The sequence below is a fragment of the Orcinus orca genome, chromosome X, assembly GCF_937001465.1.
Source record: "Orcinus orca chromosome X, mOrcOrc1.1, whole genome shotgun sequence".
Classification (NCBI taxonomy): domain Eukaryota; kingdom Metazoa; phylum Chordata; class Mammalia; order Artiodactyla; family Delphinidae; genus Orcinus; species Orcinus orca.
The window spans coordinates 131,021,748-131,082,543 of record NC_064580.1 but is presented as its reverse complement, the minus strand read 5'-3'; the positions used below and the strand labels follow the sequence as shown (position 1 = coordinate 131,082,543).

The window sequence follows — 60,796 nt, the reverse complement described above, 5'->3', positions numbered from 1 at the left end:
TTTTTCATAAACTTTTCTATGTTGGTTTATCACAGGATATTGAATATAGTTCCCTGTGCTCTACAGTAGGACCTTGTTGTTTATCCATCCTATACATATATACTAGTTTGCATCTGCTAACCCCAAACTCCCAATTGTTCCCTCTCCCATATTTTCTTCTTTTCTAATAAATGTAGTTATGGTTATTAATTTTTCTATATGACCACTTGGGCCACACAGCATAGGTTTTAATATGTACGGCTCTCATTGTCGGTCATATCTGAAGAGTTTATAATTTCAGTTTATGTTTCCCCTTTAACCAAAGAATTATTTTGAAGCCTGTTTTAAAACTTTTTGCTTTGTTTTACTTTTGCCCATTCTTTTGTTCTTAAGTTTTAATTTTATTGTATTGTTGCCAGAGACTGAAATGCATGATTTCTACGTTTTGGAATTTACTGAGATTTTTTTTTGAGAGGTCTAATTCATAAGCAACTTGAGGAAATGTTCCATAGAGTTTGAAACATATTTGTGTGTTTTATGTTTTGTGGTATCATCTGGGATGTTAGTTCTAAAATTTTGAACTGCTTTACCCTTCTCATTTTCTGTTGTCATTTTGGATTTGCTCTAAATATATATATATATATTTTCTGTCAGTTCAAGGGATTTAGACGGAGCAGAAGTTTGGGCTCTGTCTGCCATATAGATAAAATCCCTCAGGTTGGGGCTTTTCTGTCCATTGCTATCTATACTATATTTTTCTTCTTTTTATCTTCTATAGACCCATTTTCAAGGGGATGCATTTTAAAATTGTTATAGTAGTCCCATTTTAAAAAATGCCCCATTTTAAATTCTACTAGTAAATACTTTAAACTCTACTATATTTTTCTACTTTTCAATGGCAGAGTGAAATTGTATCACTTAAGTTCCGTTTATTCAAACTAAAGAATTTGGCAAGACCCTCGTCATTGGTTTTCTCTTCCAAAAATGTCTTGACATCTAGTCTTGTACACCTACTCTTCTCGCCTAGATTTTGACTCAGGCAAAGAATTTCCAGATTAATTTATGAAGAATTGACATCTTTATTATGTCAACTCTTCCTTTCCAGGATTGTGGTAGTTTCTCTTTTTTTTCAGGTCTTCTTTTATGTTTTTCAGTAAAGTTTTACAGTTTTTTAATATTTAGTATTTTGGCGTTTTTTATTAAGTTTATTCCCAGCTGTTTTATAATTTTTGTGGAGTGAGTTGAATCTTTTTTTTCCCGTTACTTTTCCAGCTTGTTGTTACTGGCTGGATCTGTATGCCTGCGTCCTAACAGCAAGGGAATCCATTTGGGATTAATGGGTCTTTCTCTTCACGATGAAACTCCAAGGATAAGGTTTAAAAGAGAATGGGAGGTGAAGGATGTGTGTTTTATTTTACATGAATGATGTTGCACCATAGATCTTGTTCTATTTCTTGCTTTGTTCCCCCTTAACACCGTTAAATGTGACCTTTCCCTTAAGTTTTTTAAGAGGTACCTTTGATCAGATTAAGGAAATTCCCTTCTATTCATAGTTCTCTGAGTTGCTGCTGGTTTTTATTTTTATCATAAGCAGGTGTTGAATTTTATCAAAGGCTTTTCCTGCATCTATTGACATGATCACATAATTTGTTCCCCTTAAATCTGTTAAGTTTGATTTTCGAATTTTAAACCATCTTTGCATTCTTAGAATAAAACTCAGCTTGGTTAGGATATATCAATATATACTGCTGGGTTCAGTACATTTGTCTAGAATTTTTACATCTATTTCCATATCCTGTGTCTTCCTTTCATTGGTTTGTTATAGTAATTATATTAGTCTCACAAAACAAGTTTGGGGAGATTTCTTTCTTTTTTATGATTGGAATTACCCAATCATTAAAAGTTTGGTAGATGTCATCTGTAAAGTTCTCTGAGCTTTTTTGGCGGGAGGGGTAGATTTTTTAAAAAACATAGTCAATTGCTTTGTGGTCATAGAGGGTCTATCTAGACTTTCTGTTTCTAGAATCAGTTCTGGTAAGCTGTGCTTTTCTAGTAACTTATTCATTTTGCTTATGTTTTCCAATTATGATATACAGTAGTTTATAATACCTTTTAGAAAATTTACCTGTTTTATCTATTATCTATTGTATAATCTATTGTATCTATGGTTATGTTTCCTTTTCATTTCTAATATAATTTACTTGTGTCTTCTCTTTCTCTATCTAAGAGGGCTGGCTTTTGTTTCCAGCTTTTCAAACCATCAGCTTTTGATGTTCTCAGTCTTCTCAATCGGTTGTTTCTGTTTAATCAAATTCTGCTTATCCTTATTTTTCTTCCTTCTGTTTCCTCCAGGTTTACTTTGCTGTTCCTTTTATAGTTTCTTGAGTTAGATGTTGAGCTTGTTGACTTGTTGACTCAACCACCTACTCAACATCTTGTCTCAACATTGCAGGTCTAATAGGCACCCCAAGCTTAACATGGCCAAAACAAAATTCTTGATCTGTACCTCCCAAAATGTGCTTTTCCTACAGTTTTCCCCATCATGGTGAAATCACCCATTCACTCAGTTGCTCAGGCCAAAAACTCAGGACCCCTCTTTGTTTTTTCTCTTTCTCTGTACACTACATCCAATCCTTTCTGCTCAATTTTGAAAATATAGCTTGAATTTCACAACTTCTCAGAACCTCCACTGCTACCACCCTAGTTAAAAACCACTCTCACCTCTGCTAGACTGTTGTCAGGGCCTCCTGACTGGGCTCTTGCTCCTTTTGTCTCACCACAGATCTGCACACTGCACCTGCAACATACATCTGATGATGTCAGCTCCCGTTCAAAATCTTCCAAAGGCTTCTCATCTCAGAATAAGCTCCCAGTTCTCCAACCGCATACCTTACCACCCTGTAGCCACATAAACTTCCTTGTTACTCCCCAATGTACCAGGCATAGTCTCTCCTCAGAGCCTTTGAACTTGTGTGGAATCTTCTTCTCTCCTCAGATAACCATATGGGGGAATAAAATGAGAGCAAAAGCCTGTGGATATCTAAATAGCACCCCCTTCACCCTTGCTTTATCTATCTCAAAGTTCTTATCATTATGTGACATTATATTATATACTTATTTGTATGTTTACTATGAGTCTTCCCCCACGAGAACGTTAGATTGCTGTCTTGTTCAGTACTGTGCATCCAGAGACTGGAACAGTGCCTGGCACATAAGAGGGATCTAATAAATGAATGGGGGCTGGGGAGTGACATCAGAGTCAGAGGGTTCCTTGTCAAGCATGGAACTAGCACAAAGAGCATTGGATGAATTGGATGACAGCTGGAATCAGAGTAAGGTCGCCTTGACAAACAGTCCTATCCTGAACACTCCATTAGCTAAAACTTTTCTCATACTCTTAAATATTTTTCCATACCAGCGTTGCTGGATCTTAGGTCCCAAATCATGTCTTCCAGGCAAACCTAAGTGCTGCTTCCTTTGTGCTCCCACTACCCCTTCTGCCCACCCACACCAAACCGTCTCATCCAACAATGACAGGTCTCATGCAGCCTTGGCATGCACCCTCTCCCCCCCACCAGAGTTTCAAGAAAGCCAAGGCTGTGATTTGTTGTTCAGTTTATTCCCTGCCCCTCTGAGAGTGTGGCACAAGGCAGGCTCAGATGAAAGAATGCATTGGGTAGGCCTCTTAAAGCAAGGTCCCTCGGCTGGAACAATGTCAGGCAACTTTGCTGCTTGTACTGAAGGTGGTGATGTTGAGAAAACGTGGGTGCTGTGAAAGGCTTATGGTAACATATTTCGTGTGTTTGTGGACAGCGGGTCAAGGGCCCGGGATGGCCGCACAAACAGACGTCCCGAGCCTAGGCCTTCACTTGCCCCAGCATCCCATTAATCCTTAATATTCAAATTCCGCCCACTAAACCAGCCCCTCGGCACCCAAGCCACCTCTTTTCCCCAAATGACGGCCGTCGGCAGCCAATCGGCAGCTAGAAGGGGCGTCCGCCCCTTTTTCCTTTGCCGGAACGGACACGAACTCCCGCCAATTGGAGGCGTCGCCGCCGAGGCTCCGCCCCGCCCCTGCCGTCGCACCCAATGGCGGGCCGGCTGGCAGCGGCGCCGGGGGCGGGGCGCGGGCGCGCAGGTGCAGCAGCGCACAGGCCGACCGGGAGGGCGGGGCGCGACGTCGGCCGTGCGGGGTCTCGGCGTCGGCGGCGCGCGCGCTCCCTCCTCTCGGAGAGAGGGCTGTGGTAAAAGCCGTCCGGAAAATGGCCGCCGCCGCCGCTGCCGCGCCGAGCGGAGGAGGAGGAGGAGGCGAGGAGGAGAGACTGTGAGTGGGACCGCCGCGGCCGCGGGTGGGGACCCTTGCTGGGGGGCGGGGGGTAGGGGCGGGACGTGGCGCGGGAGGGGCCCGCGGGGTCGGGCGACACGGCTGGCGGATGGCGTCCCTCCTCTCTACCCTCCCCCTCCCGCTGGTGACGGCGCCCCCCCCCCCCCCCGGCCCGTTACCCGCACTTGCGGGTGACCGTCCTCGGCGCGGCCTCCCAGGGCTGCCTTCGCCTGGTTCCCCCCGCCCTCCCGCCTTCGGCGCGCATCCCGGCCCCCGGCCCCGCGGGCACCCCTGTCGCCGGGGTTTCGCCTGTCGGGGCTGCGCGCGCGCGTCGTGCCCTTCGCGGGGCTTCGGGCCCGAGGCGCCGTCGCGCGCCCGCGGCCCCGGCCTCTCCCTGGATCGCGCTTTCCCGTCTCCCTCCCTCGCGCGCCCCCTCTCCCGTTACTCGGCCCCCCCACGGGCGCGCGTGCGCAGTCCGCCTCCCGTCGGGAGAGTGCGCCACAAGGGCTCCTGCGCTTTCACCCCCATCTCCAGGCTTTGCCTCCCCCTCCTTCTCGCCCATTCCATGACTTTCTGCCCCCACTGCGAGCGAGTTTCTTTCGCATCTACCAGGAACAAGTAGGTGGGAATTATTGTCCACCCACAAAAGGCACTAGACATTGTGTTCCTGACCCCACAGCTCATCAGAAAGAGGCGGTTATAGTTGCCATCAGGAGCCGTGGGTAGGGGACTGTGTCCGGCAGCACCTGAGGCTCTTCGGTGGGAGCGCGCCCCCAGGGCCTTTGGGGGTGCCGTGGCCTCAGAATACGAGCGCCCTCCCATCCTCCCCCCCTTCGCCGGCGATCTTCAGTTACATAAGTGGAGTGGGACATAGTATGTGACGGGCTTCCATAGTCCTGGAGCGTGCCCTGCTCAAGATCACCAGTACCAGATGGGGCAAGTTCACCGCATCGCTGTGGCTCCTATCAGTTGGTCCCTGAAAGTTTATTTTCTTTTTAGTTTGGTTCTGAGTCACGCAAACTGAAACTCAGGTGACTTATTCGTGGCGTGGCAATGTTTTTGTGGTTTTGCACTGAAGACTTAAGGTCATTGTGAAGAGTCTAAAGATTGCTCTTACAGAGGAGACCGTTCATGGCATTGCTGAGTGTGGATCCAAGGGGGAAAAGCTGTCTCTGGAATACACCTCTGTGGCCGTCGCTTCTGTTGTGAGTGTGTTCGGTGTGGATTGGTCACAGCAGAAATGGGCTCCACCACAAAATTCATATTCCTGACTCATGGTCAGGCAGATGTGTGCTTCTGGTTTTTCCAGGAACAGGAACAGGCTCTGCAGAGCCATTCACACGTTGTGTCTCTGCTGTGCGGGATCAGTGCCCCAAATTGGAAGATGGTAGGATCAAATTCAGGGGGTGGTTGGTGATTGTGGAACCGAACCTACTGGCCTGGAGGCTGAGTGGCTTACACTTTGTAGGACTCTGGCAAGTTTTAGGCATTTTGTTATATTACAGAAATGAAGCATATTTGGGCCTTGGTAGTAAAATTTATTGTTAATAGGCAGTTACTATACAGGAGAAGTTTGGGTTTCATGGCCGGAATTTTCATCTGCATCTGAGTGATTTCAGCTAACAATGAGATTAACCTCTCCTCTTGGGTCCTTTGAAATATGCTGGATCTTTATTTTTTTTTAAAAAATCTGGATTTTTTTTGGTCTTTTGGGAATTTCCACGAGGGATTTACGGAAATAGGCTTATTTATGGGTTTTTTAGGACTTCTACTTAAAATCCTAGTCACGGAGCCTAGGAAACATTTGCTTTTATTTTGTTACCCAGACATATCAGAACCTTAAAGGGCACAATCAATCTAGTAGAAGTCCAGTTGACTGAATAAGTTGCCACAGAATACCCATTCATGACATGTCAGCCAGGTGGCTGGCCGATCACTGAGGTGCGTTCCCGTCTGCACACACAGATAACACGAGCTCACTTGACGAAGATTCCAAGGTTTGTACGTCTAAGCCTGAGACGTGACAGGACAAGGGCTCTGCTTTGTTTTGCGTCATGGGCAGTGCATTAGCCTCCTTGGGTGCCCCTCCAGTTAGTTGTTCCATCATATCCCTATCCCTTTAAACTGCACAGACAGCTTCCAGAATATAGTTTCTCTGCAAAGTGATTGGTGGCATCTGAAGTCATCATGTCCTAACAGCTTGAAGAAACCTTCTGTGGCTTTCTTGCCAGTACTGGCCTATCACACCATGCTCTTTTTTTTGTTGTTACAGATTTGCCTGGAATGCTTTAAACCTAGAGTCCCGGGTCTTTGTTTCACTTGATAGAGCATGATGCAGTCCAACCGTACTCCAACTTTTGCGCTGCGCTGCTTATGTTTCAGGAGGGTTAGAATACAATTTTGCATTCTATTTGCAATTTCCAGCCACAGCCATTGTTTCCCTGCCTGCCCTGCCTCTGTGTGGCTGAATTTAGTGGGGTGGGGAGGCAAGCTGTGGAATTTGACAGAAGAAGTGGCTAGATGAGTCCAATATGATTTTACCCCACCCGAATACCCCTTCCCCCATGTGGAGATGGCATGAGAAGCTCGCTTCTTGAACCTAGAATAAAGAAGAGCAGACGGAAAAGTGTCAGTTCCTTACTCGAGGGCGGTTTCCACCACTAATACACCTGCCCAGACTATTTACATTATAAATGATGTCTCCTGGAACCTGTAATGTTTTCTTTATTTTTTAAAAACATCTATTTTATTTATTTATTTATTTTTGACTGTGTTGGGTGTTCGTTGCTGCGCGCGGGCTTTCTCTAGGTGCGGCGAGCGGGGGCTACTCTTGGTTGCAGTGCGAGGGCTTCTCATTGCAGTGGCTTCTCTTGTTGCGGAGCACAGGCTCTAGGCGCGCGGGCTCAGTACTTGTGGCTCGTGGGCTCTAGAGCACAGGCTCAGTAGCTGTGGCGCACGGGCCCAGTTGCACCGCGGCATGTGGGATCTTCCCGGACCAGGGCTCAAACCCGTGTCCCCTGCATTGGCAGGCGGATTCTTAACCACTGTGCCACCAGGGAAGCCCTGTAATCTTTTATAAAGGTGAATATCAGTGAAAAGCTTTTAATTGGCTAAGAGCAGTCTGTGGCCAGCCTGCCCAAGTTATGTATGAGAAGAAGAGGAGCACAGAAAATGTTTGGCATTTGTAGTAACTAGTGTTTTAAGTGCAGAAGTAGTAAAGCATTGGTCCTAGACTGGTGGTTCCAGGGAGTGTGGCAGGACACCTGCTTGTTCTCACCACCCTCTGCTCTGGTGACATGCATGCAGACCAGCCTCGTGTGGCCGGCAGACGCAACCTTTTTTCTTGGGTAGAGCATTACTGCCACTCCAATGGAAGGACCTTGTCCTCAATGCTTCTGTACCAGACCTCTCCAGTCAAACTGCCATTGTCACCGCTGTGCCTTTACCTCATTTCGGGTAGGACGGATGTAAATGAGTTCCTCTTCCTGGGACTCACTGACACAAAAGTTGTGCTCTTCTGCCTTTACCTGGTCTCTTCTGCCTGCTTCTGGCAAAGAAGCTCTTCTTACTGAAAGCTTGATTTGCATGCCATTGCTTAAATACCTGGTTCCACCCCTTTGATGGTAGGTATGGTGTGTGGGGGAACTGAGTGGGAATGGGAATTGGGGGGCTGGCAGGGCATGCCCACTCCCATGTTTAAGGGGAGTTGTGACCATTCCATTACAGAATAAAGCCTTGGCCTTTTTCACTTCTTCAAGGCACACTTGCGTTGGTTCTGCTGGTGTATGAATGTGTCTTTAGCGTAGCTGTTTTACAGTACTGCAGAGGTCTGGACTCTTGGGAGCAATCCTTAGGAAGGGTTCAGTTGGCTTCTGTGCCTAAGAGCTGGGGGCACTATGTATATGGACCTGCAAATCATTGCTTTATTGGATCTTCACCTAAGTGCTCTCATTTGCTGGCTCTTTTTTTTTCTCCACGGAATCTTGAGTTATCAGAGATCTTAAAGTTTCAGAGCTAGAAGAAACCTTAGTCTAGCTCCCTCAGTTTACAAATAAAAATGCAATTTACCAAAAAAAAATGCAGCTGTGAGAAGTTGTGGCTTTTCCAGGGCCTCCCAGCCAGGGTGCCAGTTTGATTTTTATTATATGGCTAACTGAGTAATACTGTAACCTTGACTTCTGGGATTTCAAAGTGTTCTATGGCTCGAATGTTTAAGGGAATTATAAGGCCTCACTGCACCTCAACAGATAATTCCAGGTACCATCCTGGTAGTTACAGACCAGCAGTAAAAGACTTGGTTGGTGTTGCCCTTCCTCTGGGTTTGATTACATGAGTAATTGTTTGTGTGAAGAGTCTCTAAGTTATACACTCCAGGCTTTTTTTAGTCTAAAGATAAAAGTGCCACTCTTGGGCCAGCAAGGTATCAGAGATTAGCTAATATGGGGCAGTTTAGGTTTAACAAGGAAATGACGGTTATCTTGATAAAAAATAGAGTGACAAAAGACCTTTTTTGAACATGTGTTCAAAAGCAAAATAGAAACTATCAAGCTATTAACCCAGTTTGTTGAACATTTCGATTTCCTGATCTGAGAGGCTTAAAAGTGATTGCTCTAAAACAGACTTGTGTATTTTTGAGGATAGCTTTGGATCTCCCAGGGCACTTGGTTTCTGTTGGTGCTGCCTTTTTTCTCTCACGGTTAAAGCCCCTTTATGTAATGTTACAGCAGCGTGTTGCAACTTCAGCTGCTTTAAAATGAAGGGAGACTTTGCCTCTGGATTTCATGTGTTCTTCTTGGGATGACATTTTGATGTTGCATGTTCTCTTGAACGTGTCTTCTCTCCCTGAGTATTTCTGTATGACATGTTGCAAGAAGTACTAACCAGAGATCGCTACTAACGGTATGTTTTATAGTGTCAAAATTTCCCTCAGAGGTGACAAGACCTGTGATAGTGTCGGTTCTAACATGCATGAGTCTTTCCTTTATTTTAGTACCGTGTGTTATATGTCAGTAAATTGCAGTTTATTCTTTGTTTCTAGCTAGGTAAGCCGGGAGATAGCATAGTACTTTGTCTGTATGTTTATCTTCAAAATGTCCCAAATAGCCCTGGGAAAAAGGTCGTGGAGCACAATGGGGGCTTTCAACTTACGATTTTCTTTGTTTTAGGCTCCATAAAAATACAGACTCACCAGTTCCTGCTTTGATGTGACATGTGACTCCCCAGAATACATCTTGCTTCTGTAGACCAGCTCCAACAAGATTCCATGGTAGCTGGAATGTTAGGGCTCAGGTAAGTAACCTTCCTTTTTTTTTTTTTAGTATATGTCCTGGTTTGGCCATCTGTTTTTAAAAAAAAAAAAAGGAATAAAACAAGTTATACTACTCTTGGACAGTATAAAAGTACCCCAAAGACTAAAGACATAACTGTGCCAAACTGTGCCATATAATAAAAAAAAGTCACTTCCCTGAGCCCTGAAAGGTCAGTTTGGGTAGGGCTACTTGGTAGCCACAGTGTGATCTGGGGGCGGGTGTCAGATTAGAGCCGGAACTGGTGACCTGCACCTTCAGTTCACCTTCAAGCAGGTCAGCTGAGCTGAGAGCGCTTTGACTGAGCTCTTCACTTGCCGCTACTGCTGTCGCCTAGCGGCCTTCAGCACTGTGCTTTGTTTGCTTTGGTATTGGGTAAATGACTTCCTGGTCAACATTAGTGAGTGGCGGTAATGCATTTTCAGACGTGGGAACTGGTGTGTGGTCCCCTAGAAGGATGACATCCTGAAAGCTGTTGCCAGACAGCGGAGCCCATGGCTAATGGTGTGTGCTTGCCGCACTCCTCCCACGGGGACTGCAGAGAACACCCAGATACACTTCTGGCTCTTGAGACTCTAGAGCAGAATGAATGCCTTTTGAAAAGCTGGGAAGCTAAGTCATTTGAGTCTGACACTCAGAGGCTCTATCAGCTGCGCTTTGGGCTACTTTGGCGCCACTGCGTGGACTTAATTTCGTAAAAATGAGTGGTTCCCTAATTTCTCAACTGTCTGGCTCAATATCTTAAGCTTTTTTAGAGTAGGGGTCACTCCACACTTGATGTTTTGACATCCGGATTTCAAACATTCCATGTGGTAAGACAGAACGTTCTAATTTGATTTTTCCATTTCTTTTCCTAAGAAAAAATGTGAGTTTACACATATGCTGCCATTGTGATTCCAGCTGAGACCCTCAAGTAGCACTGTGCTGTATCTCTCTAGTGGTTTCTGACGCCTCAGTGTAAAGCCGTGTGGACATCCGTAACAGATCGCCCATTTCGGGGCTGTGCGAGGGGCGGAGTTTGGGTGGCAGAGAATAAAAGGTGTAGAAGGAAGTGAAGAGCATCACACTGCCTCCAAGTCCCAAGTTGGGTTTCACTCCTGATCCTGTGACTCAAATTGTCATTCCCGTTTACCGCTGCGGGCTGTGCTCTGGGCCCTGCCGACAGGGCGTTCTTTGTACGCCACGTATTTATGCTGGTGGGAGTTCTGTGGCTGGCGCTTTGTGCATTGTCTCAGAAATTGTGTGGACTAAATGTAACATAGGCAGTGAATGGGTTTCTTCTGATAGATATTAGGCCTAAGGGGGTGATTTATGTTTTAATAGTCTTTTTCTCAGATTACGAATGGATTTTAGAAGACAGTGGTGACTCTGTACAGTTTCTTCTAAGAAATGTAGAAAGGAAGAGATGTTTTTAAAAATATCTCTTATTACTTATGAATGGGAAAGACACGGCCATTTGAGCTTCAAGGAACTTAGAAGGTAATTCTCAAAGGACAGAACCTGTTTTTAATAGATAAGTGCTTGATATCTTGCTATTTTTCTCTTCCTTTTTAAGAAATTATAAAAATAATACATGCTTTTTATAGAAAGTTCAAACCATTTTAAAGTATATCAAGTAAAAAAGCGAAAGCTCCCCATTACTCTCCGTACCCACTACCCAGAGTAACTGCTGTTAATAGCTTAACGTAGATCCTTCTGAATCATCTTCTCAGGCTACACCAGCATGCACCTTTTGTATTTTTGACAAAACAAGAATGGTATTGTACGTATTCTGCATCTATCCATGTGATGCGTTTCTCTGCCTCATTTCTGTTTAATAGCAGCGTGGTTTGGTGCCAATTTACTGTCATGTGTTGTCCCCCTATTGGTTTTCCCAATGGTTCACTTTTTAAGATGCTGTTGGATTGAACTTCCTCATGTGCCAGTCTTTTTGAAGAATGGCTACCTAGACTTGGAGTTACTGGTGGGTACTACCACATCACCTTCCAAAATGTCTATCCCATTTCCCACGACAGTCTTAGAAAGTGCCAGTTCCCATACCCTCCCAGAATTGGATATCCATCTTTTAAATTTGTGCTCCTTGGGTTATTACTGGGGTTGAATGTCAGTAGTCATTGGCCATTTGTATTTGGTCGTTGTGAATTGCCTGTTCATATTCTGCATTTATCCTTCCCTCGGGATATTTCTTTTTAAGTCAATTTATAAGGACTCTTAATGTATTAAGGAAATTAATTCTTTGTCATCATGCAGATATTTTTCCTACTTTGTTGCTGTGCGTGGGCTTCCTCTAGTTGCGGCGAGCAGGGGCTACTCTTCGTTGTGGTGCGCGGGCTTCTCATTGCGGTGGCTTCTCTTGTTGCGGAGCACGGGCTCTAGGCTCGCGGGCTTCAGTAGTTGTGACTCGCGGGCTCTAGAGCGCAGGCTCAGTAGTTGTGGGGCACGGGCTTAGTTGCTCTGCAGCATGTGGGATCTTCCCGGACCAGGGCTCGAACCCGTGTCCCCTGCATTAGCAGGCGGATTCTTAACCACTGCGCCACCAGGGAAGCCCATGTCATGTGTCTTTTGATCCTGCTTGTCTTTTTGATATATAAAATTTCTGTTATGGTTTTTTCTTTTGCTTTTATACTTAGAAAGTCCTTTCCTACTCTAAAAACATGACAATGTGCATCTGTATTTCCTTTCTTCCTAAAAAACTTGATGATGTGCTATATCCATATATACATATTTGATACATGCAAAAGAATCTTATAGGTAAGTTGTCCTGTGTTTTTTGTATGGTATTTAAAATACTTGTTTTTGTATTTAACTTTGCGGTGGGATGAGGTCTAGAGCCCACCTAGCCAGTTGTATCATAGCCATTTGGTGAACCAGTCATCCGGTCTTCATATGCTTCATCTGGTGTATCATATGCTGAGTTCAGGTGAACAAAGCATCTCTTACTTTTTTCTTTCTGAATTTTTTCTTTGTGAGGTTTGGTGGCAAGCCTGTCAGCAGATAATCATTTATTCATTCACCCAACAAATATTTTAGCCCCTGCTTTGAGCCAGGGACAGTGCTGGGCCCTGCAAGTACTACCTTCTTGACCAGGCAAGGGGTGGCGGGGTAGGCTACAGAAGTCATGATGCCAACTGCATGGCTACAGTGCTCATTCCGGAAGACTCAAGAAAATAGTGGATCTTCACAAAAGTAGGTTTTAGATAAACTAGGAGGAATCCAGAGGGTGTGTGTGTGCATGTGTGTGTTTTAAATTCTGACATAGAAGTTAAAGCTTTAGGGTAGACTGCAACATAAGCATAGTTTGTTTTCTAACTCATGTAATTGAAGGCTGATTTGTGTCTTGATTTATGATGAGGGCTTTTTGCTGTTAAAATAGTTCTATATTCAGCTGGCTTGGTTGTGATGGAATAAAAGTTGCGTACTGATAAAAATGGTAATTTTCTTCTATGATGATTTTGAAGCTTTCTGTAATAGCTGATTAAAAATAAAGACAGGATTTTGGTGACTATAATCTTAGGGGAACAAGTGTAATTTTTTGCAACTTGTATCATTTAAATCTAATAAATACCCTCAAAACTGAAGTGGAATCCTGATTTTTTTTTTTTTTACTTAAAGAAATGATATAAATGATTTGTGATTAAGGAAAAGGCTTCTTGTATAAGGCTGAGGGGTTTTTTTAATGATGTTTTAGAATAGTTAGGTATATGGTACGGAATGAAAAAGGTGGTACAAAAGGTTACACGGTGTAAGATCTCCTTGCCACTCTGTCCCCAGACATCCATTTCTCTCCCTGAAGGCAGTCATCATTACCAGTTTCTTATTAATCTGTGTGTGTGTGTAATTTTTAAATTGTGGTAAAATAGTCATAATGTAAAATTTACTGTTTTAGCCATTATTAAGTGTACAGTTGAGTGACATTAAGTACATTCTCATTGTTGTGCAACCATCACCACTGTGTATCTCCAGAACCCTTTTTATCTTGCAAAACTGAAATGGTCCCCTTTAAACCATAACTCCCCATTCTTCCTTCCTCCCCCAGCCCCTGGCAATCACTCTTCTACTTCCTGTCTCCTGTGAAATTGACTCTTCTAGATACCTAATATTATTATATGTTTTTATATATGTGTTTATGTATATATTTTATGTATGTGTCTACACACACAAAGGTGTGTGTTTTTTTTACCAAACAGTAACATACTGTGCGTATTTGCAGAGTTTGCTCTCTTTAGTTAATATATCTTGGTGATAGTTCGGTATCAGTTTCTGTAGAGCCACGTCACTCTTTTTAGGGTTGGGGTAGTAGTCCATTATGGATGCACCGTAATTTCTTTAAGTGGTTTTCTCTTGCTGGATATTTATGTTTCCAGTGTTTTTTATTTCATTAACGCAGTAGTGAATAGTTTTTTACATAATACCATTTTGCTCACAGCCAAGTTTATCTGTAGGAAGAAATTCCTAAAGATGGAACTTGCTGGGTCAAAGGATATATGCATTTTAAACTTTGATAGATATTGCTAAATCAAGGATGGCCTTTTAATTGCACAGTTTTAGAGAAAAAACTACATATGAGTAGATAAGCACAAAAATGTATGACTGCACTGCAATTTGTAGAGATTAGAGAGCTGTTTATTAGGCTAGGAAGAAATTGCTTTCAGCAGTTAGCACGAGAAAGCAAAATTTCAGAAGCTTCCATTTCATGACCTCATGTGAGCGGAGGCTGAGACAGGACCCTTTACTTGGCAAGGGGAACTTCAGCCTGTTCTTGTTTGTGAAATCTTGAAGAAAATGGGGCATTTTTATTTTGGTACTGTTCTAAGTTGCAGTGGCTCCTTGGGACTCAGGGTTGAAGAGTGCCGCAGCTGCTGGACGTTCTGTCTTTTTCGTATTGTAATATGCGTAAGAAATATCCAGGACCATATTGCAGTTGCTTCACTTGTCTTTGACCATGGTACTCTTATATTGCAATCCTTTATTCATTTACCCTGTACTAATTGAGCATCTATTATTTGTCAGTTCCTGTCCTAGATGCTAGGGACTGTTCCTAGCCTCAGTGGTCTTGTGGTCTAAAGGAAGACAGACAGGCAAATAGGCCATTACTTTACAAGGGGCTAAATGCTACAGTGGCCACTGAGGGTGCACATAAATATTAGAGGGATCCCACCTAGACTGTAGGGTAGGGTCAGGGAAGAGACTTCTTTGAAAAGTGACCCCCCCCCCCCAAGACCTGAACGATAAGGCAACATTAGCTAGTCCAGGAGAAAGTATGTGTGGAGGAGAGAGCAGCCCGTCTGCAGGCTCGGATAAGAGAGAACTGTCAGGCTGGCCGCGAGGGCTCAGGGTGCGGGGATGAGACAGGCAGGGGTCTCGGAGCAGCTGCGCTGGCAGAGTGTGCTGGTGGGAGATCAGACACAGCTGCGCCGGCTGTGCCAAATAGGCTCAGCTTCCCTTTCGAGCCGCCGCACTCTGAGAGCCACCGGAGCCCCCGGAGGCCGTGCCAGGCGCTCTGGCCACCCGGCCTGTTCCCCCCACCCCGCCCCTGCTCTCCAGGCCATCTGCCCTGAGTCGGCTGGTCGCCTACCCATCAGGCCCCTGGGGCTCCTGCTCCAGACCTCTTCCTGGAACCTTCCTTCCCTCCACTTCTGCCCCAGGGCTTCACTCTGACACTCGATACTGCGAGGAGGGAGACAGCTTGCCTGGCGTGTGAGTCAACTATGGGACCAAACGCACTGCTTAGTTCTGATTTTTATTTATTATTTTTTTTGCCAAGACTTTCGTGGTGAAGGAAGCAGTGCATGAACAAGCTCACTCCTGTCTTGTCAAGGACCAGGTCCACCCTGATGAGCCCCTGTGGACGGCGCCGCCGTCATCCCCGCGAGCCCGGGCTCGGGCGGTGGGCTCCTTGGCGCCTGCTGCTCCGCGCTCGTGCTCCTGCAGGCCATCCCAACCCTGCTGCTTCTCAGGTCCTGCCTTCCCACAGGCCTCCTGGCCCTCTTACTCCCTGTCCTCTGCACTCTACTCGGGGGTAGACTCGGGTACTTTCTCTTCATACTCCGGAAATGTTAGCAGTTTGCCCAGTTCACGTCAGCCTCCTCTTACGGAACTCGAATGGGACAGCTCCAGTGACACCCTAGCCTATGGTTGCACTTGCCGCTCTGTCCCCCGAAGGTGATGGGCATACTCCCCGTGCGTGCTCTATGCTGTGTTCCACGTGCCAGTATATAACATTCAAAAGTGTTTTGCAAATTTACAGGATGGTATCCTACTGTATGTGACATTCTGCAGCTCGCTCTTTTCACGCTATACTTGGCCTTTTGAGCCTGGTCCATGTTGCTCTGTGCAGACCTTCATTCATTTAACATGTCTCCTTGTGCTGTGGAAACATCTTTACAACCAAAGTCCCACCAGAGCCCTGAGGGAGAATGGAATTGTGGAGAAACAAGGATTGACATCTGGTTTATGTTTACATCCTTTGGGTCTATTAGCCGAGAAGAAGATATTTTTATTTCTGTGTTTGTGAAAGCTTTCCACAAAAAAAGGCATCCATTTTCCAGACTTATTAATAGAGCAGTCCGAAGGTTTTATTTTTAGATTTGAAAGAAATCAAAGAAGGCTTCTGAGATATGCACATTTCCCTTCATTCCCATCTCCTTTGCAACATTTCACGTTGCTGCTAAGACACCAACTTGAGCACTTTTCAGCATGAGCTGACTTTCTACATGTAAATTATTTTTGAAAAATTAAAGCATTTTCATTTTTCTGGGGTTTCTAGTGGTACTTTAGTTTTGACATTTCCTTGAAAAGTTGTATTTTAAATTTGTATATACATTTTTAGTAACTTATTTTTAAAATATAAATTTCTGTGTGTTTGTGGGGTTTGTGTTTTTGTAAACAGCAGAAGCTATTAGTCCATATTAAGTACTAATTCGCTCTAATATTTTCAGCTGTTTTTGGAATTACACTTGGCAAAAAAATAGACAGATGTCTGCAGTTGTGACAGTTTGTCTTTTTGTTCCTTTTAACTCCAGAATAAATAATTCTAGTGAATTTTTTTCTAGGTTTGTAAGAACACGGGAATGATTCAATTCATCATAATAAGTAGTTAGGGAAGGTTGAAAGTCTTTTTTAAGTGGTATCACTGTAAGAAACTGTTAATACAGCTTGTAAGCAACTGTATAAAATTTCTTAACCACTCTTCCAGGTTGTTTAAGACAAAACAAAATGAACAACCAAACAAAAACTATTCATTACGCTCTCTATTTTTTAATTACATAAGTAAAGCATCATTGTAGAAAATTTAGAAAATGCGTATGGAAATCACTCTGGAAATTCCACCATGCAGAGGAAACTGCTGTTACTGTTCGGTGTATATCTTTCTAGACTGAGAGTTCTGACTCAGGGTTGAGAAGTCAGGGGTTCTGTAACCTTGGATGGAAAAAACACTCCATCTTTATTTTCACTAACCTCTCACTGAAAATTTTATGACAAATATAGGCAGCAGACCATGGTAGTATTAGGAGTACCTGTGATTTTGTCACCAATAGAGATCAAAGATGCTTTCATATCATATTACAATTACAGAGATTTTGAAATATCACTTGTGTTCATCACAATTCAGACTTAGTTATCAGACCCACCTGTAGATTTGGCTGTTTAGTGGCTTACTAAAGAAGCACATTACTCTAGCACCAATTCTCGAAGTAAGTTGTTAATCAATTTCTATGCATTTTTGATTTTATGCACTTCAAAACATTCTTCTGAAGAGTGGGGCCCATGGCATAAAAAGATTAAGAATGCCGGTTGTGTCCATTATACTGTGCAACTACAAATACAAGAACAGCCAGCACTTGAGTGGTCACTGTGTTGGGGAAAGAGATCAAGGAAAGCCCTAAAGCACAGGTGCAATAAAGAGAGACAGAATGACATTAAAACTTAGTTCAAATTATTATATCAAATATTTTTTATGAACACATTTAGTGTTTTCCAGATACTGTGCAAAGTGTAATGCAACTACAACTGGCAAATAATAGCCTAAAAGTTACCTTTGCTATTGGTATTTTAAACATTCTTCTAGAGTCTTCCTTATGCACCTGTGTGCATGCATATATGTTGTTTTAGATAAATGGGATCATATAGTATGTGCTGTTGTAACTTGCCTTCTTCCCTCAATGATAATGTTGTAGATATCTTTCCATGTCACTAAAAACATAATATCATCACTTTTCCCTAAAATGAAAATAACTTAATTGTATTTTCTAATTATAAAAGTAATATCTGTTTCATGAAAAAAAATGTTTTTTAGAAAATATAGAGAGAGGAAAAGTAAGAATTGCCCATAAATCTGCCGTCTACAGATAGATAACGTCTGGATAATATTTGTTTTTTACAGAAGGACTCTTTTTTAAAAAATAATATTTATTTATTTGGCTGCACCGGGTCTTAGTTGCGACATGTGGGATCTTTAGTTGTGGCACATGGGATCTTTAGTTGAGGCATGCAGGATCTAGTTCCCTGACCAGGGACTGAACCTGGGCCCCCTGCATTGGGAGCACGGAGTCTTAACCACTGGACCACCAGGGAAGTCCCTGAATAATGTTTTTACATCATTTTTAATGACCATCTGACATTTTATTGATGGCTATACCTTGATTTAATTAGGGTTGTTTCCATTGTTTCTGTGCTTTCATTGCTCCAGATGATGGGTATGGCTGTGTGCTGACCATTCTACTCTGTGCCTGTGTCTCCAGCTTGCGTCTCTAACCTCTCACTTGAGCCCCACATTGGATGGCCTCTTCAGTGTTTCCCCTGGAGTTGCTCATAGACATCTCAAATGTAACAAGTCCCAAACAGAACTCTTGCTTTTTTTTTCCCCCCCTTCAAATATGCTTCTCTTCCTAGTTTCTATCTCATTAAATAACATCAGCATCCACCCAGTTACCGATCTAAAATCCCAGGAGTTGTCCTTGATTCCCTTCTTTTCCTCACCTTCCTCTAATTCACCAGCAAGTCCTGTGGGCCTCTACATTCAAAATGTACCCCAGAACCAACAACTTCCCACCATCTCCACTAAGACCTTAGTCCTCACCACAGGTCACTTCACTGATGGATGCAGTGGGACTTTGGGTGACATATTAAACAGCTTTCTCACCAACATTAGGAAACACTACATGTTTCTTAGGCCTATTTGTTACAATGGCACTTAATTCTAAATGATGGAATTGTTCCACATTTCATAACTTTTTCATCTGACCAATACAGTTCAGTTTAAGTACTGAGTTCCTTGCTGCTCTGTGCTGAAGGATATGCAGTTCATCAGGCTGTCATCCAGTCATTCATTCCATGATGGAGTCAGGTGTCTACAGTACCTGGGGCACTGTGGTAGGCAGGCTGTAGGGTGACTGAGACAGATTGGTATCTCTCCTCATGGAGCTTAAGTTTGGCTGGAGAGACAGACTTTAAATAATGCACAAGTAATTATGTAATTACAATGGGTTAAGTGCTCTAAAGGACAAGTTGGGGGGAGTGTTCACTGTGACCATATGTAATGGAGGAACAGCTGAGCCTTGGGAGGGATAAGGAGGCCTGCCCTAAGGAGGCAGTGCTGAAACGGGGAACCAAGGGGTGAACAGACGTGGGCAAAGCACAGAGTGGAGGAGGGCTTTCCCGATGGAGAAGAGCATGTGTGAAAGCCCTGAGGCTGGCAGGAGCTTAACCATCAGAGAGAGATACTTAAGCAGCCCTGTGTGGCTGGAGCAGAGCAGGGGTGGGGGGATGACAGAGATGCAGGGTGAGAGGTTGACGAGCTGGGTGCAGGATTTTAAAATTTATTTATTTTTGGCTGCATTGGGTCTTTGTTGCTGCACGCGGGCTCTTCTCTAGTTGCAGCAAGTGGGGGCTACCCTTCCTTGTGGTGCACGGGCTTACTGCTGTGGCTTCTCTTGTTGCGGAGCATGGGCTCTAGGCGCGCGGGCTCAGTAGGTGTGGCTTGTGGGCTCTAGAGCACAGGCTCAGTAGTTGTGGCGCACGGGCTTAGTTGCTCCATGGCATGTGGGATCTTCCCGGACCAGGGCTTAAACCCGTGTCTCCTGCATTGGCAGGCGGATTCTTAACCACTGTGCCACCAGGGAAGCCTTGGGTGCAGGATTTTTGATGTTAATGTCAGAGCAGTAGGAAACTATTGAAGGGTTAGGTTGCTTGGATTTTGATTTTTTTTAATCAAAATATTACAGCCACTTGATAACAACATAACCTCTCTCAAAGGAGGTTATGGTGAAAACAGCAGTCTACCCCTCCTCCTTCCTGTTCCATGACCTAGAGATACCAGCTTTTAACGGTTTCTACTTTTAGTTTCTTTGATGGTTACCGTCAAAACTAAATTGTATGCTTATACATCTTTTTTGATTTGACAACGTTGGGGAGTTATGTTAACTCCCTGAAATGAAAGAAGACAACTTAGCTTATATCACCTCCCTTGTTGAGATTCATATTCACGTTTTCTCTGTAACTGTAAACAGTGGTTCCTGTTCTGTCACCTTTAGTCCATATGGCACTTCCCCACTATATAAGGGGATATAATGACCCTGCATCAGTATAAATGCTGAATCTTTGCCTTTGATTACTAAATTCCAGAGTAAGGAGTTGGTGTAATAATCATCTCAAATGGTGGCAAAATATTTGCTGTTGTATTTTCTGTTGTCTCATGTCAGTATGGACTCATGGAGTTTTATTTATTAAATGTTTTACAGTTCAGCCAAAGTCACTATTCGTTTTTGATCAAATTATTCCAAATTTGGTCAATGAGATTCCCTTTATGCTGGTGTCATCTTGGCATATCCTTATTAATTAGTCTTTGAGTGATGTTTTGCTTTCTGGCACAAGACATTCCATCCCAATGTGTGCTTTTCCTACCCTGGAACTGGTTCCAAGAGCTCTGGATCCTTTTAGTGGGAAATGGTATTTAGAATCCAAGATTTGGGTGTTAGATATGCACACTCTTACTGGGGTGATATTGTATCTAGGCTCTTGCAGTGGGCAAAGCTAGAAAACTTTGAAAAAATTTCTTAACTCATAAATACATAATGATATCTACAATGGAAATTTAACATTACAACGTTTGTCTTTAACTTTTATTTTATCCTTGTATATCTTTTTCTTACACAAAAAGTGTTCATTCCTAATTAACATTAACAGTTACTTATTTGCTTTATCTTGTAATATACATAAAATAATTATAAAATTGTAATACCAGTATTGCTGCTAACAATAAAAATCCTGAACGAAGTTTGTTTCTTTTTGTCATTAGGATGTATCTCACCAAGGATGTAAAATCAAGATTATTGTGCTCAAAAGTCACTTGGGGAATTTGCTTCTAGTAGTAGTGAGGTAGCTCATCTTGGAGTATCCCCCACTCCCTTGCAGATAACAGCTAAAAACGCAAAGACAAAAATAAAAAACAACTATTTAAAGGCACTAGAGAGTGATTAAAGCAGGCAGAAACTGGAGGGAAGTTGATACTTGGAAGAAAGGAACTGCATTACATGAATTTCCTGTTCATAACGGCTTTTTACCCAAGGGCAGTCCTAGTCAGTGCTGCTTCAGGGAGACAGAGACTTGGATAGAGACCTATAATCTCAAGGGTTAAGGACTCAGAGGACTGAAGGCACAAATCCTGGAAAGCAGATCGCCACGGGCAGTTAGGGTGGGGGGCGGGGGGCGGGGGGCAGCAAATTCTCCATATAAACTCTAGCTAAGGCCAAAGGAATAAACTGATTTCAACTGCTGCCCACCATAGGGAAGACAGTTTGGAGTCTGAGTCCTATCAAATTAACTGCCTGCTAAAATAAAACATCGGTACTCTTCATTGGAACATAATAGAATCCAAAGTCTGACAGTGTATCACTCAAAATATCTAGACGTTTGAAGAAATAGGAAAAATGTGACCCTTACTCAAGAGCAGGGATAAGCAAATTTTTTTCTGTACATAGTAACTATTTTAAGCTGTTATAACTGTGCTCAAGAACATAAAAGAAAATATGCTCATAATGAAAGAACAAATTAGTGGTCCTAAAAGCCAGTCTTATCAATAACACATTAAATGTAAATGGACTAAATGTTTCAGTGAAATGGCAGAGATTGTAAGCTGAATTAAAAAGCAAGACCCAGCATATGTTGTCTTTAGGATAAACAGTTTTAATATAAAGACTCAGCTAGCTTAAAAACAGAAGGATGGAAAAAGATATACCATGCAAACAGTAAGCGTAGGAAAGCTGGAGTGGCAATACTAATATCAAAAAAAGCAGACTTCAAAACAAAGGATATTACCAGAGATTAAAAGACACATTTCATAATGATAAAAGGGTCAGTTCATCAGGAAGAAATTAACTGTCATAAATGTGTATGTGCCTAATTACAGAGCTGCAAAATACATGAAGAAAAATTAGCAGAATTACAGAGAGAAATAGACAAATCCGTAATTGTACTTGACAGTTTTAGTACCCCTCTCTCAATAACTGGTAGAACTAGACCAAAAAATCAGTAAGGATGTAGAAGATCTGAGTATTACCAGCCACATTTATGCAATAACATGCTCAACAACTGCAGAACACACATTCTTTTCAAGTGTACATGATACAGTTCAACAATGTATTATTTGCTGGACCATAAAACAAGTCTCCATAAACTTCAGAAGCTTAAGATCCTACAGATTATGTTCTTTGATCAGAATGGGATTAAATTAGAAACCATAACAAAAGATTAGGGGAAAAAACCCAAATATTTGAAAATTAAACCACACATTTTTGAATAACCCATGGGTCAAAGAAGAAATCACAAGAAAAACTAGAGAAGATTTCAAGTAATAATGAATTATAATGAAAATACAACATATTTAGTGTTATAGGGCGCAGCTAAAGGAGTACTTAGAGGGAAATTTATAGCTTTAAATGCATTTATTAGAAAAGAAAAAAGGTATAAAATCAGTGATCTAAGATTCCATCTTAAGCTAGGCAAAGTAGAGCAAAGTAAACCCAAAGTAAGTAGTGGGAAGGAAGGAAGTGACAAAGGTAAGAGCAGAAATTTATGAGATAGAAGACAAAGAGTAGAAAAAATTAACAAAACCAAAATATATCAACAAAGTTGATAATCCCCTGGCCAGACTAATGAAGATAAAAAGAAAAGCACGTAAGTTGCCAGTATCAGGCATAAAAGGGGATATTACCAAAGCCTCTTCAGACATTAAAAGGATTATAAGGGAATGTTATGAACAAGTTAAATTGACAACTTGGGTGAAATGGACAAATTCCTTGAAAAAAAGGACATATAAAAATCGACATAACATGAAATAGAAAAAAGCCCTTCATTTAGTAAAAAGATTCAATTCATTATCAAAAAAATTTTCCACAAAGAAAACTCTAGGCCCATCTGGTTTCACAGCTGAATTTCATCAACCATTTAAGAAATAACACCAATCTTACATAAACATAAGCTTTTAGAAAATAGAGGAGGAAGAAGAAATACTTTGTAGTTTGTTTTATGAGTCTAACATAACCCTGATACTAAATCTTACAAAAGACATTACATAAAAAGAAAATTACAGATCATTATCCCTCATGAGCATAAATGTCGAAGTCTTAATAAAATATTAGCAAATGAAATCTAACAGTATATTAAAAAGATAATATATCAACCAACTCAGGCTTATCACAGGAATGCAAATGTGGGGTAACATTTAAAAACCAGTCTGTAATTCACCACATTAAGAGGATAAAGGAGAAAAACCATATGATAAACTCAATAAATATAGAAAAAGTATTTGACAAAATTCAGTGCTCATTTGTAATAGAAACTCAGCAGATTAAGAATAAGAGGGAACTTCCTCATCTGATAAAGTGCCTTAAGAAAGAGATACATATAAATTGTATTTAATGATGAAATATTGAACATGTTACCCTTAAATCAGGGAAAAGTTCTAACCAGTGTAAGGCAAGAAAAAAGGTGAAAAGCATTAATATTAAAGGAAGTGAAACTGTTTGTTTTGGGAGGTAATGTAGAAATTTGAAAGAATCTATAAGAGAGAAAGATGTACTAGAACTAAAAAGTGAATTCAGCAAGGTCTCAGGATACAAGGTCAATTTTACAAAAATTAACTGGAAATGAAATTTACAATGCAGTCCCATTAGGAATAATTTAATGAAAAATGTACAAGGTCTGTACACTGAAACTGGAAACATTGCTGAAAGAAATTAAAGACCTAAATAAATAGAAAGATATACCATGTCCATGGATCGAAAGACTAATCTTTACAACAATTCTAAAATGTATATGGAAATGCAAAGTACCTAGAATATCCAAAGCAATCTTGAAAAAGAGCAAAATTGGAACACTTATACTACCTGACTTTGACTTACTGTAAAGCTACAATAATCAAGACTGCCTGGTACTTGTATAAGGATAAACACATAGTTCAGTGGAAGAGACTAGAAAGCCCAGAAATTGACCAAACTTCTATGATTGATTTTTAACAGAGGCGCCAGAGCAATTCAGTGTGAGAAAGGAAAGCCTCTTCAGCAAATGGTTCTGTTCATACCAGACAAAAAGGAACCTTGACCCTACCCATATTAGTTGCCTAAGGCTGCTATAACAAAATACCACAAACTGGATGGCTTAAAACTCAAGGTGTCCTCAGGCCCATGCTCCCTCTGAAACCTGTAGGGAAATCCTTCCTTGCCTCTTCCTAGCTTCTGGTGATTTGCTGGCAATCTTTGGTGTTCCTTGACTTACAGCTGCGTAACTCCAGCATCTGCCTTCCTCATCATGTGGTGTTCTCTGTGTTGTGTCTGTATCTTCACATGGTTATCTTCTTATAAGGACACCAGTCATATTGGATTAGGTACCCACCCTACTCCAGGATGACCTCATCTTAACTAATTACATCTGCAATGACCCTATTTCCAAATAAGATCACATGCTTAGGTGCTGATCACATTCTTAGGTACTGGGGGTTAAGACTTCAACATATCTTTTTTGAGGAGGACACAATTTAACCTGTAACACTACCTCACACCAAACATGAAAATTAATTCCAGATGGATTATGGATCTAAATATAAAGCTATTAGGAAAAACCAGAATATCTTCACAATCTGAAGATAAAGGTTTCTTAGGATACAGAAAGCAATAATTATTAAAGGAAAAAATGGGTACATTGGACTTCATTAAAATATAAAACTTTTGCTCTTCAAAAGATACTATTAAGAAAATGAAAAGACAAGTCACTGAGAAAATAGTTGAGACAAGTCGCAAATAGAAAGTCATATATCTGACAAAGGACATATCCAGAATATATAAAGAACTCTTACAACTCAGTAATAAAAAGAATCTATTTTTAAAACAGGAAAAGATTTTAGAAGTACTTCATAAAGGAAGGCATCTGAATGATGACCAGTATTCCCACGAAAAAGTGCTAACGTTAGTCATCAGAGAAATGCAAATTAAAGCCACAGTGAAGTACCACTACACACCCACTGGAATGGCCAAACCTGAAAACTGACAACACCAAATGTTGCTGAGGATGTGGGATGGGGCTGCCTGGAAAGTGGTGCCAGGGAACTTTTGTGGCCATGGTAACATCGTCTATCTTGATAGGGGTTTGGCTTATACAGGTGCATGCACTTGACAGAGCTCATCAAATGATACCTTTAAGATTTGTCATTTCACTGGATGTAAATTTTACCTAAAAAAATGAAACTGAATTTTCATCTCTTGTTAATGATATGCATGCTGAAGTGTTTGGGGATGAAGTGTACTGCTGAACTTTGAAATGCATCACAAATAAGATGGATTGATGGGTAGATGAATCATGTCAACAGTGGTAGAATCTGGGTGATGAGTATGTGGGTGTTCTTTGTACAATTTGTTCAATTTTTCTGTATGTTTCAAATTTTTCTTTATAATGTGTTGGAAAAAATGTCACTTGGAATAATTCTTTTCTGTGTGGTTATGTTACTGATTTGATATAGTTAGGTTTATTTGTGTTCAGTTTTGTGGTTTGCTTTTTTCTCTTTATTTTTGGAATATATAAAGTATTTGATGGTTCAAAAGTCAAGCCTAATCTGATTGGGGAATTGCTACTTTACCAAACTTTCTTTAGTTACGATTGTGGAATCACAAAAAGTTACAATTGTCATAATCATTCTTTATATTAATATCCTATATGCACACTTTATGTACACGTAAACAACATGTATGGGTTTTGTAATTCTCTTTTGTTATATTTATTCTGATTACATTTATTGAAATGAAATTTGGTATCTGTTGAATCTAGTATAACAGGCTTGAATTTAAAAGAAAAAAAAAAAGCCAAGGGCTTCCCTGGTGGCGCAGTGGTTGAGAGTCCGCCTGCCGATGCAGGGGACACGGGTTCGTGCCCCGGTCCGGGAAGATCCCACATGCCGCGGAGCGGTTGGGCCCGTGAGCCGTGGCCGCTGAGCCTGCGCGTCCGGAGCCTGTGCTCCACAACGGGAGAGGCCACAACAGTGAGAGGCCCGCGTACCGCAAAAAAACAAAAACAAAAGCAAAAAAGCGAAGCCTCAGATGGTAACTAGACTTGTGGTGGTGATCACTTTGTAATGTATACAGAAGTCAAATGCTGTACACCTGAAACTTATATAATTTTAAATAAGGCCAAAATTTTTTTCTTATTTTTAAGAAGCTAAGCCTATAGAATACTCAGAAGTTATTAGTTTCTTGCTTATCCTTCTAGTGTTTCCTCTTGCAAAAAGATAAACCAGTAAATATATGTATTCTTATTTATCCTTCTTACACAGAAAGCATACTTGACATGCTGTTCTGCATCTCGTTTATTTTGTTTGTTTGTTTTGTTTTTTTGTTGCATCTCGTTTTTAGTTTGTTTTCACTTCCTCTATCCTGGAGATTGCTCCCTATCAGCGTCGATACCCTGCTCCCTATCAGCGTCGATACCCTCCTTGTTTATGGCGGCGTAGAGCTCTCCCTTCCTCATTCTTTTTGTTCCTGCTGCACAGACTCCGTTGTATAGATGAAGCATGCTTCAGTCAAGCAGCTCCCTGTGGATGGACATTTGGGTACTTTTCAGTCTTTTCCTGTTGTAAACAATGACACAGTGTTGTTTCGTATTTGTAACTAACCCATTTTTAATCTTTGAACTCCTGTCCTCTGTTTCTTTTTTGTTTGTGGATGTTTCTGTTCTGGTTTTATGGCTGAATTATCTTCTAAAATATGAGAATATTATCTGTTTTCTCTAGGGACAAAATTGATCTCTCTTCCATATTGCTGGGTCTCTTCCCCTGACCCTGGAGAGCTGTTCGGGTTGGTGACAAGAGGCCTTGGTAGCTGGCACCCTACCCCTGCTCTGGTGGAGTCACCCATTTCCTGTGGGGTCCCTCCCCCTAGGGAGGGTTGGAGTAGGAGTTCTACGGGGGCTAGGGCAGAGCAGGACAGGCTGACCTGCAGACTTGGCTTTGGTGGGAAGCAGACAGGGGTCCTCCCTCACACCATGGACCCTTGGAGGCCAGACGGAGGTGGGCTCCACCTGGGCTGCTGCCAGCCACACCAGGAACCTTGTGGGAAGGAAAGGAAGGTTCCAGCCTCTGATTTAGAAAAGACCCTTTGGTTTCTTGCCTGTGGAAGGAAGTGACACCTTGCCACTCCACATGTGCTCCACTAACCAACCCCAGTACTGTCAGCCCCCCTTGGGAGCTTGCTGCAAGTGTCCTGCCCCCAAACCTTCTGGATCAGAATCTGATAGTCAACAGCCCCCCAGGTGACTTGGGTGTCCGTGAGAGTTTGAGGGGCACTGCTTGCCCCTGGTCTGGTCTGCTCTGATCTGAGAGCCTTTCTGGGGGTTCTGACAGGCACAGGGGCTCCCATCTCCTTTGTAGCTCCCTTGTAGTGCATTCACTCTGTTCCATTAGTCAACACACTCCTCTTTCCAGCATTTAGAAATTTGTGAAACGTATTTCATCTGTTCAGAAGTCCCCTCCTGTTATCGTTTCTGTCGTCTCTGTTGGAGGTTTCTTCCTCTTTATGCATCTGTACTTCGTTTCTTTGAGGTTTGAAGGGCCAGGTAGCAAATGCATGTATACAGTTGGTCATCCTCTAGTGAAGGATTTTAATCAAGGAACTAGCTGTAACGTGACCTTCATCAGAGGTGGTGAGGAACAGAGGTCAGATGGAGTGGAGACTGGGTGTAGACAGTCCTTTTTGAGAAGTTTTGTTGTGATGAGGACCAGAGAAATGGGCTGGGTGGGGTCAGGGGTGGTGGGGGGGTTGCAGAGAGTCTGCTTCAGGGGGGCTCTTGAGAGCACGTTTGCACAAGGAGCCGGAGGACCTGGGGTCCTGGATGAGCAGTCTGCTTGGAGAGAGGCCACGGGAGGGCAGGCCCTGGGTAGGCACTTCCTCCTTGAAAAATGCGGGGAGTGTAGAAGGCGCATGGGTCCTGAGTAAAAGCCCAGGAGTCTAGTGAGAATTAGAGCTCAAGCAGAAGCTGGTGAATTTATGGGACAGCTGCAGTGAAGGACCCCAGAGCAGGCGGCTTCCACCCACAGCAACGCATTCTCGCACAGTGCTGGAGGCCAGAGGTCCGAAATCAAGGTGCCACATGGTCCCACTCTCTCCAGAGACTCTAGCAGAGGATTCTCTCTTGCCTCTTCTAGCGGCTAGTGGCTGCCTGGAAATCCTAGACGTTCCTTGGCTTCTGGTCACATCACTCCAATCTCTGCTCGCATCTTCACTTGGCCTTCCCTTGTGTGTGTGTCTTGTCACCCTAAATGCAGAATGATCTCACCTTGAGATCCTTCACTTGGTTATATCTGCAAAGACCCGTTTTCTAAATAAGGTCACGTTTGCAGGGTCCAGGGGTTAAGACGTGCAGTACCTTTTGGGGGTTACCATTGAACCCGCTATAGAAACCTGTCCATCTCCAGGATAGAAGGGCCCAGGGAAGGCCAGGAGTCCCCACAGAACAGTTGTTTTTGGTGGAATCCAGGCTGTAAGAAGATGGGCAGAGGCAATTTGGTCCTATTCCGCGTAGGGTAACCACAGTTTTAACTAAAGGGGTTCATGGTAGATTTAATGCGATGGTCATTTTGTCCTAAGTAGCGTTCACATAGCACCCATATGACTCCTGGCTGTCTGGTTGCCACAGTTTGGCAGCTCTAACAGGACAGCCCTCTTTATTCACTGGCAAGTTTGTGTAGTTGAAATCAAGTGTTCCCTTAAGTCCGTGCTCGTACTTCTGTACCTTGTTCTATGACAAGACATAGAAATGAAACATTAAAAAGTGGAAGTACTTAAAATTGTGTTCTTGGAGACACCTTTTTAAAGATGCACATGCTCCGAAGGGTAGCCACATCTCTTTATTCTTTCTCAAAGTCAGACTTTTACACTGGCTGGTGCTGGTGCCAATTTGGCCCTAATCTTTTTCCTCATACCTTCAGCTCGCCGCCCCTGCAACCAACTCCAATAATGCGTTCCCCTCACGGGCACTCAGGCACCTTTGATGTTCCCATCTTTTCTCCGGCCCTTGCCTCCCCTGTGTCTTCTCTCATCTCCTTCCCAGTGACGCACCAACCCCGCAGCTTCACCACTTTGTGGCCTTGTCATACTCAGTTGATAGGGCCCCAACCCTGGTAAAATGCAGCCATCCGCCGGCTTCCCACCTGCTCTGCCGCCCTGCCCCGCAGCTGAATGTGGCCCCCTGGTTGCTCCCATTTTTTGAGTTCACGTCCACTCACTTCAGGAGCATTTCATGCTGCCTGTCATACTGCAATTCCCTGGTCTCTCCTGGCTTCTGCCACCCTCCTCACCAGCTGTGACACCATCTCGAAGCTGATACCTCATTTCCTGGTTCCTGGAGAGCAGGGAAGCAATCCGAGGAGGACGTCCCCAGGCCCAGCATCCCCTCGGCAGCCTGTGCCCTTGCTCCCCGCTCCCCGCTCCTCTCCTGGGCCCCCCTCCCCATCCCCTCAGCCAGCCGCCGCCTCTCCCACCTGGAAGGGCGCTGCCTCCATCCCGGCACCCTCCCAGCTGCTCTGCTTCTCGTTATTGGCAGGACTCTTCTTTTGTGTCTCCATGTGCTCTCTTGGGCCCTTTCCAACTGGTCCTTTGCTGACATGGATGATGACCTTTATGTTTTAAAATCTAGGGGCCACTTGTCACTTTTCCTCTTCCCCTGCCTTGAGGCTGTGCACCTGCTCAGCTGGGCCTACCCTGACTGCCCTGTTTTTTCCAAACCATAGCTTTGGTCCCTTTCTAATAGAAATGGTGATTGACTGTGTTTATCTTAACTGTCTGTCGTCCCTGCTGGGGCAGAACTCTATGGGGTGGGGTTGTTCGCCGTGTTCACGGAGGTGGCTTGGACACCTGGAATGGTGTCTGGTGTCCCTGAGTCCTGAGAGGTCCTGGCTGAGCGTGTGCCAGGTCTGCCTCTGCGCCCCATGCGCTGTCGGGGGGCCTTGGGCTCAGACTTCTCTCTACCCTCGCTCCCGAGGGGATCTTTCTCGGCGTCAAGGCTCTCTCTTCCACCTGTGAGCCGCTGGCTACCAGCTTCATGTCTTCAGGGTGACTGGGCCCCCTGAAGCCCAGACCCGCGCACCCAGCACCGACTTGACCTCCCTGCTCAGCTTCCAACAGGCTTCTCCAACTGTACCTGTTCAAGCCTGAGCTCCCAATCCCTCGCGCCTGGCCTTTCCCTGGCCTTCCCTTCCCAGTAAACAGCAGCTCCATCTCCCTGCACCTCAGCTCAGAAAGCCGGTGCTAGTGCCCCGTGCTGCTCTCTCTCATACCACCTCCCGCACGAGCGCCGCTTGTTCCCGCTGGCAGGTCTCCCCAGCTCCGTTCTTCCATCCTGCTCTGACCTCCCGCCTCCCTCTGCCCTTGACCTCGGCCTTGTCTCTGTTCAGTCCTGCAACATGTGGACTCTCCTCTCACTCAGAGTCAAAGCCAAAGTCCTTACAGTGGCCTGCAAGGCCCAATCTGGGATCCCCTCTCCTGCCCCTCTCCTGCCCCTCATCCACTGTGGCCCCCCTGGGCCCTCCAGGTACACCCCTGCCTCAGGCCTCGATCCCCCGCTCTTCCCTCTGTTGGGAACATTCTTCCCCCAGGAATCGCCCGGCTCCCTTTTCGATCTCCTTCAAGTCAGCTCAAGTGTCACCTTCCCAGTGTCGCCTTCCCTGAAGATTGATGCCACCCTCCCACTTTCCCCTGCCTCGCCTAGCCCTTGTCATCACCTGATATATGCTGTTTTGCTTGGTGGTTTTACTTGTGCTCGCACGTGCTCTCTACCGCCCCCTCCGCTCTCCCTCTTCCTCCCACTAGAATCTAAGCCTCTGGAGGGCAGAGGGGTTGTTTTTGCCTCTCCCCTGCTGTATCTCCAGTGCCTGGAATCATGCATACTTATTGGGTGGACAGATGGATGAATTCTGCAGTGGGACCTTGCCCTAAGCTTTTGTCTTATACTAAGAGGGGCAGAATAGAATGCAGCCTGCTCTGCTGTTGACTCGTTAGCTTCTCTGTGGCCAAGAAGAGCGATATTCTTTATGGTTTAATCAAATCTGCAGTCTGGAGCAGAAGGTACCCGCAAAGGGCGGATGTGTGGACTTCGAGTTTGAGGTACTTTGGGGGGATTTGCAGTTATCCAAAAACATGGCATAAATTGATGAAAGCCTAAATAGCACCTACCCTAGTCCCCCCCCCACACCTTTTTCTTTTTTGGTCACACCGTGTGGCTTGCGGGATCTTAGTTCCCCAACCAGAGATTGAACCCAGGCCCATGGCAGTGAAAGCGCCGAGTCCTAACCACTGGACTGCCAGGGAATTCCCAGCACCCCCCCCCCCCGTTTTTTTTTTTTGGCGGTACGCGGGCCTCTCACTGTTGTGGCCTCTCCCTCTGCGGAGCACAGGCTCCGGACGCGCAGGCTCAGCGGCCATGGCTCACAGGCCCAGCCGCTCCGCGGCATGTGGGATCCTCCCGGACCGGGGCACGAACCCGTGTCCCCTGCATTGGCAGGCGGACTCTCAACCACTGCGCCACCAGGGAAGCCCACCACTTTTTAAATATAAAGGCATAACTTGTTTTATTGTGCTTCACTTTATTGTGCTTCACAGATAGTGCATTTTTTACAAATTGAAGGTTTGCGCAACCATGCGTTGTGCAAGCCTGTTGGTGCTGTTTTTCCAACAGCATTTGCTCACTTTGTGTCTCTCTGTTATATTTTGGTAATTCTCGCAATATTTCATGCTTTTTCATTATTATTATATCTGTTGGGGCGATCTGTGATCAGTGATCTTTGATGTTACTATTGCAAAAAGGTTACAACTCGCTGAAGGCTCAGATGATGGTTAGCATTTTTTAGCAATAAAGTATTTTTAATTAAGGTCTGTACACTTCTTTAGACATAGTGCTATTGTACACTTAATGGACTACAGTCTAGTGTAAACATAACTTTTATATGCACTGGGAAACCAGAAAAACTTGTGTGACTCGCTTTATTGTGATATTTGCTTTTTTGTGGTGGTATAGAACTGAACTCACAGTATCTATGAGGTATGTCTGTACATCCTTTATGAGTGTATAATTTAACAGCACGATTTCCCAATGCAGCTTTGCAGAACAGGAGAAATGAATTTTAAAGGCTGTCAGGTGCCTTTGCCATCTGTGGCTTTGTATTTGTGTAACAGTATTTGTGTTTTGCCAACAGACGTGCAGCTTAAAGTACTCATGAGAATGGCCTTTGAAGAGGTGTTTACTGCCCACCCCAGCTCCTGGGCCTGGGGGCCTGACCACTACTCCCTTGGGCCCTTAGCGACCCCTACAGACATCTGGTGCAGGCCCTGTAGCCAGGAGGGACAACCGTTTCTGGCATGTTGCTTTTCCCCAGTGGGTCATGAGCTTCTGGAGCAGAGACCCCACATGAGTCCTTGGGGCCTTCCCCTGCATAGTACAGCGCCTGGCATGAGCAACCGATGGTGTCCCTCCGGGTCTCCTGGAAGCCATAAGGGGCAGCGTTTCTGGCTCACCATGCAGCCTCTGGGCACACGTGTGTGCATGTGCCCGCTACCTGGACCTGGTTTCCCGGCGCACTCCGCGGGCTTGGGCCACTCCTTTCCCTGCCTGGTGGCTCTGGCTAATTGAACTTTCTCAGTCTCAGCAATTCAATCAAACGCTGTTTTGTTTTTGTTCTGGTTGGGTTATGACACCCACTACTATGAAGGAAAGAAAAGGAATCTGGTGGTGTAGGAGGTGGTATGTTGTGTCATTAATTGTTTTATCTGTAAGCTTTTTATATTTTTGCGATGAGTTTTCTTTGAATAAATAATTCTGAGAGTTTATCACATAGAAGGCATATGTGTGGTCCTCAGTACATTCTGAATTATCTGGATTTATTTTTGTCTCTTGAATTCACTTATACACAATTCAAAGGCTGCATTTTTAGCCAACAGAAATAGAAAGAAAGAAGCTCAGAATTTATGTCGTTTTTCAGCAGCTTCAGTTATAGTGACTGTGATAACTTGGTGAAAAAAGCTGTGTATCAAGTAAACTTCACATATGGTTTATCATGAATAGTTTTTTGACTTCTAAGTACCTTGATACCTTTTCGTGTTAAAAGAATCCCCTACTCTGTGGATCTTGGGTTTGAAGCGGGTGGATCCTAGCTTCTACTTAAGAAAGCCTACAGATGGGGTTGGAGGCTTGTGGTGTCCTCTTGTGTGCCCTGACGTCTGGGGGCAGGCTGTCCATGGCTGTAAGTATCTGGGATCCAGGGCCCCTCAGTCTTTTTCCCCCATCACCCTGAGCAGGTGACTTCCATCCTCAAGGCTGCGTGTGGTCCCAAGATGGCAGTTGCAGCTCTAGCTGTTGCATCTTGCTTTCCAGGGAGAGAGAAGGAGGGCACGGGGGAAGGGGAAAAGGGCACTTGTTGGCACACCCTCCAGTCCCATTCAGTAATTTCCATTTCCGTCTCCGTGTCCATCATTTTTTTTTTTTCTGAGGAACAAACAGCAGCTACAATAGCGATCATTTATTTCTTACTCATGGGTCTGGGTCAGCTGCAAGGTGGGATTCAGATCTGTTCTCAAGCCTGTCGTTCCAGGACCCAGGAGGGAGAAGCAACTGTCAGAGATGGTCTCTTCTTAGGCAGATGTCAGGAGCCCAAGAGGAGTGAGCAGACCCACAGAGGCCTTTTAAAGTCTCTTCCTCCTCGGTCCCATCAGTGAAGCCAGATGTGCGAGCACGTGCAGAGCCAGTGGGCGGGAGGTGTGCTGAGCGCAAGGTTCTGTTAGGAAGGCAGACAGAGGACCTGGGTGTTGGGGGGCAGCTGGTAGTGCCTGCCATGGGGGACCGATGTTCCTGCCCCTTGGTCTCCAGAAGCTAGGGGGCGGCCATGAGACCCAGGCTTGGCCAAACCCATTCTCCCTTCAGGGACTTTGACTCCCTTTTTTTTTTTTTTTTTTTTTTTTGGGATCTTAGTTCCATGACCGGGAATTGAACTCGGGCCCTCGGCAATGAAAGCCTGTAGTCCTAACCACTGGACCGCCAGGGAATTCCCCGACTTTGGCTCTTGAAAGACAGTGAGAGATAAGTCATGGTAGTGGCACATGCAGCAGGAAGGCAGTGTCAGTGGCTCATGTCTGAAGTTGCTGGTGGTGCTGCCCAGGGTGGGTGTCCTAAGCACACGGCCCCTTCAGTGCAACCTTGGCTGCGTTTTCAGTCATGCAGCTGCTTTTCTGGGCTTAGTTTTCTAGTCTTCTCTTCATTTACACATGCTGCTGCGGAACTCCTTTGTGACTGGGGTCAGCTAGAGTTGTTTTCTGTTGCTTGCAGCCAGGACCTTGCTTTCGCAGTTTTATCTTGAGTAGAGTGGATGAACATAGGCTTTTTGAGCCAGGTTCCTTTAGGATTAAATCCCGGCTTGTTCACCTACTAGCTTTCAGGTCACTTTTTCCTCCTTGAGCCTCAGTGTTGCCTTCATTTAAATGTTGCTTTTGTGTGTTGCTGAGCATTCAGTGAGATTGTATGTAAAGCGATGATAGTGAAAGTATTGGGAACATATCCTAGCCTGAGGTTTTTGGTGGACGGTATATCACCTGGGCAGTGGGTTAGCAACCTAGGGGTACTGTTAGCAGCTCAAAGGGCCCCGCTGGGCAGGGGATGAGAAGGGACAGGGAGCGCTCCTGGGGCCCACTCTGAGCAGCGCTCTCGGCAGGCCCTGGCCTCCAGCAGAGCACAGTGGTGCTTGACAACCAGAGGTTGTTTGCTGAAAGGAGGAATGCTGCGGTGCAATTTCTTGCGATCTGGGCGAGTCTGAAGTGTTTGGAGAAAATAGTTAAGCTGCAGATCACCACCCAGCGAATCATCCTAGGGTTAATGCCTGCCACTGGGCAGTGGGAACAGTGATTGTTGTGAGTGCACTGGGGCAGATTTTTAAATTTCCTTTTTATTCTAGACTTGAATGCAGCAGTTCTTACTGCTAACTTACTACCAGTCACCACTAATGAACAAAGAATATGAACAGGAAATTCATAAAGAAGAGATACAGGTGGCCAATGAAGATAGGGAAAGAGTTCTGCCTCAGTGACAATCAAAGAGACACACATGGGAACAAAGAATATGGCATTTTGACCTACCAAATTTGTAAAGATTAAAAGGACAAATAGAAAGAAAAGACCTAGTGCCAGCGAATGTTGAGATTGGCTCCTGCGGCGTAGTTCGAGCCCCATGTTCTGGGCTGGCCTACACGCACCGTCAGGTGAGGCCTTTCCTCGTCTCTGGGTGCATTTGGATCCGCTATTGAGCAGGTGGCCCGTGCACATGGTTCACAACTCAGGAAGTGTGAGCTCTAGAGTGATGCTTGGTCTCTCAGTGTCCTTGCTGCCACCCGGGCCCCTCTGCAGGGAACAGATGCCTCCAGGGGCTTGTATGTGTCTTTGAGGTGTTCTGTGCACATACACGCACTTCGAAACCTATTTTTATTTCCCTACACCTGCTCAGGTCAGTGTGGCTAAGGTATATTTTTGTCCATTTCATCTGTGTTACTAAGTTTACTAGCAAGAAGCCATGCTTACCTTTTTATAAACCTTTGCAACGTCCGTATTTATCTCCTTTTTCATTCTAGTGCTGTTACTTTTTCCTTCTCCCTTTTTTCCCTGTCTTGGTAAAAATTGTTTGGGTTTTATTAGTCTTTCAGAGAGTGAACTTGTGGGCATTATTGTCCTGTATTACTGTATGTCTGCTTTCCAGTTCATTAAGTTATGTAAAATTTTATCTTTATTATTATATCTTCTACTTTCTTGGAGTACATTCTCTGGTTTTCTTTTTCTCACTTCTTACATTCTAAACTTAGCTCATTGGTTTTCAGCCTTCTTTTCAAACATAAGCATTTAAAGCTGATCCTCAAACGATTTCTGCTCATCGAGCAAGTTTCAGTGTGTCGCATCTCCACTTAAAGTCAGCTCAAAGGGTTTTTTTTAAATTTCCTCTGTGATTCCTCTTTGACCCACAAATTATTTAGAAATGTGTTTTTTAAATTTCCAAGTACATGGCTTTGTGGGGTTTTTTTTCCTAGTTACTATTTTTAAAAATAAGGTCCTAGCTAGGGTTTCCCTGGTGGCGCAGTGGTTGAGAGTCCGCCTGCCGATGCAGGGGACGCGGGTTCGTGCCCCGGTCCGGGAGGATCCCACATGCCGCGGAGCGGCTGGGCCCGTGAGCCGTGGCCACTGAGCCTGCGTGTCCGGAGCCTGTGCTCCGCAACGGGAGAGGCCACAACAGTGAGAGGCCCGCGTACCGCAAAAAATAATAATAATAAATAAATAAAAAATAAGATCCTAGCTAAATGGCACCATGCTCCAAGACTGTGGTCTGTGGGGCATCCGCTTCACAGCTTGTGGAGCAGTGCGGGACCACCCAGATGAGCATGGGCTGTCGGTGGGGCGCAGGAGCCAGAAGAAGCTCGTCTCCTTCATCTCATCCCTGGGATTATGAAAGCGTCCTCTCTTCCTACTGTTGTTCTCTCGACTTGAGTTCCTCGCTACTGGGGAGCATGTGTCACAAACTCCAGTTTCTCCAGGGGCTTTGTTAATTTTGGCTTTATTATTTATTTTGAGGCCAGGTTTTCAGTTTTAGAAACCGTTTTGTCTTCCTGGTGGATCGAACCCTTTAGCATCATGAAGTGATCCTCTTTGTAATTAGTCGTGCTTTTGCCTTGAATGTTGCTTCATCTGATAGTGATGGTGCTGCAGCACCTGTGTTTTTGGTCAGCGCTGCCACTTTTAATTTTCCTCCGTTCTGTGTCTTTATGGGTTAGATGTAGCTCTTGAAAATGGCAAATAGCTGGATTTAAAAAAATCCATTCTGTCATATCTGTTAACATCTATTTAACTGCTGATGCATTTAGATTTGTCTGTACCATTTTATTTTGTGCATTCTATTTTTTCCACATTTTCTGTTCTTTATTTTTTTCTCCTTTCTTGCCTTCTCCTGGATTGAGTTGTTTTTTTAATCATGGTAAGATACACATAACATAAAATTTACCATCTTAACCATTTTTAAGTGTACACTTCAGTGGCCCTAAATACATTCAAACTGTTGTACTACCATCTCTTGGAATGAGTTTTAATTGTTGTCATGCAGTATATGTAGTACCATACCCTGCTTTTTCATTTACCATTTCACAGTAGAACATAAGCATCCCCATTGTTACGGACTAAAGTGTTTGTTTGTCTCCCCACCCGCCCCCCGCAAATTCATATGTTGATGCCCTAACCCCAAATGTGAGGATGTTTGGAGATGGGGCCTTTGGGAGGTAATTAGGATTAGATGAGGTCTTGAGGCTGGAGCCCAATGGGATCAGTGTCTTTATAAGAAGAGACACCAAAGATCTCACTCCCTGCCATGTGCCATATGAGGACACAGTGAGAAAGCAGCCGTCTGCAAGCCAGGAAGAGGGCCCTCACCAAGGAATCTGCCGGCACCTTGACCTTGGACTTCCTGCGTCCAGAACTGTGAGCAATAAATTTCTGTTGTTTAAGCTACTCAGTCTGTTCTATTTCGTTATGGCAGCCCGAGCTAAGACACCCATGTTAAGAAAAACAGTGAACATCCTTTTAAAGCTAACTTAGATTCCATCACAAATTTAGTGTATCTTCTGTCTTGGCCTTCTGTTGACTCCCTACCCCTTACCTCTGGATGCTTCGTATCTTCTCTGTGCCAAGCTCTCCAAAAGAGGAGTTTATGTTTGTGATCTCACATCGCCGTTGATCAGCTCCTGGGATCACCTCTCCACTCAGTCCTTCCGCTCCCCCCACCGCCCCCCACACACTCACTCACTCACTCACTCACTCACTCACTCACTCACTCACTCGTGCGGTGCTTCCGGACCAGCTGCTGTCTGCCTGCCTGATCAGGATCCACTCATGGAATCCGCAGCAGCCCACACAAGGCAGGCTGGTCCTTACCCATGCTCTGCAGGTGAGAACTTACCAGACTCAGCATTTATCTTAGTAGCCTCTCCGTGGCATCTGAAAATATTGATTTCCTTCTTGCAGCTCTTCACTGACAGAAAGGGGAGTTAAACCAGGTCATGTCCTTTGGCCCTTGTCTCTTCATCCCCTCCCGCTACACTGGGCTTTGCGGCCTTCTCTCCCAGTATTCCCACATGATGATGAAGTTGTCTGTTGCCGCATGTGCCCCCTGCTAGGGTGAAGCCACTGAGGGCGGTGACTGCCTCTGCTTGCCCACCACAGCCTCCCCTTGGCATCTCTGGTGTGGCACTCGTTACTCTTCTTGTTCGGTGAGTGACATTTGTAGGTCCGTCAGAGGTCTGGGAGGAAGGCAGTTAGCAGCGAGGGGTGTGGCTCTTTGTAAATTACCCCCCAAGCTAAGACATTTCAGTAGAAGACTTTAATGCATTCTCAGATTTACAAAGTAAGTCCGCCTCAACCTACAGGTGGCACGTGAAACACTAGAACCAGAAACAGCTCAGCTAGGTTCAAGTGCCCTGGAATTTTTGTCCCATCAAGGGACCGTTTGTTTCAGGGCTGTGGTTCTCTCAGCCACCTCGACTTGATCGTGCATCCTGGGAGTGCACAGAAGCCAAGTCAAAGCTCGTCTGTGGAAAATGATCTGAAGTTGAATTAGGTGTTACCAACACACACCTGTCTCTGTTAGCTCCAGGAAGCTCTAATTTTCCAGAAGGGGGTCTCGTGGACCCTAGAGGTGTTTTCAGAGATCTGAAGTTAGCCAAGTAGGTTCTTCTCCACCCGGGTGCTGTCCCGTCCCCCACAGGTGAATCTTGGGGTTTCAGCTGACATCCCATTAGGTGGCGACAGAGAGCACTGAAAAGGAGTATGAAGGAACTAGAACTTGTTTTCACTTCTGTGAGAGAAAGGCTCGCACTAGTCAGGTTTCACCATGCAAGGCACGTAAAAGGCTTTGCCCTTTTTCTTCCTCCCATTCTCCTCAACCCACTGCCTGCCCTACCACCCTCCAGACCCCCCCCCAAAGAAGGTGGATAGGTCAGAAGGCTAAACAGCCAAAGCCCATGTCCTCTGGTTTCTGTCATGGTAGATAGCAGCACCGGTCCCGCAGGCTGGGAACCCGAGTGTCACCAGCCCTGCCGGTCTCTTGCCCTCCTCCCGCCACCGGCCTGATTCAAGCCTTCCAGCTCTCCTCCACGTTTCTCCCTGCCACGCAGTCCCTAGTGTCAGATCTCACTCTCCTGCTTTAAACGTGAGAGTGGGGCCCCTGTCCTCCAGTGGCATCAAGGCCCCTCACACGACTCTCGACTCTTCCGCTACCACTCCTTTTCTCATCCTTGTGCCCCTCAGCCACGTAGGACTGAGCTCATACTCCTGGCCTTTGTCCGGGTCCCCATGCTGCATTTCCCCCTCCTCCTGGTTCTTGACTCGCCTCGGGTATCCCTTCCTGCAGAGAGTCCTTCCTAGGCCCCCAAGCCCCATCTGGGTCAGACCTCTCCTCTTGAGCTCTGGCTCCCTGCAGGTACCTCACAACCAGAGGGCGGCCTGTTGACTGTCCCAGCCCACACACCCCGAGCAGGAGCGCGTCCTCCGTGTTCATGATCTACACTCTGATTAAAAGCACGCTGTGATGCGCAGGCCCCTCAACTCCCCGTCATGAGCTTGCTTGCCACCCTGGACAGCCCCCCTCCACTGGGGACTTGGTGCCAGGCCCACAGTCTTTGTCTCTCTGTTCCTGACCATTCCATCCCACAGGTGGCTTAAGCATGCACATAGAGGGCCCTCCTAGTGCTTGGCCCCCAACTTTTGATCACCTCTGTTCCAGTGACCTCAGCCACCTACTGCCAAGGTCACAGCCTGGACTTTGTCATCACTGGAAACTGCTCCACCCCTGGAGCTCTTAACAGACAGCTCCACTGGTGACAGAGACTTCCTGTTTTCCTAGCTCCCCAGGAGTCTGTCAATTTTCCCTCCTCTCGTGAATCACACCCATCACTATACAAACGTGTTTTCGAATTTCCCATCTTTACCAAGCGCTCCCTCCTCAGCTCCTGCCCAGTTCTCTGTTCCCTCTTTGGCCAGGCTTTTCAAGACTTGGCTACTCAGTATTCCCCCTCCTCACCTCCCACTTTGCTCCGGCCCTAATGGATGTTTGTGTTACCCAGGCCAGTGGTGATTCCTCCTCTTGACAGGCTTGTTCCCTCCTGGAATCCCCTTGCTGTGTCTCTTCGGGGACCCCCACCAGCAGCCTCTCCTGGCGCAGCATCACTGGCTTAGTCGGTTTTATTTTCTTTGGCCACTTTCACATCTGAGCCCCCTTCTTTGTTTGAGGGAACTCTTACCCCATCCTATGAGTTTGCTGAGAGACCAGGTGACCTCTGACTGTAGTCGCTGAAAATGCCATACGCTTCTTTTCATAATTTCCCTTTCAGCTGGTACAGTGGATGGTAAACTACATGCCAAGGCCAAGTCTGGCCCACTGCCTGTTTTTGTAAATAAAGTTTTATTGCAGTCCAGCCCCACTCCTTCCTTTATGCATTGCCTGAAGCTACCTTCCCGCTTCACTGGCAAGTTGAGTGAGTGTGACAGAGACGGTGAGGCCTACAGAGCAGGAAAAAACGCTTACTATCTGGCCCTTTACGGAAGAAAATGGCCTCAGCCCTCCAAGGGGGTATGGCCCTGCGCCTCGGGCTCTCACATCAGACCCACCCTCTCCAAGGGAGCAGGGCCAGCTCCCGCAGTGGCTGCTGTGTTGGCGGCCACTGCTGCCCCCTGCAGGGTGGCAGAGGCAGTGCTGGCAGCAGGGTTTGGAATATTGTTCTTGGCTAACGAGATTCAAACCTGTTTCTCCAACCCTCTGGCCACCTAATAGCCTTTTATTCCCCCCAGTTTTTGTTATTGGGGTAAAATACACATGAAAAAATTTACCATTTCAACCGTTTTTAAGTGTACAGTTCCATGGTATGAAGTATATTTATACTGTGCAGACATCACCACCACCTTCCATCTTCCAGTAGCTGTTTAATCAAGTCCTTGTCTGTGTAAATCAGCTAGAGTTGGTCTCTGTTGCTTGCCACCAATAATCTGGACAGATACACCTGATCGTCTTTCTAATACCTCACTCCTCTTTGTCTGTCTCCTTTGCTGACTCTTTCTCCTTGTCACAACTCCAGATAACAGGAGGAAAGTTGTCCACACACAAACATCTGAGGTGCCCTCACTTGTTCACCTGGCTCTTCAGACCTCTGCACCAGTGACTACCAGATCTCTGTCTCCAGCCTAGACCTGTAGAAGGCGAAATGCCTCAACATCGAAAACGTAAAATACGGAAGTCAGAGTCCTTGATCTCCTGCGCTCCCCCTGCCCCCAGCACACACATGCCCTCCACTGATGGCACCTAGAGCAGCCACCGCGTCGTCTGCTTAGACTCTGCAGTAGCCCCACACAGCAGGCAAGGAGGCCACTGTGTGGATCCCCAGCCAGAAGTGCAGTCCGCAGGCAGCCTCCAGCTGCTGGCTCCTTTGGGCTTGGCCTTGGCCTCAGCTGTGAGCACTTCCTCACTCGGTCACACCAATTCCAGGGCAGTGCCCAGGTGGCTGGATGAGGCAGGGGGTATAAAACCACTGCCCTGCCATCACTGCCCAAGGTGGCCTGGAGCTTTCTTGAGCCTGCATTGCAATTCAGCTTCATCCCCTGCCCAGATCTGCTTCCTCTCCCTTCCGTTCCCGAGTGTCAATCCCTAATAAATGTTCAGTACCCCAAACCGTGAGCCCACCCCGTAGCACCTTGCGTCTGCCTGCCCCCTCGTCCCCGCCTCACACTGTATTTTCCATTAAGAGTGAACTTTTTCAGACTCTTCATCTGATCTTGTCACTCCCCTGAGAAAAACCCTCTGAGGGCCTCTCATCCCTCACAAAATAAAATCGAAAGTCTATTTCCTGGAAGCAGGGCCGGCTTCCTGGACATGCAGCCTGTATAATGCCCAGGGCTTAGAAGAGCCACACTTGGTTTACTGTTCTACTGCGGCCATGTCACAATTCTCCATTTTTGAGTAAGAGGCCCTGCAATTTCATTTTATACTGGGCCCTGCATATTATGTAGCCAGGCCTGCCTCATTTTGAGCTCATTTTCTGCGCCTTGCTCACCTGGCTCCAGCCCGCCATTCTTGCTTTTCCTGGAACGTGCCAGACTGTTCCTGGGGTCGGGTCCTTGGCTCTTGCTGGTCCTTAGTCCTTAACGCCTGGGCCCCTCTTTACATGATCCCTTGGGGCGCTTGAAGAATTCTTTATCCTTGAAATTGAGGAGGTTAACCACAGTCCCTCTCGCTGGTGAGTGGTGCTTGTTTGTTTGTTTATCACATTTTCCTGGGAACATGGTGTGTTCTTTCAGGCTGCAGATGCAGCTCACTTCGTTTCAGATTAGTCCTCTTATAATATATCTTTGATGGCATCTATGTGCCATTTTGGGTTCCCTACTACAGGGACACGAATTATCCTTATGTTGGGTTGTCTTTGTCTCTCTTCCAGTGCTATTAGCTACACTCTAATTGCTTTAGCTTTTATCTTTTTCATCTGCATACACTGTTTGTCTAGTTTGATTTTCAGCTACGTATATTCTGTTTCTGGCTGTTTTTAAATGTATTTATTAGTTCCGTAATGATGTGTTTTGGTCTGCAGTTTATTTCCCTAGGTTGGGAATTTGCCCTTTCATCTTACTGTGTTTTATCTTCTCATCTTTGAACTGTTATTGAGAACATGTTCTTATAAAGTTGTGAGGAATTTCCTTCTCTCCCTTTTGTGTATTCTCTTCTTGGTGGGATTTTGCCTTTCCTGAGCCATCCGCCTCACTTTTATTTTGTCGCTTTTGGCCATGTTTCTAGAGTTACCATGTTGTTTCTTGTCAACTTGGCTCAGGCTTAGACGGCTCCATCCAGTCGTTCTGTTTGCTTTGGTGCAGCAGGGGGGTTCTGGCTCTCTCTTCCCCGTCTTCTGGCATCCTCTCTCACTGCTTTCCCCTCTGGGCTGTCATGAGCTCGTTCTCTTGTGGGCAGAGACAAGCTGTACACGTGGGGGAGCTGCAGTCAGGGGGACTCTTCGGCAGCATCTGGAGTCTTCTCTCTAGCCTAGGAATTGTGTTAATTGTCTTACGCCAGGGTTCAGTCTAGCCGCTTGAAGGACACGTATGCCATTCCTATAAGGGATATGGGAAGGGGCCACCCCAGGTTCCCAGTGGTCCCCTGGCCTGGCTCGCTGGGTGCTTTACCTGTTTCTCCTGCACCTCCCGGTTGCAGCTTCTGTAGTTCCTGGGCCTAAAAGGAAAAAGTTACAGACTCCTACCCAGTTGCTTCTTTCCAGCTCAGTGAGGAGAGGTTTCGGGGTGTTGTGGGCTCCCCAGCACGGTTTCCAGGGGTGGGGCAGGAGCTCAGTCTTGCTGCTGCTTTGTTCTCTGGAATCCTTTCTTCGGCTGCCAGGTTTCGAAATGTACTGCGTTCGATTTTATGTCCCTTTCCTTCGTTTGCTGAATTCTGTCCTTCACACTCCTCCTCCCCACGTCTGTGTGTTTCTCCTTTTATTAGGCATTGGGAGAGAGGAGTTCTGTGGGACGTTGTAACCCGCCGTTTGAACCTAACCGTCTAATCCGTGTGGAATTGATGCTGTTGCGTGGCGGGAGGATGCAGTGGTCACAAGAAGCACGTCACGGCCTTGCCACCCCTCCGTGTTTTTCTCTGGTTGTTCACAGGCACTGATTCTAGGTCAGTCTCCGCTGGAGAGCTGGTAGTCATGTTCCCATTGTATTTTCTACCCAGTTAGTATTTGTACACAGGGAAGCCGCTGACTGGTTGATATTTGTCTTGTCACCAGGCATGTTAGTTACTTTTTTTTTTTTTTTTTTTTTGCGGTACGCGGGCCTCTCACTGCTGTGGCCTCTCCCGTTGCGGAGCACAGGCTCCGGACGCGCAGGCTCAGTGGCCATGGCTCACGGGCCCAGCCGCTCCGCGGCATGTGGGATCCTCCCGGACCGGGGCACGAACCCGTGTCCCCTGCATCGGCAGGCGGACTCTCAATCACTGTGCCACCAGGGAAGCCCCATGTTAGTTACTTTTTAGCCGGTCCCCAGAGTTGTTTACGGGATAGAGATTAGTCCCTACTGCTTGCCCACTGCTGCCCACTGCCCTTCTCTGGCCCTGCCTGCTCCCAGCAGTGCCCAGGGAAACCCCTCAGCCTGTTGCTGGCCTTGCCGTGTCGGCCTCTAGGCCCTTCCGTCTGCCACCGGCAAACCGCACTTCAGCCAGCCTGGCTTCTGGGTCCCACCGTTGTGACCTTGAAGATTTCCTCGGCCTCTGTTGGTGGGGGGGCATCCTGTCACCACCGACCCCCCTGGCAGGTCCCTCCTTGGCATCTCTCACGGTGCCTCAGCCACTGGTGGCACCCTCTTGTTTGCCAGCTCTGACAGACACATTTCCCCTTTTTTCTATTGTTGGTCATTTCAGTGGCTCCTATGTCATCATCGGGAAGCAAGTCTGTCAGGCATGCAGCTGCGGGGTGACGTACACTAGTGAGAGGCACAGCAATGAAAACAAGGGCATCACCTCAAGTGAGAGGAAAACAGTAATGACAGAAAACTGCAGCAGGAAGGAGCTGTGGGAATCTATTGCTGGGGACCAAAGAGGCAGGCGTGACCTGAGCGCCTGTGCAGACTGGCTGTGGGGACCTGAAAGCTGGATATTTGTCGTGAGGGCACCGGAGGCCAGCTTTGCCCCGTTTGTGAGGAGGGTTGCCGTGAGCACCCTGCGGCGTGGAGGAGACACGATGGAAGAGACGTAGCTAGATGTGGAGGCCGGGGAGCAAATGCTCACGACACAGGCTGTCCAGGGGAAGAGACGAAATCACAAAAATGTCAGTCATAACGACTGGCTTCTTGGCTTTCTCCCATTCTTAACTCATTTGGCCAGCCCCCTCTGCAGTGGCCTGCATGGGGACAGTTGGTGGTGAAGCCACCCAGCTTGGCTTTAGTCATGCTCCACGACTGTACCAGCTTCTCACGCCGGGCTCGATCCTTCCCCCACCCACAGCGGCCCCGCATCGCCTTCCGGAGCGCTCCCCCGGCTCCCGCTCTCTCCCCTTTCACAGCACTCAGCAAAATCGCTATGATTTCATTATTGACTGTATGCTTTAGAAGACGGTTTGTACCAGGAGAAAGAGAAGAAACGGATGCAGGTAGAAAGTGTGTCTTGTTACCGGAGCAGCCTTGGCCCCAGCACAGCTCGGGCCCACTACCTAGATTGTCAGCTACCGAATGACTGAGTAGGTGACATGAAACACCTCCACCCCGCTCCCCGTGTCCTTGTCATGATGACTTCTGTTCAAAGCTTGCCCCTCCTTGCTAGGCATTCCAGAGTGGAAGCAGTTTCTGCCACCTTACTTTACTCCTGTCTAGTTCCAGAACATTTTCATCACCCCCAAAGGAAGCCACGTGGAAAACAGTCTGGAGCTTCCTCAAAAAGTCAAGCATGGAGTACCCGTGTGACCCAGTGATTCCACTCTAGGTATAGACCCAAGAGAATTGAAAACATACACCCGTGCAAAAAACTTGTACTCAAATATTCACAGCAGCTAAAAAGTAGAAGCAACCCAGATGTCCATCAACAGATGAATGGATAAACAAAAAGTGTGGTGTGTCTATACAGTAGAATGTTATTCAGCCATAGAAAGGGAAGAAGTTCTGATACATGCTACAATGTGGAAGAACCTTGAAAACATTATGCTGAGTGAAAGGAGCCTATCACAAAAAGCCATATGTTATATGATTCCATTTATATGAGAGGTCCAAACAGGCAGATCCATAGAGACAGAAAAGAGATTAGTGGTTGCCAGGGGCTTGGGAGTAAGGGGGGCTGGGGAAGTACCTGCTTAGTGGGTATAAGATTTCCTCCGGGGGGGTGACAAAATGTTCTGGAACTAGATAGTGGTGATGGCTGTACAACATTGTGAATGTACTAAGTACTGCTAATGGTAAATTTTATGTCATGCATTTTACCACAATAAAAAGAAAGATCAAACACCCTCAGAATATTTAGCCAACAACCTTCAACTTGGCTAAATGCCTAGTCATTAAACTTCTTGGACTAGATTCCTTTCTGACCGTCGTGGTTACCGTGTCCTGGGTTTCAGAGATGGCATTCAGGTCAGCGTGGTCCAGTCTAGCATGTGTCACCGTAGGTCCCCACATTCGCCAATTTCTCTCACATGGACAGCAGAGCTACTTGCCTGAGCGTTGTAAAACCTGCCTTTATGATTTAGGGTAATGGGTGAAGTCAGCTGTCATTTTAGTGGGTTCTTATAAAAATTGAGATATAATTCACATACTGTGAAATTCACCCATTAAAGTGTACACTGGCATTTAGTACACTCATAATGTTGTGCAACCATCACCTCTATCTAGTTCCAGAACATTTTCATTACACCCCCCGCCCCCCCCCCCAAAAAATCCTGTACCCATTAGGAGTCGTTCCCTATTACCCACTACCCCCGGACCCTGGCAATGAATAATCTACTTTCAATCTCTGGATTTGCCTGTTCTGGACATTTCATATAAATGGAGTCATACAGTGTTTGTCTTTCTGTGTGTGGCTTACTTCGCTTAGCATAACGTCTTCAATTCAAGGTCCATCCATGCTATAGCAGGTGTCAGAGTTTCCTTCTTTTTTTTTTTGGCCCCACCACGGGACTTGTGGGCTCTTAAGTTCCCTGAGGCCCAGGGATCGAACCTGGGCCCTTGGCAGTGAGAACATGGAGTCCTAACCACTGGACCGCCAGGGAATTCCCCAGTTTCCTTCTTTTTTAAAGCTGAATAACATTCCATTATATGAATGAACCACATTTTTTAAATAAATTTATTTTTATTTATTTTTGGCTGCGTTGGATCTTTGTTGCTGAGTGCAGGCTTTCTCTAGCTGTGGCGAGCGGGGGCTACTCTTTGTTGCGGTGCGTGGGCTTCTCATTGCAGTGGCTTCTCTTGTTGCGGAGCACAGGCTCGAGGCGCGCGGGCTCAGTAGTTGCGGCTCACAGGCTGTAGAGCACAGGCTCAGTAGTTGTGGTGCAAGGGCTTAGTTGCTCCGCGGCATGTGGGATCATCCCGGACCAGGGCTTGAACCTGTGTCCCCTGCATTTGCAGGCGGATTCTTAACCACTGCTCCACCAGGGAAGCCCCAGACCACATTTTGTTTCTGCATTTATGTGTACCTGGACACTTGGGTTGGTTGGTTCTACCTTTTGGCTACTGTGAACTGTGCTGTTATGAACATCAGCGTCCAAGTATCTGTTCGAGTCCCTGTTTTCAACTCTCTGGGGTCCATACCTAGGAGGGGAATCGCTGGGTCACATGGGAGCTCCACGTTTAACTTTTTGAGGAACTGCCTGACTGTTCTCCACGGTGGCAGTGTTTTTTCAAACTTCCTTCTCTCCCGTGTGTGGTAGACTCACGCTTTCAAGGTGAGACTTACCGTGTGGTGCTCATTGCCTTCATTCGGGGAGGGTTCTACCTTTGGGTGGCAAGAACTGTGTTTTATTTAGCTTTTCAAAACATAGACAGTTTCTTGCATCTTCTAAAAACTGGGGTGTTAAAAAATACACTGAATTCAGAGCGGGTCCGCTAAACTTCAGGTTCCACCATTGAAGCCTTTGAGCTGAACCCCATCCCCTTTTTTGCTCCCCAGAGACCACTGAGACCCTCTTCCAGTGCCAGTTTGATTTCTCTCAGATCTTTAAAGGGGCCAAAGCTGGCGTCTCAAAGCGCTGCTACGTTTATTGATTCGTGCAGAGAAGCCCCCTTGATTCTGCGATTCTGCAGCTCATACTGGAGGATGGAAGCAGCCACTGCCAGGAGGCCATGTCTCTCCTCTGGTTCCTGACCATTGACCTGGGGAAGTGGCCGCCACCCTGTCCTTCCGGTTCGTGGCTTTGTTGTGGTACTTGGGCTCCTTACGTAGCTCCATGGGGTGGATGACTGGGAATGAAAGGTGCTGAGACACTCCATCTCCTGAGATTGGCCTGATGCAAACATGACTGAAATTGGGAAAGGTCAGGATATTGCTGGTGCTCTGGAGGTTTCCTAGAGCTCACTCTGGAGGGGGCAGGATTCAGATTCAAGTGAAGAACACCTTTTAGCTGTGGCTTTCACCTGGCTTTGTGGCCTTTCTTTTCTTTTTCAATATGGAAGCCTTGGAGATTGAGTAGTCACACCTCAGCTGCAGTTGTCTGGTCAGCTGCACATGTCAGCTGTTGGCTGATTGCACCGCTGGAATGCACAGGAGCCTCGGGTCAAAAGAGTGCTATCAGACCCCTCGGGATACAATGATTTGGCCTGAAATCAAGATTCCGGCAACTCTCATTTTCCTTTGCTAGATCAAAGGAAGGATTTGCTCTCATGTTTTCGTTTTAGCAGCAAAATGACCAAATGATGTTTTTTTCACACAAGAGCCTTCTCTCAGTCTTCGTAGATATTTAAGATTTGTGAAGGCCTTCTGCTTCAATGTGATACCTGCATTTCCCCCACACAGTGCACAGATTAGTTGTTCCATCGGTATTAGAAGTCAGGTCCTAGGCAAGGCTGCCTTTGGCAGTGATTTTTTTTTTTTTTTTTTTAACACGAGGAAGTACCTCAACACCTTCATTCACACTCACGGCTTCACCATACAGAGCATAACGCTGTTGAAAACATTGCAGTTCTTTGAGCCACTACAAGAAGGCACTTCTGCGAGGTTTTCAGCCTTTTCTCTTAATGTATTCATGTAACGTGAAGGCGTTCTCTTTAATTGTTAGGAAGCTTGACCGAAACGGCTCTTAAGTATTCCTGTCCAGCAGCAGTTTCCGGTTATGTTGCTGTCGTCTGCCCCTTTGTGGACACGTTGCCCCTGCCGCCGCTGGCAGTCGCTCCATCGCGCTCCTGAGCCCTGAAGGATGGCTCTCCTCAGAGCATTCATCCGGGGCAGTTTGTGCACTCGGGGGCTTCAGCATCAAGCTCACGTGCGACCATATTCACGTTGCCCAAACCCCCCGCTGCTGCCGTTGTAGCGCCTTCAGACCAGGGAGCCAGTCGCTCCTCGTTGTCCTGTCTCTTCAGTCTCCTTTTGCTCCTCACGCCGCAGCCCATTTTGAAGAGTCCAGGCCCGCCAACGTGTTGGATGCCCCTCTCTTTGGACTCTCCCAGGCGTTTCCTCGTGGCCTCTTCCTTCTCCCTGGCTCTTCTGCCGGCCTCCTCCGTCAACAGGACCCCTCCCTTCCTTCCCTGCCTCTTTAGCCTGCATATTCCTTACTTTCTGGCCAGCTTGTGAGTACAGGTAAGACGTTTTAAACACTGTCCTCTGTAATATCTTCTAGAAGATGTTCGGTCCGGCATTTTTAGTAGTTTCAGCAAGAGGAGTCTCTGCAGACCCGTCCGCCTCGTTGCTGGGAGCTGATCTGTGGAAGCCTGGGACCTGTCGTCCCAGCATGACTGTCCTCCGTGACCCCTCCCTCTCCATCACTGTAGACGTCACCATCTGCCTTTCTGGGCCCTCGGTGACCACTCCGGCGTCATCTCCTGCCAACCCCGACCCACCGGGGCCCAGGCGTCCAAAGTCATCATGTACTCACTGACTCAAGCCTACTGCTTTGCGTGCTAAACTAGCCCGTGCTACTTGAAGCTGATGGGCAGGGGAATGGGGCCGTCAGAGGAAGCGGAGGTAGCATAACATGTGCGTTGTGATCATCCCTTGGCAGAATTAAGCGCTGCTCCTGTGCACCGAGCAGGGAGACGACAGGAAGGAAGATGCACGCTGTCTGGGGGGTTGAGCGGCGGGGTGGCGTATTCAAAATGCACTGTGCGTGGAGCAGGGAAGGCCTATCGGAAGACGAGAGCGAGGGCTGGCCCAGAATGCATACACAGAATGCTTATCCTGACTCGCTTCTCCCTCCAGGGAGGGGCGTCACAGTGGTGACAGGATAGGGCTATTGATAGTGCCGGCCCGGGCCCACCTGGTCTAGCCTGCCCCGAGCACTCCTTGTTGGCCTGGGACTGGGATAAGCACTCCTCCTCAGCCCTAAACACCCAGCTGTGTCTGGGCTTCCTCCGTGCCTGGAACAGAGGAGAGGATGCTCTTTCTTTGTTGCTTCCCCTCACCCCCGCCCCCGAAATTGGGAGCTCTAGAAGACCAGAGAATGATGCTGGTTCTACCCTGGCCTCCCAGCCCTTAGCAGAGGCTGGCTCAGGGCAAGGGCAGTCGATGAACACACGTCAGCTCAGGCATGACCTCAGGCAGGTTCCCTTGTCTGGTTGTACTTGCTTTTCTTTTCACCTATAACACTGAAGAGTTGAACAGGTGAATACCCCCAACTCTAAAATGTGTGAACTTAAGAACTAGGTGCTCAGTTCTCACGGTCCTCTCAGCAGGTGTGTGTGTGTGCGCACATGCATGCAGAGATACACGGTCTGGAGGGCTGTTTGGTTTCTTCTTTGTTTTTTAATATTTATTTATTTATTTGGCTGAGCCAGGTCTTAGTTGCAGCACATGGGATCTTCATTGTGTCACGCAGGCTTTTTAGTTGTGGTGTGTGGGATCTTTTTAGTTGCAGCATGCGGGATCTTTAGTTGCGGCATGCAGGATCTTTTACTTGCGGCTTGCATGTGGGATTTTAGTTCGCTGACCAGGGATCGAACCCTAGTCCCATGCATTGGGAGCGCAGAGTCTTAGCCACTGGACCACCAGGGAAGTCCCTGTTTGGTTTCTTTGAAAAAGTGTGTTTCAGCAAACCCTATAATCCTCCTGGTGGGGGGCCTTGAGTACTCGCCTAGTACCCCAGCCTGGCCCCCTTCCTCAGGTTACCCTGGCACTGAGCAGGTGGCTGGGCCGAGGGTAAACTCATTTGGATTACCTGTTTTCCATCATTTTTGCCTCCACTCCACACCCAGCAGAATGGCTTCCAGACTTCTTCGTGGGCTTTTATTTGTTTTTAAGCAGAGAAGTAGCAGTCAGAAAATAAAGTACCAAACACCTCTGTGCTCCTCAATGCACAGAATTGAAAATCACCATATTCTCACAGTTGCTTCAAGTAATTTCAATTTTTTTTTTCTTTTGTCTGCATTGGGTTTTCGTTGCTGGGTGTGGGCTTTCTCTAGTTGCGGCGAGTGGGGGCTTCTCTTGTTGCGGAGCACAGGCTCTGTGCACGCGGGCTCAGTAGTTGTGGCATGCAGGCTCTAGAGCGCAGGCTCAGTAGTTGTGGCGCACGGGCTCAGTAGCTCTGCGGTATGTGGGATCTTCCCGGACCAGGGCTCGAACCCGTGTCCCCTGCATTGGCAGGCGGATTCTTAACCACTGCGCCACCAGGGAAGTCCCAAGTAATTTCAATCTAAAAGAGCTAGAATAATCACAGAGTTAAAGGCCTTTTTATTCCCATGTTTGGTGCTATTGAAACTTCATTTATTGTATACTTAGAAACAGTTGAAAAGGTAAATTTTATGTTATGTCTGTTTTATCACAATAAAAAATTCTAAAAATCCAAACAGTTCATTTAGGCTAAGTCAGAGTCCGGGCACAGGGGCCTCCCCACTTTGTAGCCAAAGAACTATGTTCTCCCCTCCTTGAGCTTCTTTTGGTTTGTTTATGTTGAAGTGTAGCTGGTTACGGTGCTGTGTTAGCTGCTCCTTCAGCTTCTCGACGCGGGTGTGGCTGTAGCTCCCCCCTGCTGCTGGCCCAGGCTTCGTCATCCTCGGTTGGTGGCATCACCATCCTCGCAGGCTTTGGCCATGGCCCTTAGCTCATCCCCGGCCCTCGTCCCCACACCGGCCAGCTCTGTTGCTCCACCTCCTGGTCACGTCCCCAGTCCTTGCCCTCCTCGCCCTGGATCACATGCCCAGAGCGCCCCAAGAGGCCTCCCACAGGCTCCCTGCTGCCCACTTAGGTCCCTGGCAGGCCATTCTCCACATAGTAGCCAAAGGGATCCCATCACACTCAGAATAAAACCCGACACAGCCCCACGTGCCCCCTCGAGGCCTCTCTGCTGCCTGGAACCTTCTTCCCCCATAAGCCCATTGGACCCTCACTTCCTTTATGTCTTTCTCTACTTCCCCCAACATCACCAAGTGGGTTTTTTCTTAACTATATTCTAATCAGTTCATTCTTTTGGACAGTCACCTGGTCACTGCGTAGCCCAACAGAGGAGCCCTTTCAACCCACGTCCTTTTGACCCTTCTGCCACCCCTGTGCGCTGCCCTGCCTTTCCACCCCACAGGCCACCCCAGAACTGGAGCCCCCACTTTTCCCCAGGCTAGCCTGGTTCCCCTCCGTGGATGCTAGGCATGTTCCCTTCTGTTCCCTTTTGTTTTCATTTTGGTTTTGGTTATGTAAACTTTTACATGATTCAGAAATTGAAATTCTGGTTTGACACACCCGGCGAGGTCTTGCCTCACTCCTGTCCTCACCTTGGTCCTGCCTACCCCGTGCCAGGACTGATTCCCTTCGTTTTTGCCATCTGCTTCCTAAAGTCCCCTTCTTTTCTCGCCCAGAGGGCTGCCTACAGTGTACGGTGTTCCCCTCACAGGAGGTCCTGGGGGTCCCTCACTCATGGTTCGGGCCGCCCGGCTCTCCGTGGTGCGCACGTCGGCGTCTGCCCATCAGGTCTCTGGCGGCGGCCGTCTGGCTTGGCCACAGTCTTGAGCTGATGAAAAGAATGTTGTCGCCAGTAACATCGGGCATCTGTTGTTTTGCATTTCTGTGGGTGTCTCTTCAGGGTAGGTTTCTAGAAGGGCTGGCCCTAGATGGCATCGGCACCCTTGCTTGTACCTAAGAGGCATTCCTGGGGCGTGTGGTTTGTGCTTGACTTCACCGTAGTTAAATTATCGGGGGAGTGCAGATGAGGGCTCTCAAGAAGCCAGCCTTTGCCATCGGTGCAGTGTTTTTCTCGGGCTCGGGACTGCCCAGGTTCCCGTGGTGACAGTGGGCTGCGGGCTGCATGGAGCTGCCCATGGCTCTTCCTCATCTCCCATCAAGGAGCTAAGCCTGGAGAATTAGAAAGTCAGCTGTGTGCTAGAGCTCACACTCGGGGCCCTAAACTTCTGGAGGCGGAGCCAGGATAGGGAGGAGGTCGGGGCGCGCCCTCCCCACACCCTGTCTCCCCATATGCCTGACCTGAGTGTTCCTGGTGCGAACTCACCACTGGTGACTTAGCCACGTCATTGGAGTCTGGTTGCCAGGGCACGCCGTGGTGCCTTTGTTGCGGTCTCCGCGGTTTGGCCAAGAAGGGAAGTCACTTGGGGTGGGCCGACGTGAGCCGCGTGGGCCCAGGCAGCTCTGGGACTGAGATCTGAAGGACAGAGGAGTCTGGCTCTTTTCCCGGATGAGATGAGCTGCTAACTGCGGGCTTCTCAGGTGCCTGATTCCGAGCCCACGATTCTTCTTTCAAGCCTCCCTGGCCCGGGTAGTGTTCTTGCCCTCTTGGCCTGGCCATGAGCGCATCATGGCCAGACCCTGATCCCGGGGCCTCACAGTGACCATTGCCGAAGTACACGAGGAGGGGACCCTACCGGGTGGGACGGAAGCATAGGGAAGGAGCTGTTCTGTTGGCATGAAGGAATGAGGAGGTGCCCGCCCTGGAATGAGGAGCGTGTTCTTCTGCACCTTTCCGTTCTCTCTGCTCTTCCATCCCATCGGCCAAGGCCAAGGCCCTGTGTCGTCAGGAGCGTCTGGTGATAAAGGCTCCCCGACCTGGGATTGCTCCTCTTCTCATGCCAGAACCCTGGGCATCAGTGTCTGGTTACCCACGTCCGCCAGTGTTTATACAACGCCTTTGTGACTCTTCTCCCTCTGGGGTGTTGACCCATTGTTGAGATGAGGAGACCGAGGCACGGGATGCTGAGCTCACTTGCTCAGGTCGCGTTTGAAAATGGCAAAGTCAGCATTTGAGCTCAGGTTGGCTGGCTCCGAATCTGCGTGTTTTTCCACAGCGCTGTGCTCTGCGCCGTCGCCCAAGGGGCACTGTTGGACTGTTCCCGTCAGCAAGTTGTACTGTGCTGTTTTTACTGAGCACACGTTTGAGAAAACCCAAAACACAGAAGCTGTAGTAACAGCCAAGCCAGTCCTTCGTGACGAGGAGCCCCCCTCCATTTTGGTGGGTAGGTCCCTCTCCGGCAGTCGAGGAGGGCCTCTTGTCATCCGTCATACACGGAGGCCCTCGGGCACAGCTCGTAACACTGAGAAGTCACCTTCTCAGTGCAGGCATGCTAGGAGTGGGACTCAGGCCATGGCGCAGGTAGGGTGCGGTGGGCCATCGCCGTCAGCAGCCCAAGGGCTCTAAAATGATGTGTGCAGGGGAAGGGCATCTGGATCTGGGCGAGCACTGGCAGGGCAGCCCCTCTCTCAGGGCCCTGCCCACGCTGGGGCGCCCGGGGCCTGCTGTTGCTCACTGTTTCTGCAAACCAGTGTGTTCTCCGTGATACTTACATACTCGTTTAATACTTCAGGGAAGAAAAGTCAGAAGAACAGGATCTCCAGGGCCTGAAGGATAAACCTTTGAAGTTTAAAAAGGTGAAGAAGGATAAGAAAGAAGACAAAGAGGGCAAGCATGAGCCCCTGCAGCCAGCGGCCCACCGCTCTGCTGAGCCGGCAGAGGCAGGTAAAGCAGAGACCTCGGAAGGGTCGGGCTCGGCCCCAGCCGTGCCGGAAGCTTCGGCCTCCCCCAAACAGCGGCGCTCCATCATTCGCGACCGGGGACCCATGTACGACGACCCCACTCTGCCTGAAGGTTGGACCCGAAAGCTTAAGCAAAGGAAATCTGGCCGCTCCGCTGGGAAGTATGATGTGTATTTGATCAAGTAAGTAAGGGTGACTCCTGTTTCTACAGAGCGGGGAGGGCCGGGTGGGCGGGGGGTCAGGGACCGGTGCTAAAAAACTGATGGGGACCCCTTGGAGTGGTAGCTCTTTGCTGCTCCTTGATCAGGAAAATGTGTGTGCATAACCCCACCTCGGGTCAGGGGCTTCAGTAGTGACCACTGCTTGCGGGCGCGACCAGGTATGCTTGGAATGACCGCGTACGTAGGTCACTGCCCTGAATGAGATGTGCCCGGGGTAGCAGAGTGTGGCTTTCCGCACCTGCCGTCAAGGCCTCATCTGGAGCTGGAATAGCAGTAGGGCCTACCCAGGGCCTCAGTGAGGGCACCAGGAGAGGCCGCCTGGGAAGCAGTGAGGACGCAAGGTCCTGCCGTGCACACTGGCCTGGGCTGGGGATGCAAGGGAGCTCCCTGGGCTCGCTGCCATCTCCCAGCGGAGGGGCCCTCCTCAGAACCTGTTAACCTCTTCTTTCTGGGACAGTACTTCTCTGACATTGCGTCATGAACCCAAAGAAACAGGAGTTCATAGGGCTCAGTCTGCTCTGTGAATCATGTTGGGACAGATGGGCTCTCTGATAGGGCCTCTGGGGAGAGACCCAGATGGGCTCCGTGTGCCTTTCCCACTGTCCCTTGGGCCTTTGTCCAGCTGTGGGCTGGTCGTCGGGTGTTACCTGTTGAAACAGAGTAACTTCGAAGCCAGAGCTTCAGAGGACAAGTGTGAATGCGTGCATTTCAGTTCTTCCCCTTAGATGGTTCCAGAAAGGTTAACAGTTTTCAAAGGCTGCTTTCAGACAGCCTCATTTAATTCCAGCAACTCAGAAAAGGGTGAGCAAAGCGTTATCCTACTGACGGATGAGGAAACTGATTCCAAAAGAGGCTAAGCAGCGTACCCGAGTTAGCCTGACAGCTAGACAGGGTCCCCAGGCCAGACCCCTTTGGGGGCCAGAGGAGCTTGGTAGCAGGCAGCTGCTCGTGGGCATCCAGTCAGCACCAAGCCGTTCTGGCACCAGAGCAGGCCTCGCGGGCGCCCACGGCCGTTGGGCAACCCGATTGCTTCCTGTGTAACCGAGGCCGCAGCTCCCTAGTTTTAGCTCATCTCAGCTTTTCTTAAATGTGACTCTTGTTCAGCTGTATCGTCGGGCATGCCAGTTGCAGAATGTCTCCTGTCAGAGGGTTTGCCACCACCTTCTCCTCTGCCCCATCTCTGACATGGCTGTGGAAGCTTCTGATTATTCTTTGTGTCTCTCCGTTTGTTCCCACAGTCCCCAGGGAAAAGCCTTTCGCTCTAAAGTGGAGCTGATTGCATACTTCGAAAAGGTAGGCGACACCTCCCTGGACCCTAATGATTTTGACTTCACGGTAACTGGGAGAGGGAGCCCCTCCCGGCGAGAGCAGAAACCACCTAAGAAGCCCAAATCTCCCAAAGCTCCAGGAACTGGCAGAGGCCGGGGACGCCCCAAAGGGAGCGGCACCACGAGACCCAAGGCAGCAGCATCAGAGGGCGTGCAGGTGAAAAGGGTCCTGGAGAAAAGTCCCGGGAAGCTGCTCGTCAAGATGCCTTTCCAAGCTTCGCCGGGCAGCAAGGCCGAAGGGGGTGGGGCCACCACGTCGGCCCAAGTCATGGTTATCAAACGCCCCGGCCGGAAGCGAAAAGCTGAGGCTGACCCCCAGGCCATTCCCAAGAAACGGGGCCGAAAGCCGGGCAGTGTGGTGGCGGCTGCCGCCGCCGAGGCCAAGAAGAAAGCCGTGAAGGAGTCTTCCATCCGGTCTGTGCAGGAGACCGTGCTGCCCATCAAGAAGCGCAAGACCCGGGAGACGGTGAGCATCGAGGTGAAGGAGGTGGTGAAGCCCCTGCTGGTGTCCACCCTTGGCGAGAAGAGCGGGAAGGGACTGAAGACCTGCAAGAGCCCCGGGCGGAAAAGCAAGGAGAGCAGCCCCAAGGGGCGCAGCGGCAGCGCCTCCTCGCCCCCCAAGAAGGAGCACCACCACCACCACCACCACGTGGAGCCCCCGAAGGCACCCGCGCCGCTGCTCCCGCCCCCGCCCCCGCCCCCGCCGGAGCCCCAGAGCTCCGAGGCCCCCGCCAGCCCCCCCGAGCCCCAGGACTTGAGCAGCAGCGTCTGCAAAGAGGAGAAGATGCCGAGAGCAGGCTCGCTGGAGAGCGACGGCTGCCCCAAGGAGCCAGCTAAGACTCAGCCCGCGCTCACGACCGCCGCCGCGGCCACAGAAAAGTACAAACACCGAGGGGAGGGAGAGCGCAAAGACATTGTCTCATCCTCCATGCCAAGGCCAAACAGAGAGGAGCCTGTGGACAGCCGGACGCCCGTGACCGAGAGAGTTAGCTGACTTTACACAGAGCGGATTGCAAAGCAAACCAACAAGAATAAAGGCAGCTGTTGTCTCTTCTCCTTATGGGTAGGGCTCTGACAAAGCTTCCCGATTAACTGAAATAAAAAATATTTTTTTTTCTTTCAGTAAACTTAGAGTTTCGTGGCTTCAGGGTGGGAGTAGTTGGAGCATTGGGGATGTTTTTCTTACCGACAAGCACAGTCAGGTTGAAGACCTAACCAGGGCCAGAAGTAGCTTTGCACTTTTCTAAACTAGGCTCCTTCAACAAGGCTTGCTGCAGATACTACTGACCAGACAAGCTGTTGCCCAGGCTTCTTAGGGTGCGCCTGCACCTCCCTCCCACCCAGCCCCCCCACGTGGTCGTTAGGGGCAGAGAGCACTTGAGAGGACACTCCTGGTTTTGGTGCCGTTGGCGCCCCAGTCTCAGCTCTCCTCCCCCCACCCTGCCCGGCCTCCAGCTCCCCCGCCTCGCCCACTCCCACCCACGTCGGGACAAGGAGGTGTGAGGCAAGAGAGGCAGGTGGATCCTTTAGAGAAGATGCGGATGGCCAGTGGCTATAGCCCGTGTGATCCCACCTGTGGTGGCACAAACCTGGCCCCACGCCGGCCCCAATCCAAAATCGACAAGGACATTTCACAGGACGGGGAAGTAGCACCTGTTCGCCCCAGTTCTGGCCTGGCTAGGAAGGAGTCATCCTTTGAGCCGCTGGGTGTAGACTGGCCTTAGCCAGAGGAGACGATGGCCCAGGGCTGGCCTCCCGCGGGTGGCGCTAGAGAGAGGCCGCCAAGGCCGCAGGACAAGGCCCAGGCAGGCAGGCCCAGGCTCCAGACCGCCGAGCGCAGCAGGCCAGGCGGAAGGGATTCCTAGTCGCTCAGAGCAGTTGTGACTGGTAGTTAGAGCCTTAGTAGATGGGGCAGGGGCCAGGGGGAAGGAGGGGGAAATGTTCTTCCAAAACTTTCCAATTCTAACTCCTCTAGGGACAGCTTAGAACTATTTGCACTATTGAGTCTTCATGTTCCCACTTCAAAACAAACACGCTCTGAGAGCAAACTGGCTTGAATTGGTGACACTTTGTCCCTCAAGCCACCAGACGTGACGGTGTTGACAACTACCTGGATCTGTATATACCTGCGCTTGTTTTAAAGTGGGCTCAGCACATAGGGTTCCCACGAAGCTCCGAAACTCTAAGTGTTTGCTGCAATTTATAAGGACTTCCTGATTGGTTTCTCTTCTCTCCTTCAATTTCTGCCTTCTTCCATTTCATCCTTTCATTTCTTCCCCTCCCCCCCACCCTCATCCCTTCTGTTCCAGGCAGCCGCAGTGCCCAACTGTACCCTGAGCCGACGCTGTCAGCTCAGGGCCCCAGAACTCACCCCCCTTGGCCTTCCTGCCGTCAGCCCCAGCCCCCCTCCCACCCATTCTGAGTCCTGAGGAAGCCCCAGGCTCTGCTAAATCCACCTGGCCCTAGTGTGCCTCGGCCTCCGAGGGGCAAGGGAGTGGCAAGGTCTTGCTCTCCTAGGAGTCCCCTTCCCTGGTCAGACCCCGGATCCCAGGCCTTCTCAACCTTCCCACTCAGCAGAAGTGGGGGAGGGAGAAGTTGGGCCGGATATGGATTTCGAAGCCAAGGGCAGCACAGAGACCCACTGTGGCCTGCCAGTGTCATTGAGTGGCCCAGCCCTGACCTTGGCCTCTGCCGGACCGGCTAGGGGCGGGGTGGTCGGGCGGGGCGGCAGGCAGAGCAAGTGCAGATGCCCCACTGCTGATCCTCAGAGCACAGGTTCTTTTCTGCGGGCCCCGTGTGGCCTCTGCTTGCGGGAGACGGGGTGCGCTCGTACCTCACGCATCTCCACGTGTGCACCAGGGCTGTGGTGTGGGCGCGTAGAGGCTTGGGCTTGTTTTGGGGTGTTCATTGACCAGTTTCAATTCAGGATCCCGTGCTTTCACCCTCTGTTCAGGAAGTCCTTATCTAACTGCATATCTTCATCATATTGGTATATCCTTTTCTGTGTTTACAGAGATGTCTCTTATCTAAATCTGTCCAACTGAGAAGTACCTTATCAAAGTAGCAAACGAGACAGCAGTCTTATGCTTCCAGAAACACCCACAAGCACGTCCCATGTGAGCTGCTGCCATGAACTGTCAAGTGCGTGTTGTCTCGTGTATTTCAGTTACTGTCCCCTGGCTTCCTCACTGCGGTGTAACCATGAAGGAGTGAAACATCTTAGAAACCGTCTAGCACTTCCTTGCCAGTCCTTAGTGATCAGGACCCATAGTTGACAGTTCCAATCAGTAGCTTAAGAAAAAAACATGTCTGTCTCTCCCAGAATGGTTAGAAGCAAGGGAGTTTGCTCCGTTCTGTTTGTGGAGTCGTAGCTGGCCTTTCTAGCATTTTTGTATCCATTTCTTGATGCTGCAGAAGCAAGTCTCACAACCAAACCTGCTCTGCTGTCGACCCTCCGGGCTTCACTTATGACTCCTCCCCAGGAAGGGCTGGGCGTCGGAGTAGGGGGAGAGTCCTTCGGGATCCCTCTTCCTCCAAGGACAAAAGGCTCCTGACCCTGCAGTGGCCTCGCACTCCTGGTAACCCCCAGAGGACTCTTATTCACGTGAGCACGGTGTCCAGCCCGTTTGTCGTGGGGCACCATCTCTTTTGCTCGGTCAGGTTTTTAGGCATTAATTACACTTTTCGTCCAGTAAAATGTGGCTCCTGGGACCAGTATCAAGAGCTGGCCTCCCCATCAGCTTGGTACCATCTGGTCCTGGGCAAAAGAGAGCTGGGCCTGCCATTGCCCCCGTTTCACCCATAACAGTTCATTCTGGGGCTGACTGGCATTGGTGGTCGAGAACACAAAGTTTCAAGTGTCATTTTCTTTGGGCCTGGCCCGACCTGCAGCCTTCCTCACTCCCGGCTTCTTCCCTTAGAGTTTCAAGGCTGCAGGTGGCGCCTGAGGCACCTTAGGGTTTTCTCTCCCCGCCCCCCTTTCTTCCACATTCCCTCTTCCCCAAATAAAGGCATTACTAGTGAGTCACCTTTGGGCAGGGGCCCCGAAGCTCCCATACCACCTCTGTCCTGGAGTCAGGTTGACAGGAGGTTGGAGGGAAGGCCTAAGCCACGGAATTCTCACCAGCTGTGTCTGGCCCAATTTGGGGGTGTGACCTCGATTTTGTGTGTACTTGAAGACCATGAAGATCGGGGGCCATCTCTTAGGGACTGTGTAAAGAAGGCAGGAATTGACCGACAGCTTTCAGACACCCGTGGGCTAGGTCAGAGTCACATTCGGTCTCCCCGGCCCTCATTCTGGTTATTAGTGACTACCTCCTCACCTGATGGAATTCTGTGTGTCCTCAAGCTCCTCCCACCGTGCCCGGCCCAGCCCCGCCCCGCCCATTGGTGGGCTTGTCCTAACCAGTGTAGTTGCTGGCCTTGACACTGCAGTGAGCTGGGGACACTGGGCCACAGCCAGGCTCCATCCAGTTC

At 47.7% G+C, this 60,796-nt stretch overlaps 1 protein-coding gene across 6 annotated transcripts; it reads left to right on the top strand.

Moving 5' to 3' along the window:
- The first annotated feature begins 4,149 nt into the window (after positions 1–4,149).
- MECP2 (methyl-CpG binding protein 2) lies at positions 4,150–57,436 on the top strand. 6 transcript variants are annotated; one of them, XM_033417660.2, is made up of 5 exons: positions 43,684–43,860; positions 44,599–45,412; positions 47,824–48,057; positions 54,603–54,953; positions 56,231–57,436. In XM_033417660.2, the coding sequence occupies exons 4-5, from the start codon at positions 54,856–54,858 to the stop codon at positions 57,312–57,314; spliced, it is 1,182 nt and encodes a 393-aa protein (XP_033273551.1). In that variant the 5' UTR covers positions 43,684–43,860; positions 44,599–45,412; positions 47,824–48,057; positions 54,603–54,855; the 3' UTR covers positions 57,315–57,436. The 6 variants fall into 6 exon arrangements, with proteins under 6 accessions (XP_033273550.1, XP_004286489.1, XP_033273551.1 ...); XM_004286441.4 differs by lacking the exons at positions 43,684–43,860; positions 44,599–45,412; positions 47,824–48,057 and adding exons at positions 4,168–4,303; positions 9,469–9,592; XM_033417659.2 differs by lacking the exons at positions 43,684–43,860; positions 44,599–45,412; positions 47,824–48,057 and adding an exon at positions 4,150–4,303.
- Positions 57,437–60,796: the final 3,360 nt, after the last annotated feature.

Bases quoted from the DNA above. Each gene is read 5' to 3' on its own strand.
- MECP2 (XM_033417659.2), top strand. From the start codon at position 4,242: ATGGCCGCCGCCGCCGCTGCCGCGCCGAGCGGAGGAGGAGGAGGAGGC. The intron at 4,304-54,602 runs GTGAGTGGGACC...TTAATACTTCAG, and splicing joins GGAGGCGAGGAGGAGAGACT to GGAAGAAAAGTCAGAAGAAC. The intron at 54,954-56,230 runs GTAAGTAAGGGT...TTGTTCCCACAG, and splicing joins TATGATGTGTATTTGATCAA to TCCCCAGGGAAAAGCCTTTC.